This window comes from Malus domestica, chromosome 04 (assembly GCF_042453785.1).
Source record: "Malus domestica chromosome 04, GDT2T_hap1".
Classification (NCBI taxonomy): Eukaryota; Viridiplantae; Streptophyta; class Magnoliopsida; order Rosales; family Rosaceae; genus Malus; species Malus domestica.
Window position 1 is genome coordinate 20,338,333 of NC_091664.1, and position 72,089 is coordinate 20,410,421.

At 37.3% G+C, this 72,089-nt stretch overlaps 5 protein-coding genes and 1 pseudogene across 5 annotated transcripts in view; 5 read left to right on the forward strand and 1 right to left on the reverse strand.

The window, feature by feature from the left end:
* The first annotated feature begins 3,749 nt into the window (after nt 1-3,749).
* LOC103433476 (pentatricopeptide repeat-containing protein At3g53700, chloroplastic-like) lies at nt 3,750-6,508 on the forward strand (annotated as a pseudogene).
* A 10,125-nt stretch (nt 6,509-16,633) lies between these two features.
* Nucleotides 16,634-25,254, forward strand: LOC103433384 (uncharacterized). The gene is made up of 3 exons (XM_008371637.4): nt 16,634-17,566; nt 23,177-23,344; nt 23,438-25,254. The coding sequence occupies exons 1-3, from the start codon at nt 16,976-16,978 to the stop codon at nt 25,121-25,123; spliced, it is 2,445 nt and encodes an 814-aa protein (XP_008369859.2). The 5' UTR covers nt 16,634-16,975; the 3' UTR covers nt 25,124-25,254.
* Nucleotides 25,255-28,617: 3,363 nt separating this feature from the next.
* On the forward strand, nt 28,618-31,701 carry LOC139195051 (uncharacterized). The gene is made up of 4 exons (XM_070820231.1): nt 28,618-29,513; nt 29,940-30,097; nt 30,644-30,964; nt 31,055-31,701. The coding sequence occupies exons 1-4, from the start codon at nt 28,618-28,620 to the stop codon at nt 31,699-31,701; spliced, it is 2,022 nt and encodes a 673-aa protein (XP_070676332.1).
* A 21,219-nt stretch (nt 31,702-52,920) lies between these two features.
* LOC103433385 (cyclic nucleotide-gated ion channel 1-like) lies at nt 52,921-58,783 on the reverse strand. The gene is made up of 7 exons (XM_008371638.4): nt 58,495-58,783; nt 56,564-57,044; nt 56,197-56,427; nt 55,817-56,100; nt 54,164-54,275; nt 53,779-54,051; nt 52,921-53,496 (listed from the first exon to the last, which is right to left on the reverse strand). The coding sequence occupies exons 1-7, from the start codon at nt 58,560-58,562 to the stop codon at nt 53,077-53,079; spliced, it is 1,869 nt and encodes a 622-aa protein (XP_008369860.2). The 5' UTR covers nt 58,563-58,783; the 3' UTR covers nt 52,921-53,076.
* Nucleotides 58,784-67,113: 8,330 nt separating this feature from the next.
* On the forward strand, nt 67,114-70,425 carry LOC103433386 (UNC93-like protein 3). Its single transcript, XM_008371640.4, has 10 exons — nt 67,114-67,623; nt 68,039-68,202; nt 68,480-68,543; nt 68,634-68,747; nt 68,845-68,889; nt 68,999-69,243; nt 69,368-69,458; nt 69,548-69,660; nt 69,741-69,864; nt 69,976-70,425. Exons 1-10 carry the CDS (start codon nt 67,426-67,428, stop codon nt 70,153-70,155), a joined length of 1,338 nt encoding a protein of 445 aa, XP_008369862.1. The 5' UTR covers nt 67,114-67,425; the 3' UTR covers nt 70,156-70,425.
* Nucleotides 70,426-70,999: 574 nt separating this feature from the next.
* LOC103433387 (UNC93-like protein 3) overlaps nt 71,000-72,089 on the forward strand; it is a 3,382-nt gene continuing 2,292 nt past the window's right edge. Inside the window, exons 1-2 of the mRNA XM_008371641.4 lie at nt 71,000-71,533; nt 71,886-72,049. Coding sequence (XP_008369863.1) covers nt 71,366-71,533; nt 71,886-72,049 — 332 coding nt within the window. The 5' untranslated portion in view covers nt 71,000-71,365. The remainder of the gene's footprint in view (nt 71,534-71,885; nt 72,050-72,089) is intronic.

Here is a 72,089-nt window from a genome sequence, read left to right on the forward strand (position 1 = left end):
GGGTTTCAAACTTACCCTAACTTGCTTCAACTCATTTCTAGGGCAAATTTAGACTAGGCTTCCCCCTGGGTTCGTGGGGTTAGCCCACCATATATATGTATTTTTTTTCAATTTTATATTTATAAATTTATTAAATCTAACAACTAAGATCTAATATAATCAAATCCAACGGTAAGAATAAAGAACTAAATGTCCAATTTTAAATCCAACAGCTAAAATAATTATAAAAAAAAAATTCTTTTATGTGTTTCATATTCTTTTATATTGTTCCGCGAGTTTCTTAGTGATAGTTTAGTGATTTTTCAATATTTAACCCAGAAGGGTTAGGAAAAAAATTGTTTCTAGTTAAAATCAAAATTTTCTGGGTTAAAAGTTTTAGGTTTAACCCAAGGATTGGAGGTGATCTAATGAATGTGTTAAATTATTATTTATTGGGCCCTCGCACTGCAATTTTTAAGAAAAAAAAATAATTTAAAATAGTTTAAAAATTGTATCCTATTGACTCTATCTTTGTTTGTTGTAAAAAAAAAAAAGACTACTAGAAAGTAAGAAGTCGAATAATTCAGCTGCCACGTCAATTATGACCTCTCTTGGAGAAAACCTTAATGTATTTTAGTCGTAGTTGGCTTATTTGACACGTCTTTTGGAGATGCTCTTAAAACATGCTCAATTTGACCTCAACATAAAGTGATAATGGATTACTCACCCACTTAACAAATTTATTATACAATTAACCATTTTACTGCAATGCTTAGTTATAAACTCATGCTAAGAGCAGTTCCAGCATGGGAACCCCCCCCAGGCAATACACTATGCTATCCACCTAGTGAACAGTAACTGCCCTTAATGAACAGTAATTGCCTTTTGCATCTCCATCATTGCACTTCAATATCCCTGGCAATAGGCAATAAAATATTAGTATTTTATTTATTTATAAAATAATACAAAATAATTTTATTTATAATTTCGGATAAGATTTTTAATCGTTCTCGTTGAGCCACGTGTCATAAAATACGAAAAGACAATTATTAGTGATGGATTTCCGATAAGATTTTTGAACGTTTTCGTTACGCCATGTGTCATTATCCGAAAAGTTATAAAATAATACAAAATAATTTTATTTTTAATTTCGGATAAGATTGTGGTTGAAAGTAGTTGAGAAAATATGAAATTGTGGTGTAAGGTAGATGATAATGAGAAGGTATTTATAGAAAAGTAAAAACAACTTTTTTTTTAATTTTCAAATTATTTTTCGGATTTTTATTCATTTTATATTTTTTTTATTCAACTAATTAATCTCTGCTGTTGGATTAAAAAAAATTGAATTCCAACACTCCAGGTTGTTCCACGTGGCACAACAGTAACATTTTTGAATTTTAAAACTATTTTTTATTATTTATAAAGGTGAATAATATCAACTTTTGATCTCAGATCCAATGGTTGATATTAAATAAGATTTTTTTTATTTTTTTTACCGTTGCAAATCTGACGGTCCACATTTTCTTGCCGAACGATGTGGCTTCCCAACGGTAACAATTTGAAATCGCGCTGCGAGCCCCATTCGCTGAAAACATGTCAGGTAACGCACCCCTACGCACGGGTGCAGTGCATGCACCTAACAGAAAAAAATAAAAAAAGAGGTTGATGCCTGGCTGATATCAGCCTTGCGTCAGATAGCCTTCGGGCTCGTGGGCTGGCAATTCGTGACAGGCCTGGTGTTCGGGCCTGCCCTGTCCCTCGAGCTCCCACACGCTGGATTCAATAGGCCGGGCTCTCGGGCCCTGTTTGCTGGCCTGTCTCCTGAGCTCCAGTCAACGCTGGAAATGCTCTAAAGGAGTATTTTTATAGTTCAACACCATTAAAAGCACTTTTGTGTGAAATATTCAAACGACAAACTGCCTACGTACAAAAGCATTACTAATAAAAAGTGCTTTTATCAAAAGTGATGTGAAAACAAATTAATTTTTTACCTCAAGAAAAAAAAATTTAATTTTGAGCCCTATATTTGAGGGAAGGAACAAGAATGAACCATTGGAAATATGGTTACTCAATTTTAAATCAATTGGAGTAATAGTTTCTCAACTAAAAATTTGTGATTATTGGTCCCTTAACTCATCAAAACGTGCAACTATGATCATTTTCCTTAACTCTGTTAGAACTTTCATCAAAATGAGTCGCGTATCACAGACGTGAGGCTGAATCAAGGGTTAAATATGGAAAACCAAATGAGAAAAATTATAGCTATGGTTCCTCAACTCAACACAATTGTAGAAATAATCCCTTAACTTTAATCCAATTGGAGCAATGGTTCCTTAACTTTAACCCAACTGTAGTAATAGTCATTCGAACATGACTCATTTTGACAGAATGATAATGGAGTTGACCAAAATTACTATAGTTGCACATTTTAATGAGTTAAATGACCAATGATCATGGATATTTAGTTGAGAGATCGTTGAACCAATTAAGTTAAAATTGAGAGACCATTTATACAATTTTTTCCCAGTAGAAATTGAGGCATAGAGAGAAGAATAAACAATTGGTCAAATGCATGGAAGAAAATATCCAAAATATCGTCGATATATCGGCAATATTTTCGTTTTTTTGAGTTACCGATATTTTAATGAGTATCCAATGAGTTTTCGTCAAAATATCGCGATATTATCGATATTATCGCGATATTAGCTATAATATCGCCTAATATCGCCTAATATCGCGATATTAGTTCAAAAATTCCTGAAAATTTTGAAAAGTCTCAATTTTGAGCATAAAGGGGTTCAAACCCCTCCCACTTAACTCCTTAACGCCTTAACCACTATACCACTTATGTTGTTGTGATAATATGCTACAATATTTATATATATTCTTTTGTTTTGAATTCTTTTTACAAGAAACAAATTTGCACATTTTCCAAATTTTTTGTGGTATTATATTTTAAATTGTGTCAATTAATTACTTAGTCAATGGCATGTGATTTTTAATTTTTCTATTTTTTATTTGGTCACTTACATGGTAGGGCTGGAAAAAATTCCGGAAAATCCCAAACCAAACCGAAAAAGTCTCAAACCCAAACCGAAAAATCCCAAACCAAAACCATCCTGAAGTTCGGGAATCCCATCTCGAAAAATACCGAAATTTTCGATATGGGATTGGTTTCCAAATCCCATTTGTTTGGTAATCCTGAAAAATACCGAAGTATTCGGTTTCCTATTGACTTTTGGGTTTTGGTTCTTGAAAACCATTGTCATGGTTGCTAACTACTCTTCAAAATACACTCACTCTACACATAGAGATGATGAAGATAGTGAAAATTTTGAACCTCATAGGAACTCTATGTGGTACTAAGTCACTCATGTATCTTACCATACAATGTATAAAGTGTAAAATATTGTACTAATTCATTATATATAAATGATTATGGTGTGTTTAGATTTCTTTCATTAATTTCTACATATTTTCTACACTCACAATGTTTGTCAGCTCGCTATATAATCAACTTGATAATGTTAAATCCATCATGCAATGCATTTCCTTCCAATTTTTTGTGATAAACTAATAGATAATTGACTAAATAAACATCCTGCAAAGTTTCAATAAAAATTTCCAAGTTTTTCTTACAATTTCCGTGGTTTCCATGTAAATTTTATCGATATCGATATTATCCCGATATTTCCATCGATATTTTCGTGTTTTCGGACTACCGATATTTCCGATATTACCGATATTTTCTTCCTCGGTCAAATGTGAACTGTATATAATTACTCACCAATACGGCGTCGGCTCACCATTTTTAAGCAGTAAACAAACAAACGGCAACTTATCTATCCGTCCCTCTCTCTCTACTTCAGCAGCTCACCATTTTTAAGCAAAGCCAAAAGCAAAAGGTATACATTTTTTAGTTCAATTTAAAAGCTGCTTTTAGCTATCCTTCTCCGCCATGGCCTAAAGCACCCCATCTATTTGTTGAATTGCTTCAATGGCATTCTCCTTCTCCCTCAAATGCTATCCATGGTCTCCCACCCACACCATACACCAAACCCCATCACCTCCGCCTGCTTCTGCTCAAAAGACCTTCACTTCCCTGTCTTTCCAGCTTTCTCACCGCCACGACCAGCTCCTAACCCATTCTTCCCTCTCCTATTCAACCCCTACCACCACCTATCACCACCCCTCCCTCCGAACTTCACTCCGCAGCAGCTCCTCGACGCCATTCGCCGCCAAAATGATGAGTCATCGGTGCTCCGCCTTTTCTGCTGGGCCTCCAAGCAGGCCAATTTCACCCCCGACTCCACTGTGTACGAGGAGGTCCTCCGCAAGCTTGGAAGGGTGGGGTCTTTCGAGTCGATGAGGAGCATTTTAGACGAGATGAAGCTTGTCGGCTGCTCGATTAGCTCAGGTACCTTTTTTATTTTTATTCAGAGCTATGCAGCCTTTGATTTGTACGAAGAGATTCTTGGTGTTGTGGAAATGATGGAAGGCCAATTCGGGTGCAAGCCCGACACGCATTTTTACAATTTCTTGTTGAATGTGATTGTTGAGGGGAACAAACTTAAGCTAGTTGAAACTGCGAATTCTGTGGCATGCTTGGTAGAGGAATTAAGCCGGATGTCTCCACATTTAACATTTTGATAAAGGCATTGTGTAGAGCCCATCAGATAAGGCCTGCCCTTTTGTTGATAGATGAGATGTCGAACCAGGGTTTGCATCCGGATGAGAAAACGTTCACGACACTAATGCAGGGGTACATTGAGAAAGGTGACATGAAGGGGGCATTGAAAATGAGGGACCAGATGGTAGCACACGGGTGCTTGAGTATGAATGTGACTGTTAATGTTTTAGTTAATGGGTTTTGCAAAGAGGGTAGGGTTGAAGAAGCGTTTAGTTTTATAGAAAAGATGTTGGATGAGTCGTTCTCCCCGGATCAGTTTACATTTAATACGTTGGTGAAAGGTTTGTGCAGGGTGGGGCATGTTACACACGCTTTGGAGATCATGGACATGATGCTTCAAGAGGGATTTGAACTGGATATTTTTACGTATAACTCACTAATTTCTGGATTATGTAAGTTGGGTGAAATTGAAGAGGCAGTGGAACTTCTCGATCAAATGGTTTCGAGGGATTGTTCTCTAAATACTGTCACGTATAATACTTTGATTAGCATATTGTCTAAGGAGAACCGGGTTGAAGAAGCAACTAAGCTTGCTCGTGTTTTTACTAGCAAGGGAATTTTGCCTGATGCTTGTACTGTCAATTCTCTGATTCAAGGTCTTTGCTTGAACAGTAATCATAAAGATGCTTTGGAACTATTTAAGAAGATGAAGGCGTCAGGATGCCCGCCTGATGAGTTTACTTACAGTATGTTGATTAATAGTCACTGTTTGAGAAGGAGGCTAAAAGAGGCACTAAGCCTGCTGAATGAAATGGAGTTGAGAGGATGCGCACGTAATGTGGTTATATACAACACTCTTATTGACGGGTTGTGCAAAAACAATAGAATTGTAGATGCAGAAGAGATTTTTGATCAGATGGAACTGCAGGGGATTTCCAGAAATTCAGTGACCTATAACACCCTTATCGATGGTATTTGTCAGAGTAAAAGGGTGGAGGAAGCTTCCCACCTTATGGACCAGATGATAATGGAAGGCTTGAAGCCCGACAAGTTCACCTATAATTCCATGCTCACATATTTCTGTAGGTCGGGGGATATAAAGAAGGCGGCATATATTGTTTAAACAATGAGTTCAAATGGGTGTGAACCAGACATAGTCACATACAGGACATTGATTGGGGGGTTATGTAGGGCAGGTAGGGTTCAGGTTGCAAGCAGACTCCTTAGAAGTCTGCAGATGAAAGGGTTGGTCCCATCCCCCTAGGCTTATAATCCCGTACTACAATCACTATTTAAACGGAAGAGAACAACAGAAGCCATAGGTTTTTCTGAGAGATGATAGAGAAATGTGGTCCTCCTGATTCTATTACATATAAGATTGTCCTTCGTGGGCTTTGCAATGGTGGAGGACCAATTGGAGAAGCAGTTGACTTTGCGGTTGAGATGATAGAGAATGGTTATTTACCAGAATTCTTGTCATTTTCTATGCTGGCCGAAGGACTCCAAGCTTTATCCATGGAGGATACCTTAATTAACCTTGTTGACATGGTCATGGAGAAAGCAAAAATTTCAGACAGTGAAGTTTCCATGGTAATTGTTTTCCTCAAAATCCGCAAATATCAAGGTGCATTGGCCACTCTTGGTGGTATCTTGAATAGAGAAAAGCCCAGAAAATCTTATTGGCAAAGATGATTTATTCTGAATTAGTTTCAAGTAGGGCTGGTTTGGTATGAGATACTGAACCGAAACTAGTATCCCGAATCTCAAATCGAAAATTTTCAGGATGGGAATTTGAAAACCAATCCCATACCAAATTTTTGAGAATCCCGAAATATTTTCGGGATTTCGGGACAAATTGGGAATCCCCAATTGAAATATGAATTTATGAAATGTTCTTCATATATATTCTACTATCAAACTATTTAAATTCAACATTTCACATGCATGCAACAAAAATAAATTAAGTAACAAATTCAAAAGCAAAAAAAAATTAGTTACAAGCCAAAGTTTTAAAATAAATTAAGTTACAAACCAAAAGCAAAAAGAAAAGCTTAAAGTTTATAAAGATTGTTGGCCTTTTCGACCCCTTGATCTTGTTGATGGTTGTGGTTGCTCTCTTACCATGCTTATGGTTGTTGATTGTTGACCCTTTCCCCTTTTTGTTGGTGCTCTTCCCCTTGATGTTGATGGTTGAGCCCTTCCCCTTAAAATGGGTGCTTGTGGAGGTAGTGATTGATTTTGACGTTGTTGAACTTCAACTTGAGGTGGTCGAGGAGGTGGAGGTGGCATTTCATTTCCTTGTGTTGTATTCTCCTCACCTCTCAAATTAGCCATGCCTAAAACAATAAACTACAAATCATTTAGATTGAATTATAGAAATAGATAATAAATACTAAGAAAATAAAAGAGGAAATTAAATTATTTACTTACTTTTTTCTAAGCATTCAAGTTCCTTGTAGAAATTGAATTCGTTGAGTGTAGTCTCCTCGTAGAAACAAAATTCATTTCCTCTAAGCCAATCACTAGTACACACTAAAGCCTCAACCGTTTTAGGTGTTAAGGAAGCTCTAAAAGGATCAACAACTCTCTCACCAAGACTAAAGGCATTATCACTAGCAACAATGCTACTAGGAAGAGCAAATACATCATTAGCAACTTTACTAAGAGTTGGATATGTACCACTATTTCCTTTCCACCAATCCAAAAGATTGAAACCCTTATATGTTATGCTTTGATGTGGATCATTGAAGTACATATCCACTTCATTGACTATCTCATTTTGTTGTGTCGCTGCCCTGTTTTGTTGGATCTTCCTTGTCATCCTTTTAGCAACATCAATATCTACCACACCCCCATCATCTAGTACAACACTTGATCTTTGCTCCACACTAGTAAGGACCACTCCCTTCCTTTTATGTATTATACAACTCGGTTACATGGCTTTTAACCCTGGCTTTTGTTAAGAATATTGCGTTTAAGAATGGGAAAAATAGAACAAACACCTAAAATCGAAAACAAATAACCAAGATAAATAACACCAAGAATTTACGTGGTTCGGCAATATGTGCCTACGTCCACGGGACAACAACAACAATCTTTCACTATATCAATAATAAGTACAACCAATAATCTTGCCAAATCTCTAGAACTAGGACTTGATGAAAAACCTGAAAGAACAAGAACAAGAAATACACTATCTCTTTTCTTTTATCTCGCACACATTTTACAATATTCTCTCACTCTAATCCCTTTAGTGGTATACAATTTATTGTTTTGCTCCCTTCTCAAAACTAGTACAATAGCCACTTTATATGGACATAATGAAGGTCTTCTTCAATAAGGATTACTAATCCTAATTGGAATCTAGTTATGAATCATTCTCAATTTGAGAAACTAACTTCAATTGGGAAAACAACTCTAATTGGGAAAACAATTTAATCCTCTAAGACTATAATTCCTTATAGACGTAGGACAACTTATCATGGGCTGGAAAAAACCCAACAATCTCCCCCTGTAGACTATGAGGAAGGTATACAAAAAAAAAAAAAAATGGATTGCTCCTCTTGACTAAACTCCTATTGATCGACCTTTTCATGACTAGACTCCCTCTGATCGAACTACCCATAATCAAGCTCTCCTTGATCGAACTACTTATTAACCAAGACCCTCTTGATTAGACCTTTCTTGACCAAGCTCTCCCTGATCGCAATACTCATCGTCATTGGCAAAGGCAATTATAGACTTTTTTGCCATAAAACCATCAATCATCTACATTAAAGAAGCTCTTCATCGTAAGTCATAACACCTACAATATTGTTCCCATCCTTTTGTTCCTTTTTCCATTTACGACAATGCTTCTTCATGTGACCCTTTTTCCCATAATAGTGGCAGTCGCCATTGAATCTCGTCTCACCTGAATTTTTGCCTCTTTTCTCTGTGACAAAGAGTTGTCCAACACCTGCATCTGAAGCTTTTCTCCTTGTTTCTTCATTAAACATGCATCCTTAACAACATCCACAAATAGTACGCCATTAGAAGCCGAATTGCTTACAATTATGACGAAGGCTTCCCAACTATCTGGCAAGGATCCTAGCAGTAAAAGTGCTAGCAGCTTTTCTTCAATATTTAAACCCATAGTGGCTACCTGATTGATCACGTTCTGAAAGTTGTTCAAGTGCTCAGTTACACTAACATCTTCCGCATACTTCATATTGACAAGCTCTTTGATAAAGAATGCTTTATTGGCAGCGGTCTTCTTCTCAAAGAGGGATTCTAGTTTCTTTTAAAGAGCTTGCACCTCAGTTTCTTTAGACACATGGTGATAGATGCTCTCATCCACCCATTGTTTGATCGTACCAATAGTTTTACGATTCATCTTGGTCCAATTGGCATTAGACATATTTGTTGGCTTGCTATTAATACCTTCAATTCGCTCATGGAGATCTTTACAATAAAGCATGTCCTCCATTCTTGATTTCCATGTAACCCAGTTGGAGCGGTTGAGTTTCATCATTATTGCACCCTCCATTCTAAAGGGATATCAGCCAAACCTGGCTTTGATACCACTTGTTGAGAATATCGTGTTTAAGAACGGAAAAAATAGAACAAACACCTGAAATCGAAAACAAATAACCAAGATAAATAACATCAAGAATTTACGTGGTTCGACAATATGTGCCTACGTCCATGGGACAACAACAACAATCTTTCACTATATTAATAATGAGTACATCTAATAATCTTGCCAAATCTCTAAAACTAGGACTTGATGAAAACCCTAAAAGAACAAGAAATACGTTATCTCTTTTCTTTTCTCTCGCACACACTTTACAATATTCTTTCACTCTAATCCCTTGAGTGGTATACAATTTATTGTTTTGCTCCCTTCTCAAAACTAGTACAATAGCCCCTTTATATAGACATAATAAAAGTCTTCTTCAATAAGGATTACTAATCCTAATTGGAATTTAGTTATGAATCCTTCTCCAATTGAGAAACTAGCTTCAATTAGGAAAACAACTCCAATTGGGAAAACAATTTAATCCTCAAAGACTATAATTCCTTATAGACGTAGGATAACTTATCATGGGCTGGAAAAAACCCAATAGCTTTCTCCTCCCTTATTTTTTCCCATCCATAGCCGAGCTCTTCTAGATTTGTCTTCAACATTTCAAATTTATACCTCGGGTCTAGTACTTGGGCTACAAAGAGAATAGGGTTCACATTTTCAATGTCACCCCAATATTTGTCAAACTTGAGCTTCATTAAGGTAGCCACACTTTGCAAAGTGGCATTAGAGGTGTTTAAAATTTGTTCTTTTATCTCCACTTGCAAAGCAATCACCGTGCTACGTATTAAGTGTGACGTTGGGGTAAGGGTTGCACTTAATGTCAAGGTTGCATCATAAAACTTTTTGAGAAAGTGAGAAAACTCACCAACCTCTCCTAGTCATCCACCTCATGAGGACCCACCCACTTGGCCTTTGTTGTCACCCTATCAACCTCTTTCGAGACCTCCTCTTTAAAGTAAGCAATAAAAGAGTCACACTCAAATGCCATCTTAGAGAACACTTCTTTAAACTTGAAATCACTATTAAGCGTTTCATAGGTGGCATTCCATCTTGTGACAACATCAAAAGGGATACTTGACATCCTATTAAGTTTCAACAAGACACAATATTCCCTAAAAGACTCCAACCTTGCCGGAGATGAGTGTATAAACTTCACACAATTTTTTATGGCATCAATCTCACAACTAAGATCCGCCATTCCATCCTTAACTATCAAATTAAGGATGTGACAAGTGCACCTCATGTGCAAGTGAGCCTAGTCGAGTAAAAGAGTACCATCTGACTTGAGTCTTCTTTTCATGTATGCAATAGCGGTGTCATTTGCACTAGCATTGTCAACGGTAATGCTAAACACCTTGTCTATGCCCCAATCATTCAAATAAACCTCTAGACATCTTCCAATGTCATCACCCTTGTGAGAAGTAACTTGGACAAAGTTTAGGATCCTCTTATGCAATGCCCAATTAGTGTAAAAAAAATGGGCCGTGATGACCATGTAGTTTATCTTTTGGATCGAGGTCTAAGTATCGTTTGTGATACTCACTCTCAACCCCTTAATCACACTTTTTATTTTTGCCTTCTCTTCGAAAAACAACTCCAAAATTGCCGCCGCCACCTTATGCCTATTAGAAAGTTTGTACTTTGGATTCAAGTCATGAATAAAAGCTTGAAAGTCCTCTTGATTGACCACCCTAAAAGGCATATCTGTTATTATAATCCACCTCATACATCTCATATCAAGTCTTTTTTTATTGAAAGTGTGAGTGACAACTGCACCTCTCATCCTCGATTGTGTCAATGTTGGTTGGTTCAGATCCATTCTCAAAAAGACTAGAACCAGCACATTTCTTCAAATGCTCAAGAATTCCCGCCGTCCCATGATTGCTAGGGTGTGTCGGTAATAAGAGTTTGCAATGCATGCATTCGGCCATGTACAATTCCACCCCATTATTATCGGTGATAGTTACCCTCTTAGCATTGTTCCACGCCGGACTTGGGCCATTTCTCCTATTGCCCTTTTTCTGAGGAGGATCCTCCCATTCTCTCACTACTTCTATTTCCTCTTCCCCCTCTTCCCCCTGTTCTTCTACTTGTTTTAATGCAATATCCTCCTCCACATCCGGATCATCATCCCAACAATCTTCATAATAATCATCATGCAGATAATCTTAAGGTGAGGGAGTGCCTAGTTGAAGGGTACCACTAGGTTGGATTTGTTTTCATTCTCCTAATATCGAGACCATAGGTGTACTAGATTGGCTACTAGACCCATCCATCCTAACAAATAAAATAACAATGCACATTAATATATCACAACCACAGTTCAATATATATCCAAATTCCAATTCAATAAGTCACATATCCAATTCAAATGCAATAACATATTCAATATGTGCAAAGTAAGCGCAACATTAAAATTTAAATTTATTCATGCTAAATGGCATTTCTTAAGAGGAAACAATTAAAGAGAATTCATATGTATTCATAAAGAGAATTCATATTTATTCATATCTAACTAGTGTCCATATGACATAAACAACACAAACATGTGAATGCAAAAATAAAACATGTGCTATATCCTTGCAAGCAGCACAAATTTCTCAACAATGAAGATAGAGTACTAACCTTAAAATGCCTCAATTCAAACCGAGGACCGATCTCCTTAAGCTCAATTCAAGGCCAACTTCACCTTAAACAAAGACCTCCTAGTGTCAATTGAAGCAGGCCGAATACACTTGTCAATTACAAGGGGTAATGGAGTGGTGCAGTCAGTGCTATAAATCTCATGATTGAAGAAAACCTATTAAAGCATTCAAGACAAATTAGCAGAGAAAAGGATTGAAGAAAACCTATTAAAGCATTAAAGACAAATTAGAAAGTTGATAAGTATATATAAAGAAGCAAAAAATTGTGGAGAAAAGAGGACTTAAAATCTACACCTTTATAATTCCTATTGTTGCTGCTGCATTCCATTGTGTGATGAAGTTTTAGAGTTTTGGATTTGGCAAAGAAGAGTAACCTACAAATGGACAAAGTCACAAAACAATGAAACATACATGATTAAATTTCTCAAATCTGTGTAAATTAAATCACATCATTCAAGTTCAACCACGGTGCTCCTAAAGAGAGGAGAACACAAACTTTAAAATCATACTGATCATACTGGTGTTTTTATCTTTTGCTAAATATTCAAGCCAGCTATTGTTTGGAGATAGCAGCAAATTAGCATTTTTTCTCTTAGTTTAATTGATTTGACTTTAATTTTTCTAGCCCATAATATTATTGAACACATTTATATGTGTATGTATATGTTGTTAAACAATGGTCTTTTCTTTCTAATGATGTGCTCCATATAAGATTCAATCAACTAATGATCCCTGAAGGCATAATTTCTTGCATAGCATATGATTCAATTAAATAATGATCCGATTTAGGGCATCAATGATTTCCTGATATATGCTTTTAGGAGTTTCTTTTCCTAGGGTTGGGAGCTTCTCCCTCTATCTAGCACTCTAGGTGGTGGTAGCTTCAACTATCAATTCATACATGTCCAATAAGTTAAATAACAGAAAGTATAGTCGCCAATTGAAAATTTTAAAAGTCCTTAAGTTGCATAACAAAAACAAAACATAACAAATCATAGCAAATCATAGCCAAACTCCTAAATCGAAAAAAAAAATTTCATAAACCCTAGCCTAATGGTAACCATAAATATAGAAATTAAATTAGGGCTGGAATCATGAACATCCAATCTAAAACATGAACAAATTTCACAAACCCTAATCTAAATTAATTTCAAAATTTACCCGATTTGGAGGAGAATTGGTGCACAGTGCACTGGATGAAGAAGATACTCGGACTTTGAGTGTTTGATAGAGAGAATCACGAGATAAAGAGCGGTGGCCGTGGCTCTATGTGGTGAAGGAAGGCTCAACAATGAGGGATGAGAAGTCAAGAGAGAGATCAGAGAGGTCAGTCGAGGGAGAGGTGAGTTACTTGTGTGATGTGGCTAGATTCGAAGGCGGCAAATAAGAAGGAGGAGATAGATCGAGAGAAATCAGTGAGGATGAGAGAGCACGGTGAGGTGAGGTCAAGAGAGAGAGTGACTGAGTGAGGGTTTTATTTGGAGTCAACGGTTAAAATTAAATCTCAACCAAATCCAACGGCTGTTACAATTCCAAATATATATTTAAAATTAAATAATATACATATATATATTTTTTATTTTGGTTCAGTTCGGGATTACCGAATGAATGAAAATGTGAGACCGATTCCCGTATCGAAATTTCAGGATCGGTTCGGAATTGTGCACTGAAATTTTTCAAGATTTTCAGTTTGGGATTTTTTCGGTTTGGTTTGGAATTTTCAGTATTTTTTTCCACCCCTAGTTTCAAGTATTAGCATCTGGTCGACAGAAGATGCAACATAGATGTAGTAAACATGATGAAGGAATTTTGGAGGATGATATGTGCAGCTGAGCTAAGAAGCATGGAATCAATACGTCAAAGCACTGTTGACTTTCATTTGCTGACTTTCCAGAAACCGTATCGTCTACTTCCCCATCTGCAAAAGAGAGTTCAGGTACTTTGTTAGGTATTTTAATATTATGCCCAGAAATGAATTCATCCGTTCTTTTGGTACCCGATCTTCTAAGCTGACGTAGCAGAGAATGTAAACGTATTGCAAACTATTTTTCAAGTGTATTAGCCATTCTTTCCTGAGGGTGTTTGTGAATTGTTGTTAGAATATAGAAAAAATAGCTTCTTATAGCTTAAGTTTTTGGAAACACTGGTCAAGGATATGCTTAGGCGTATTCTTTAACTATATTCTTCTCTTTTGATCTGGTAAATTCTTATGCGACTCATTATATCGAACAAAATATTTAGCATTCACATTTGCCTTAGGTCACAAGTGGGTGGATACTTTGATGATCCATTATTTTATCTGATCGTGATCGCGACAGAATTCGTTTGCAGTGCAAGTGTTTTTTTCGTTGTTCAGGGACGCGCCAGTCGAACACAAAGACAAGGAGTGCTGGATGACAGTGGGAGTGTGAATAACATTACTCTTGAACCAAAACCTCACAGTTTTTCTACACCTGGTTGGAAGTAATTTAAAGAAACAGTTCTGTTTAGAAGCGTTTCTATTAGAAACACATTGAGATTTTTAATGAAAATGCAAGCGCTTCATGAAAGAAACACTTGAAGTGCTTCTTGAAAAAGCACATAGCAGATGATTGTTTCATAACGCTCTTCAAGTGCTTATTTGAACCAATAAGAACTTTTTTTTTTCTTCCAAACATGGTTAGGAACACTCTTGGTGATCTGAAAGGGATTTTAGTGATTTGAAAACTAAAAATTAAATTCTTTAGGTCAAATAGTTTAAGAAAACTAAATATTACCTCTTTTTCTATATCAAAAGAAGAATATGTGACTAGTATCATGGTACCAAAAAAAATATAAATTCGTCCTTTATATTTATGGAGCATAAGAATATATGACTAGAATTCTGGTCCAGAAACAAAGAGGCCAATGTTTGCGTGATTCCTTACTACATAAGAAAGTTGACCATTTGTCTTTAAGTTACGATATACATTCTCATTTAGCAGAGTTAGTTGGTATTCCTCTTCACGTGTAAGTTGTAGGTTTTAGATTTGACTCTTGTTGTTAGTGAGTGTGATAACAAATTATTCTGATTGATCCATTGTTCGACTTAGCTCGAATCCCCACCCTCTAGTGAAGTGTATCTTTATATTATTTTTTACAAGATATAGTTGTTAACATGTATTCAGCTGCAGTTACGAGCAATTCAATTAAATTTATTTATCTTTATTAAAAGGAAAGTGATTTAGGCCACTTCTTTTCTCCCCTTGTTTATTAAAGGACAAAAAATAAATAACATCATGTAGAATGAAAAGAATGGTGAATGAGAGTCATCTCTTAATTAAGATTCGAGGTAAGGCCAATATGAAGGAAGAACCTATGCTTGGAGGACACGGAGGCGAAACTCAAACTACTGATGCACTGCCATATACTTTACCTTGCCACATAATAGTGCATAATTTGTTTGGAATACTGCCATAGTGCTGATCCATTTGTAGGGTAAGGCTTCTCCACCCAACATTATGCAGATCCTTAACAATCCATGTTTCCCAAATAAGACGGGATTTTGATTAAAACACTACCCATAGAAAGGTAATTCAGCTTTACCAATTTCTGAATAAGTTAGAGAGAGATTGTGCTATAGTTAGGAACTAATCTTTGTGGAATAGATAGAAATAGAGAGAAACCCTAAATATAAGATGGAGTGTGAGAAAGGTGAAGTTTCAATTTCCATAATTGGGCTTAAAGAGCGACCAAGGAGACAGCTCTTTAAAGCTAGGATTTGATTAGGGAGAGATTCTCTCATTAACTAGTTCATCACATGCCAATCGTCTATACTGCATATTTTGAACAAGTAAAAAGCTTTAATCGGACACCGCCCGCTAGAATTAGACATGCTAAAAAAGAAAGTCAACCCTAAGTTTGTTTAGTTTCTACCGTTGGTTGGGAGAAAGAGTATTACTGATGACAAACCCAACGTTTGGAATTCTAGTTTCTAACGTAGGTTGGGAAAAGGACTATAGTGACTATTAGTAAAGCCAAACCCAAGAAACATGGGAGAAAGTCCAAGGGTGTAGAATTAAGAACTTAAAATCCCAAATTTTCTCATAAGTCGATATTCGTAATTTTATGATTCCTACCATCCTAGCTAAGGTTCTAAAAGGCGCTCGTTAGACGACGAGTAAGGGCCTAGCGACTATGCAGTTTTTTAAATTTTAATTAAATTTATCATATAACATATTTATTTATAATAAAAGAATATATAATTGTATTGAGATACATAAATTCAAAATAGAATGACATATAGATTATAAAGTATTATGACATATTGAAAATATGGAGAACAAACATATAATAAGTGTCCAACCAAGTGTTCAACAAGTCTCTTACAATTTGTTAAAAAATAAAATGCAAAATAAAAGTTATATATTTTCTGTCTAAATGAGAGTTGCTACCTAGGTGGATGCCTAGATAGGTTTAGGGGTCATTTCTTAATTTTTAAACGTCTAAGGATTAATCGGGACGATGACAAGCCGCTTAGTGCCTAGGTGTAAATTTTTATAACAATGATCCTAAATCTTAGTCAAGCTGTAATTCAATAGTTATAATTTTTTTACTTTGAATCCCTCTTTGCTGGAGATATAAAGAAGACAAACAGGATCGTGGAACTTATTCCTTATAAAGTGTTGACTGATATTGACTCAAGTGAATGCCACATAATCTGCCACATAATCTGCCATGTCATCAATATTTCTGTTGAAAGTTAGTTAGGATGGTTATGTGTAGCTTACACAGTAAGCAAGGTTAGGCTACTAGAGTGATATAAAAGGCTGATTGCAGCTTAATGTTTGTAAGAAATAATCATTCTATCAATACAAAACCTTTCATATTCTTTCTAGTTTTATTTCTAAGTTTTCTTCTACATTCTCTGTATTGCTTCTTTCTTCTTCTTTCTGCGATTCTGATCTTCTTTGTTAAGATAAAGACATTGCACATTGACATCTTAGAAATCTGAAATCTTAGTTTCTACCAAAGCCTTGAAACTTGACTATTACCATTTCATTAGCTGTACACTACATGCTAAAAGCAAACACATATTACCGGCAAAACTGTTTGGGGTCGAATCTAGCTAAGCTAGCACATCATTTCATTCAGTTTTACTTTTGAACTTGGAGGCTCACAACACTTCGGATAATGGTTCCGGCCACCAGGATGGGCTGGACCTATGCCGTGTGGTGCCTGAGGCTACAAGCAGCGTTTCGAACCATCTTAGCCTGCACCATAGTCTACACCACCACCCTCTACGGTCCACAGCCTCTCAGGCGTTTAGTAGCCTACCCTGCATACTCTTACCTCACCACAATCCTCATCGTCTCAGACGCGACGCTGGGGGAGGCACTGAGAGGCTTCTGGCATGCGCTTTACGCTTGTATTCAGGTGTTGATCCTTTCAATCCTGAGCCTCCAGCTAATAGGGCCAGCGCACTTCAGTTACTTTGTATCATCCCTTGCAGTGGCTTTGTGCGCTTTTGTTGTGGCACTGCCGGGAGCAACCCACTTGATGTCTAAGCGGATTGCGTTCGGGCAGATTGTGATTGTGTATGTAGGCACTGCCATTCATTGCGCAGAAGTTGATGAGTTGGTACTTATGCACCCGATTCAGGTGTCATTGAGTACTATGCTTGGAGCCTCGGCATCTGTTGGGGCTATGTTGTTTCCCAACTTGTTTCTCTATCAAAAGGCATCTCTGGCGGCTGTGTTGTCTCCTTACCTTGCCTACGACGAGGTATATATACATCTAGCTATATATGTATACATTTATAACATGTGTTGTTTGTCTTCCATATGTCTGCATCATTTTGTATGGATCCTAAAATTCTTGTAAACGATGGTGAGAAGTTTTCACAGTTTTTGTCGACAAAGTTTTCACAGTTCAAACTTCATGATGATTCACGAAGGTTAGGCATTCTTGAGGTAAGAAAATGATAAGATAAAAACTTTTAACATAACTTCTGAATGAACTGAGTTAAAATTTAGTTAAAAATTGGAAAGTTAAAGTGAAAATAATATTTTCCTCAAAAAAAAAAAAAAAAAAGCGAAAATAATATTATGGGGGTCGGGCAGTGATCGCCTAATCCTCTATTTTGATTAAAAAAAAAATTGAAAATACACCCAAAAAAGAAGGGTCAGTGGAGGAATAGATCCTAATATTCTTTGCACTGTTGCCTGAGAATCAATCTATTCTATATTCCTTCATGGCTTCATCTTCAACTTCACATCCACCGCGTAATTCCATTCTTTTTCTAGCAACTTACACCGTCCAAATTCGAGATTTCAACAACATTAGTTTTACTAAAATTTCAATAAGAGTTGAAATCAGTATATGATGTTTGCGAAGAATAAATACGCAAGTTGTTTTATTTCTTGTCACGCCCCAAAATCCCGAGCATGTCATGATGAGCCTAACGGCAATGCTTGTAACTATTAAGGAGAATGAAGGACCACCAGATTGTAATGCACACAATGCACTAGATTAGTACTTAGCTTAGCTATTAAGCTAAGTTTGATATAGTCGGTTATGTATTGCTGACTAGGATATAATTATTGATGTATATATCCTAGTGTAATGAGAATCATTTTTCTTACAACCCAAATCAAGCTTTCTCTCTCTCTCTCATCAACTGCACAGATTCATAACTTCATCATGGTATCTTCGCCGGAGTCCACCGACGTCGATCCTTCGCTTCCCTCCTTTTCTTAATTTCTTGGATTTTTTTTTTCTTATCTCCCAAACAGATCTTACCTCCTTCTCGTATTTTTTTTTTATATTTTCTGATCTCCCAAACAGATCTTTTCTCTCTCTCGTGCATTCTGTCTGCAACCGCTATGGCGCCTCATCCATCCTCCTCTGATTCCTCTCCTCCAGCTACCTCTTCTGGTCCTACTCCTCTTGGTGAGATCTCTACTAATGTGCCTCCATCGATTGCGACGATTACTGTTCAAAACATTGCTGGAATGGTTCCGACGAAACTCAATCGGCACAATTTCATCACCTGGCGTAGCTTATTCCTTCATGTTCTGAAGCGATTCAAGCTTTTAGGGCTTCTTACTGGAGATGATCCTTGTCCTCCTCCGTGTGTTCGTGATTCGTCTGGATCTCAGATTCCTAACTCTGCGTACGAACTGTGGTGTGAACGTGACCAAATCTTGACGATTTGGATCAACTCCACTCTTGCTGAAGATCTTCTTCCTCTGACCATTGGAATGGAAGATTCTCGTTCTCTGTGGCAGTCTCTTGAACGTCGTTTCGCAGGCGCTTCGCGTACTCATGTTCATAGTCTCCGATCTAAAATCCAGACTATTCAGAAAGGTGATGCTTCCATGACTGAGTATCTCAACACTATTAAGGACATCTCTGATAAGCTTGCTGCTGCTGGTGAATCGATTTCTGATTCAGATCTTGTGGCTTATATTCTCGCTGGTCTCCCAGATGAGTATGAATCGTTTGTTGACTCAATCGAGACAAGAACTGAGTCTGTTAATGGTGATGAACTCCATGGTCTTCTACTTAGTAAGGAGATTTCCCTTCAAAAACGCAAGACTCGACAAGGTTCTACATCCTCAAGTTCTGCACCCTTCCATGCTTATACTGCTCAACAAGGCTCGTCTGGTTCTCCTTCTTTCAGAGGCAACTTCAGAGGCAAATATCAGAATTAGAATCGCAATCAATACCACAATCGTAATCGCTTTCCTCAGAATCGCAACTTTGGTGCTAATCGCCAACATAATTTCTCTGGAGGTATTCTTGGTCCTGCTCCCTCTCGTTCCTCATTTTCTGGTGCACACTCTGGTCCTATTCCTGGACCATCCCAACCTGGACAATCCATTCCTTGTCAGCTTTGTAATCAATATGGTCACTCTGCTCTCTATTGTGGCTATCTCTCCCAATTTGGTTCTCACCGTTCCCCTCCCATGGGTTTCAATGCTCTGACTGGATCCCATCCTCCAAGCTACTGGATTACTGACAGTGGAGCGACTCATCATGTCACTCCTGATCCAGCCTCGCTAAACTCTGCCACACCATACACAGGCACTGAACAACTTTTCGTGGGTGATGGCAAAGGTTTGTGTATTTCTCAAACTGGAAATGCTTTAATACGCACTCCTAATGCTGTGTTCAAACTTCATGATGTGTTATTAGTTCCTCAAGCCTCTCATAATCTCCTGTCCGTTTATAAATTTGTGTATGACAACTGTTGCTCGCTGACTTTTGATCCCTTTGGATTATACATCAAGGATCTAAGAACTGGGAGGATGCTTTTCCAGGGCCCCAGTGAAGGAGGATTGTACCCTTTCTACTGGCATGCTTCTACTGGTGTTTCTGGCATTGCTATTTCACCTCATGCTCTAATGATTGCTAAAGCTGATATCACTACATGGCACAGACGGCTTGGTTATCCTTCAAGTCTAGTTTTCAATAAAATAGTAAATAAAGGTCACTTGTCTGTTGCTGGTTCACATTCTCAGAAGTCTGTTTGTTCTGATTGTCAATTTGGGAAGGCTTCAAGATTGCCATTTTCTGTTTTACCTTGTAGATCTACTCGGCCATTTCATCTTGTTCATGCTGATGTATGGGGTCCTTCCCCCACCTCTTCTTGTACTGGATATCGCTATTATCTAATACTAGTTGATGATTTCACTAAATATAGCTGGCTCTATCCACTGCATTATAAATCCGATGTGTGTTCTGTTATTCAGACTTTTGTTCTCAAAGTTCCAACTCTTTTCGACAGCAAAGTTCAATGTTTGCGATCTGATTCAGGGGGTGAGTTCTTAAGTGCTACTTTGCAAAGCTTCTTTAATCTTCAAGGCATAACTCATCAATTGAGTTGTCCTCACACTCCTGAGCAGAATGGATGTGCAGAACGCAAACATAGACATGTGGTTGAAATGGGTCGAACTTTATTATCTCACAGTGGCTTACCTTCTCAGTACTGGATTGAGGCTTTTCAAACTGCAGTATATCTCATCAATCGCCTTCCTCCTCAGGCTTCTTCTATCAGTCCTTGGGAATTACTCTTCAAAGCTCCACCTCCATATCATCTCTTGAAGACTTTTGGGTGTGCATGCTATCCCTGGCTCCAACCTTACTCATCCAGTAAGTTAGATCCAAAGAGTAAACTTTGTGTGTTCTTGGGATACAGCTTGAATCACAGCGGTTACCGTTGTCTTGATTCGGTTACTAACAAGTTATACATTTCGAGACATGTGGTGTTTGATGAAACTCTTTTCCCTTTCAAGCACTCTCTCCCTTTACCTTCTCCTACTGTATCCTCTCCTTCTATTTCTTCTCCTTCATTATCTCACCCTATTTCTCTTACTATACCTATTCATCCTACTCCAACCCCTCCTGCCATTCTACAAAATCCCTCATCTTCACCTTCCTCCTCATCAGTACCCCTCCCTCCTCCCTCTTCTTCTTCTTCTGTCCCCCCTCCTACAACTATCCCAACCAACCACCATCCTATGATTACCCGAGCCAAAGCCGGTATTTCTAAGCCTAAGATCTTTACAGCCACTAAGCATCATCTCTCCCCTTCCGTTGATCCACTCACCATCATTCCTCCGACCCCTACTACTTATCTTCAAGCCTCCAAGCATCCTGCTTGGGTAAAAGCCATGACAGATGAATATCAAGCACTTCAATCCACTGGTACTTGGGAATTAGTATCTTCTCATCCAAGTTACAATTTAGTTGGGTGTAAATGGGTATTCAAAATTAAGCACAAAGCTGATGGTTCAATAGAACGATACAAGGCTCGGTTGGTAGCTAAAGGGTTTCATCAACAAGAAGGCCTCGATTTTTCTGAAACTTTTAGCCCTGTAGCAAAGCCGACCACCATCAGAATACTTTTGTCTCTTGCTGTGAGCTATGATTGGTTTGTACATCAGTTAGATGTCAGTAATGCTTTTCTGCATGGCTATCTCAAAGAAGATGTGTATATGGTTCAACCTCCTGGTTTTGTGGATCAGTCTAAGCCTCACCATGTTTGTAAACTCAAACGGTCTCTCTATGGACTCAAATAAGCTCCCCGAGCTTGGTATGAAGCCTTCTACAGTGCACTGGTTTCGTTGGGTTTCTCTTCTTCTTCCTCGGACACTAGTCTCTTCATCAAGAAAGACTCTTTCATCACCTTCATCTTAGTGTATGTGGATGATATCATTATCACTGGAAGTTCCCCTGCCCTCTGTCAGTCCATTATTTCCCAGCTTCAATCCTTATTTCCAGTCAAAGACTTATGTGATATTCATTATTTTCTCGGCATTGAGGTTCACCGATCTGCAAAAGGATTGTTTCTTCATCAGTCCAAATATGCCTTGGACTTATTTAAGAAGACGGATATGCTTGGGGTCAAACCCTGCACCACTCCCGTTAGTTCCATAAAGTTGGATCACTCTGGTTCTCCTCTCACAGATCCTACTTCTTATCGCTCCACCGTTGGTGCCCTTCAATATCTTACTTGGACACGACCGGATTTGGCTTTTGCAGTCAACCAGGTTTGTCAGTACATGCATACTCCCCGGACTATTCATTTGTAGGCTGTCAAACGGATTCTCCGGTACTTGAAGGGTACCCTTGACTCCGGGTTGTGGTTTACCAAAGGTCGGCAAATTCTTACAGCATGGACTGATGCTGATTGGGCAGGTTGCCCTGTGGACAGACATTCTACTAGTGGATACTGTGTGTTTCTTGGACCCAATCTCATCTCCTGGAGTGCCAAGAAACAATGTACAGTAGCTCGTTCTTCTACTGAAGCTGAGTATCGCTCTCTTGCTCATACTGCTGCCGAACTCAGTTGGGTTTGCAAAATTCTGGTTGACATTTCCTTTCCTCTTCTGAAAACCCCGAGTGTTTTCTGTGATAACAAGAGTGCCATTGCTCTAGCTTTCAACCCAGTATTTCATGCCCGTACTAAACATGTAGAGATCGATTATCACTACATCCGCAAAAAGGTTCTTCTGGGACATATCAGTGTTCATCATGTGGCTTCCTTACTCCAACTCGCTGATATCTTTACCAAATCCCTCCCTGCTGATCGATTTGCACAGCTTCGGTTCAAGCTTTCAGTTCGCCCTTCTTCCTTCTGCTTGAGGGGGTGTATTAAGGAGAATGAAGGACCACCAGATTGTAATGCACACAATGCACTAGATTAGTACTTAGCTTAGCTATTAAGCTAAGTTTGATATAGTCGGTTATGTATTGCTGACTAGGATATAATTATTGATGTATATATCCTAGTGTAATGAGAATCATTTTTCTTACAACCCAAATCAAGCTTTCTCTCTCTCTCTCATCAACTGCACAGATTCATAACTTCATCAGTAACATTTACAGGTGAGACAAATGTGCCAAAAATATGCCAAGAATGCTAGGAAAAGGTTCGACTTGTATTTAGATGCAATCTTGTCTCGGGACAGCTCTGCTGCACTTGACTTTATTTTACAGGCCAAGCCCTTGGCTGAAGCAGGAGAAAAGCTCCTTCGAAGGATCGAACATAAACAGGTAAAGCTACCTTCTGTACAAGAGTTTGGATCCTCTGCTCGGGTTTTCGCAGCTTACATTGTGATTTTAACCAATGTGGTTTACTTTGGACAGGAAGCCTTACTGTGGGAGAGACCAACAATCAGAAGTATCCTCAACCGTAGTCGCTTCTCTGTTCGAGAAAAATTGCAGGAAGTTGAAATACCCTTGAGAGGGATTGCAATAGCTGCAACTTCATGCCCTTCCTTTCCTGTTGCCATGATTAAGAAACTGCAAATGGACGCTTTACACGACATGAAAAGGCAAATACATGACAAGCTTGAGCAACTCGAGCGCTTTGCACCTTTCTACACAAGAAACAAAAGGGAAAGATCTTTGGATGAGGCCTTCTGGTCCCTTGAAACCATATTTCCTGAAGATTTATTGGTTTTTTTTTTCATTGATTGTCTGAAAATTCTCCAAGAAAATACCGAGGCTGTTGAAGAATGCAAGCATGAGTGCTCCCGCATCGAAAGCTCAAGAGGTTCACAAAATCAAAGCAACTGTTGTACCAAATGGAGCAGTAGACTTCTGTGCCTTATACCAAGCAGAACAAGTCTACGATTTGCACTTAAGTGTTCACTTTCATTAGGCCTTGCAGTGCAGCTGGGTTTGCTGTTTAACAAGAGAGAAGCATATTGGGCAGGACTCACAATTGCAATAAGTTTTGTAAGGGGAAGACAAGCAACATTCACTCTCGCAAATGCTCGAGCGCAATCTACGGCAATGGGGTCAATTTACGGGATCTTGTGTTGCTTCATATTCAAGAAAGTCGAGGACTTGAGGTTCTTACCTCTTCTACCTTGGTTAGTTTTCACAAGCTTTCTGTGGCACAGCAGGATGTATGGTCAAGCTGGCGGAATATCAGCAGCTGTAGGGGCACTACTAATACTCGGCAGGAAACATTATGGCCCTCCACTCGATTTTGCGATTGCTAGAATCACAGAGGCTGTCATTGGATTGATCAGTTTCATCACCATAGAGATTCTCACATCCCCTGCAAGAGCAGCAACTCTGGCAAAACTCAAACTTTTACTTGGACTGGGATCCCTTCAAGAATGCATCAAAGATTTAGTTCTTTTCGAAAACCAAATCACTTTAGTTGGTCCCAAGTTGAGACAGAAACAGTACAAGTTGAAATCTCATGTCAACAAGTTAGAGAAGTTCATTGAAGAAGCTCAGCTGGAGCCTAATTTCTGGTTCATCCCTTTCAATGGTGCCTGTTATGGCAAGCTCCTGAGATCTTTATCTAACACGGGGAATCTTTCGATTATCATGTCCAACATAATAGAATCTCTATCACTCGTATTACAGCGCTTCAAACCTGATTCGGAAGAACTCCAAAAGCCCATGAAGGGCATCGAGAAAGATTTGGAGATTTTCAAGAAAAAAATTGGGAATTCTCTGCAATGCCTCCAAGAGCTGGCTTCCAAGAAGTCTCTTGCAGTTCATGACAAACATGACATTGAGTCGGGAACATTATCAGCAAGAGAAAATGGTTCCAGGGTTTTGGATTCAGAGAAGGAAGAGACTGAATGCATTGTAGATTCTTTTCTTCAAAATTCCAATGAATTATCCGACAAAATTGGCACCATGACTGGATTAATAGAGGATCATCAGAAGCTTAGAGTGCAAGTAACTGTTTGTTTGGGTGGATTAGGGTTTTGCATCAGCAGTCTGCTGAGGGAAGTAAAAGAGATGGAAAGAGAGTTTCAAGAACTTATCAAATTGGAAGACCCTTCAAGCCATGTAATAGTATGAATACACACATACTTTAATATGCTAAAACCTTTGACTTCCTACTAAGTTTAATTATTAGTTAGAGGTTTTTAATTATTTAATTACAGAAAGGATCTTGCTTCCAACTTCTAATATATATGCTTTCCCACTAAGATCAAAGTTCAGCAAATTTAAATGCCATGAACAATTGTAGATATGGGCGTAGTTTAGTTGGCTCGTGCAACTTGTTTTTCTTTAGTTGGCTCGTGCGACGTGTTTCTCTTTCTCCATCTACGATCAGTAGTTTAGATGAGATTAGTTTTCATTGCTATGAATGACTGTATCATTAGTTTTTCGTTGTACAATGTACCCATTTGCTAGAAGATCACTTTAGTTACGTTTTTATCCATCTTTTATGAGGATCATGGATAGCTTACACATACTTTCATGGGCACTATGAATATGGGTATATTTTGTTTGGTTGATTTGAGAATGTATTCATGTGAGGTTTATTTGGTGAATGTACCCATGTTATTTGGATTTTTTTTATTAGAGAATGTATGCTATAAAGGATATGTATGATGGAGTAAAGACTGCCGTAAGAACTCATGAAGGACAAACCGAAAGTTTCCCCATAACTGTTGGGTTGCATCAAGGCTCATCCTTAGGTCCTTACCTTTTTACATTGGTAATGGATGAGTTAATGAGACATATTCAAGATGATATTCCTTGGTGTATGCTTTTCGTAGATGATATAGTGTTGATAGATGAAACTCAGGAAGGGGTAAATGCGAAGCTTAACCTTTGGAGAGAAGTGTTGGAATCTAAAGGTCTTCGCCTAAATCGATCAAAGACAGAATATATGGAGTGCAAGTTTGGTGCAAATGGAGGCCAAAATGAGTTAGGGGTGAGAAGCGGAGATCAGGAAGTACCAAAGAGCGACCGCTTTCGCTACCAAGGATATATCTTGCAAAAGAACAGAGAATTAGATGGAGACCTCAACCATAGAATACAAGCTGGATAGATGAAGTGGAAGAGTGCATCCGGCGTGTTGTGTGGTCGTCGTATGCCACTGAAGCTCAAGGGAAAATTTTATAAGACGGCAATAAGGTCGGCGATGCTGTATGGCACGAAATGTTGGACGGTGAAGCATCAACACGTACATAAAATGGGTGTAGCAGAGATGAGGATGCTTCATTGGATGTGTGGGCACACAAGAAATGATAAGTTTAGGAATGAAGATATTCGAGGTAAAGTAGGAGTAGCCGAAACTGAAGGAAAGATGAGAGAAAATCGGTTACGGTGGTTTGGACATGTGCAAAGAAGGCCTACTGACGCTCCAGTTAGAAGATGCGACTACGAGACAGAGGTCCAGGGCCGAAGGGGTAGAGGAAGACCTAAGAAAACTTTGGAAGAGACTCTAAGAAAAGACTTAGAGTACTTGGATCTAACAGAGGACATGACACAGAACAGAGCGCAATGACGTTCTAGGATTCATATAGTCAACCCCACTTAGTGGGAAAATGCTTTGTTGTTGTTGTTGTTGTAGAAAATGTACGCAGTTTTGTTGTAATCTACCAATGTTTTGCAGTACATTTTGTCATCGTTGATTTGATGAATGTATACATCATTAAATATGTATACACTATTTTTCTTATTATATGTGCGCAAACTTTTTATATGGCAAACCATGGTTTTGTAAAAAAAAAAACACACACACACACACACACACACACACACATATATATATATATATGTTTTGTTTTTCAAATCACTATGAGTCTTATCTAAAATTCTATATAAATAGCTAACTGCAAATTATAAAATTTTAAATTAAAAAAATGGGGTACTTTGATCTAGGTCAAACAATTTGATTTATTATTGAATTTAGTCAAGTGTATTCTTTTTACTCCAATTATTATTTTTAATTAAACTTATTGATTTATGCATCTTTATCCATATTTTCAATTTGAATTTTGTTTTGAGTACATCGATATTTTTACATTAAGAGGAGGGGGAATTCGGCTAAGCCACACAATAGGCAGCCTAATTTGGTATCGAATTCGCCATTCACGAGATTCAAACCTAAGATCTCTCACTTCTAAGTGAAGAGGAAGACCGTAATATTGAGTGGCTTCAATTTGAATATTTAAATGTGAAGATTTAATCTTTTTTTTTAAAAGATATGTAAAAGAAAATTTATATGTCATCATAAATGATATCTACACCATAGGTTGTTTGAATACATTTGATATGTGATGGAGGTAGTGTGACAACCCGTCCCTAATTTAACGTTTTTTTTATTAATTTTAAAAGTATGAATTGACGAAAATGCCCTAGAGACAAGGAACTTTGATTTCAGTTGACCATTGTCTAGAGAAGCATATGTCTTATTCTTTTATCGTATTTGTGTAGTACTCGTTGGTACGAACGCACAGGCAAAAGCCGTTTGCAAGTCCGGATTATAACAGTATAGTTACGAAAGTTTGAAATTGTTTATTTAAATTTTATATTAGAAATTAATTAAACTCCCACGTTGTAGGAATGAGGCCCAATCGGGTTTGTGTTATTGTGGCCAATTAGAAATAAAGGTTGGAGTGGGAGGACCAATTAGGAGAGGAGGGAGAAACTGATTTCCTTCTCTTTTTTTTGTCGACCCATGCACCACGACCGGCTTCGACCCGGTTCAAACTCGGCGAATTCCACCATTTTTCTGCCAAACCACCACCATCCAACACCTGAAATCTCCTCTTTTACAACCTCCCATCTACCATCTTCACCCAAATTTGAAGGTTTTTAGGTCCAAAACTGTGTAGAACCTCACCGGAGGTGCTCAACGGTGATTCCTCCGATCCGACGAGTTTCACCACTTGTTGAAGAAGATCGAGCTTAGAATGGAATGTTGACTTTGTAAATAATTCTTTTCCTTATTTTTGAATATTTTAGCTTGATTGTAGGAACCATATTAGGCATTATTGTAACTATAAGTAGGCTGTTCTGCCTCTTGAATCAATATCAAATCAATTACATATCATTCTTTTACATGGTACTAGAGCATTGATCTGGGCAATAAACCAAACACACCAAAACCCTAGCCGACCTCTATGGCAGAAGACAAACCATCAGGCACGGCCTCAGGAACCCAGTGGGATAATCCCACTCATCAACTATATCTTCATCATTCAGACCAACCCGGTGCTATTCTTGTGCCACAACCTTTGGTCGAAGACAATTACAGCACATGGAAACAATCCATGACTATGGCCTTAACGGTCAAGAACAAAATCGGACTCGTAGACCGTTCGATCGAAGAACCGAGTGGAAAGAATCTCCACGAATGGCAGCAGTGGAATCGCTGCAATAATCTAGTCCAGACTTGGCTGCTAGGGTCGATGTCGAAAGACATCGCTAGCAGCGTGATCAATTGCAAAAACGCCAGGCAGATGTGGCTGGAACTGCAGGAGCGATTCTCGCATGTGAACGTGGTTTAACTGTTCAATATCGAGAACGAGATTCATGATTGTGTGCAATGAGGTATGTCTGTGGGATCTTACTTCACGAAGTTGAAGGGACTCTGGGATGCCCGTGACGCTCTATGCACTTTCCTGATCTGCACCTGTGGCTCAGTCAAGGAACTGGTTGCATATTTGGACACACAGAAGACTATGAAATTCCTCATGGGCCTCAATGACTCATATGCAAGTGTTCGCAACAACACCTTGCTGCAAGATCCTTTACCCACAGTGAACAAGGCATACTCCCTTGTTCTGTGGCATGAGAAGCAATCGGAAGTAACAGCAGGAAAAGCTTCGACACAACCGGATGCGGCTGTGTTTGCCGTGAAGAATGCCAACCGTGAATCCGAAGGAGAAAAAGGTGAGTTGAAGTGCAACAAGACAAACCACACTGCCAAAAATTGTCAGGCACACCTCAAATGTGCATTCTGTGGCTGGAAAGGTCACACGGCAGAATACTGCCGTAAGAAGAAGGCGGCGGCTGAGGCTAACTTTGGGGCAGTGCTTTCCAAAGGGAATCAAGCAGCGACGTGTTTGACAGAAAGGAAGGAGATGAAGTTCCCGTTTACTGCTGAAGAGTGCAAACAAATCTTGAGTATGCTGCAAAATAAATCCTCATCTGCCAATCATGTTAGTAATCCTGCAACCCATGAAGAACTCTCAGGTAAAGCTTTTTCACTCAACTCTCATGGCAAACAAAGCATTTGGATTTTAGACAGTGGCTGCACAGATCATATGATTTATGATCCCGACATGTTCTCCACCTCGAGGCCTGTCACTAATCACACAGTGGAATTGTCGAATGGATCCGTAGCACAAGTGACTCACATTGGCAAAGTTGTCTTGTCCCCCAATTTGATTCTTGAGAACGTTTTATGTGTCCCGTACTTTAAGTTGAATTTGGTTTCAATTAGCAAGTTAGCCAATTCATCTTGTATTACAATTTTTCTGAATCAATTTTGTATCATACAGGACCTACGTTCGGGGACGATGATTGGGACGGGAATTAAACGGGAGGGCCTCTACTATCTCGATCATACTAAGAAAGGAACATGCAATCAGGCACACAAAACCCATCCCATCCTTTGGCACCAACGCCTTGGTCACCCATCTACCAGAGTTCTTTCGTTGTTTCCTTGTGCTATTTCTAAACATGCATCTTGTGATACCGACAAGTGCACAATTTGCCCCTTGGCTAAACAAACCAAGCTTCCCTTTTCTTCCAGTTTAATTACTACTCATTCTAGTTTTGATTTAATTCATATAGACATATGGGGTGGTTATAAAATTGCTTCCACTTCGGGTGCAAAATATTTTCTTACTATTGTTGATGATTACACTAGATGCACATGGATTTACCTTATGAAACACAAGTCTGATGCTCGATCTCTTCTAGTTAACTTCATCAATATGGTTGACACTCAATTTGATTCCAAAATTAAAATCATCCGTAGTGATAATGGCCCTGAATTCAAACTTGACAATTTCTATGCAGATAAAGGTATCATGCATCAAACTAGTTGTATCAACACACCACAGCAAAATGGGGTTGTTGAAAGAAAACATAGACACTTGTTAAATATGGCACGTGCCTTGCTTATTCAGGCCGGGCTTCCAACTCATTTTTGGGGGGATGCCATTCTCACATCCGCTTATCTCATCAATCGTACACCTACTCCTCTTCTCGATGGCAAAACCCCGTATGAAAAATTGTTTAACAAATCTCCCAGTTATTCCCATTTGCGTGTTTTTGGTTGCTTATGCTTTACTTCTACCCATGCCCAAACTTGTTCCAAATTTGATCCACGCGCATCTCAGTGTATTTTTTTGGGCTATCCTTATGGTAAAAAAGGCTATCGGGTTTTTGATCTTAGTCAACAAAAGGTACTCATTTCTCATGATGTGAGTTTCTTTGAGGATGTGTTTCCTTTTCTTCTTCCTCACTATTCCGCTGCGTCACCACATCCCCACATTACCTACATTCCCCACATTTCTTCCTCTCAACCTGACCCATTTTTACCCTCTGCTTTGGACTCCCTTTCCGCAGCCCACCTGCCTACACCTCCTGTTGGGCCTACACCACCACCCAGCCCACCTGACCCCACCTTCCTTAACCCACTTCCTGCCGAACCCACACCTCTGTCTTCTCCATCCTTCACAGATCTGCCTTCTCCTTCTCCGCTTCCCGCTCACTCGACCCCAACACCTCTTCTTTCCCCAACCCCGTCGCCCCCGCCTACCAGCCTAGCTCCGCGCCGCAGCGGTCGCTCCACCCGACCGCCTGCCTATTTGCAGGACTTTCATCTCGAGACTAGCCTCCCTTCCCGAACCGCATCCTCATCGTCTTCGAACCTGGTCACTTGTTCAGGTACGGCTCACCCGATCTTTTAGTTTTTATCTTATGCTCAACTTTCTCACCCTCACCAAACGTATCTTGCTCAACTTACCCTTCTTAAAGAACCCACAAGTTTCTCTCAGGCAGTCCAAATACCCCAATGGCGTGCTGCCATGAAAACTGAGATTGCTGCCTTACAAGCTAATGGGACTTGGAGCTTGGTGCCGTTGCCTCCTCATAAGCGGCCGATCGGTTGTAAGTGGGGGTATAAGGTGAAATTGAAGGCTGATGGCACAGTTGAACGCTACAAAGCCCGCTTAGTGGCCAAAGGCTACAGTCAGGTTGAAGGCGTCGATTACTGGGAAACCTTTGCCCCCGTTGCCAAAATGGTGACAGTTCATGTCCTTCTTAGTATGGCCTCTCTGCGTGGCTGGCATCTCCACCAATTGGATGTGAACAATGCGTTCCTGAATGGCGACCTTGATGAAGAAGTCTTCATGTCATTGCCTTCTGGTTTCGGACGAAAGGGGGAGCATCGGGTCTGCCAATTGCACAAGTCGTTGTACGGGTTAAAACAGGCATCTAGGCAGTGGTTTATCAAGCTGTCCACTGCCCTCAAGGCCGCAGGATTCCAACAGTCACGATCTGGCTATTCTCTCTTCGTTCGACGTCGTCAAGACACCTTCCTAGTGTTGCTTATATATGTTGATGATGTTATACTGGCAGGGAACAATTTGGAAGATAGAGAACACAAAGTTATTCTTGGCTAACCGATTCAAACTCAAGGATTTGAGGTAGTTGAAATATTTCCTTGGCATCGAAGTTGCCAGGTCACGACATGGAATTAGTTTGTCGCAACGAAAGTATGCTTTGGAAATCTTGGATGATGCAGGCTTTTTGGGTGTCAAACCTTCTCGATTTCCTATGGAACAGAATTTGTCACTTACACAGCTCGATGGAAAGCTGTTAGATGATGCTTTGGTATACAAAAGAATGGTTGGGAGATTAATATATTTGACCATAACTAGACCAGACCTGACTTCTGCTGTACATGTACTGAGCCAGGTCATGGACAAACCACGACAACCGCATCTGGAGGCAGCCCACAAAGTGCTTAAGTACATCAAGCAAACGCCGGGTCAAGGCATCCTACTGCCATCTACAGGGTCACTACAATTGCGGGCATTCTGTGATGCCGATTGGGCACGTTGTAAGGATACAAGGAGATCGATCATGGGATACTGCATCTTACTTGGGCAAGCACCGGTCTCTTGGAAGACTAAGAAACAGACAACGGTATCACGTTCGAGTGCGGAGGCCGAGTATCGTTTCATGGCTACCACTTGCTGCGAAGTTACATGGTTGAAGAACATTTTGAAGGATTTGGGAGTTGATCACACGCAGCCAGTAGCTTTGTTTTGTGACAATCAGGCAGCTATACACATAGCATCGAATCCGGTATTTCATGAGAGAACCAAACACATAGAGATAGATTGCCATCTGGTTAGAGAAAAAGTACAAGAATGGACGATTCGGACAGCTCACATTCGAACCACAAATCAACCAGCAGATTTGTTCACTAAACCACTAAGCTCGACACAGTTTGAAGTGCTACTTAGCAAGTTGGGTGTCATAAACATACACTCCAACTTGAGGGGGAGTGTTGAAGAAGATCGAGCTTAGAATGGAATGTTGACTCTGTAAATAATTCTTTTCCTTATTTGTGAATATTTTAGCTTGATTGTAGGAACCATATTAGGCATTATTGTAACTATAAGTAGGCTGTTCTGCCTCTTGAATCAATATCAAATCAATTACATATCATTCTTTTACACCACCCACTACCACCCATAATCAACTCCCCATAGACCTAGGAACAAGACCCAACCAGTTGTAGGGGCGTTGGAACACCGAGGAAGTCGAATCGAAGAACACCTATTCTAGGGTTTCTGACGGGTGCGGGCCAATTTTGAACCTTTTTTGGCCAAATTGGACTTGGCCACATGTATAAAACTCTAAAACTCAACCATATCATAGTATTTTAAAATATATATAAGACATGGCATAAAATACATAAATCAATTTAAAAGAATTTGTGGAAACTATCAATCATATATATACTATAAAAAAGAAAAGACCCACTCATTTGGAGTCTGCGCTACAATTCCCTATCACACTATCCAGGCGTCACGAACGAATGTCGCCTAGAACAAATATCAAATCACAACTCAAGATTCTTATTGATAGAACATGTAACTTACGTAAAATACATCCCTAAGGACATTCTAGAATGATTTGAAATCCATTGACCAAAAGTCAACCGTCGGTCAAAAGTTGACAGTAGGGTCCACAACCTTACGTAACTCGATTCGGAAGACCTGAGCCTCAGATTTCTGATCCGTAACTTCCAAAGATCCACCTTATGCTTCTAGAACAACATCTTAAAGTTTCATAATGATCCAACGGTCGGATCTCCGCCAATTGCTAAAATTAAGTGGCGGCCGACGTTTTATTTTACGAATTTACAAATCCAATTCGGGAAGATCCATATGTCGGATTCCAGATCCGTCAGTTCCTATAATCCTCAAATATTACGTACTATATTGTACTAAGGTTCTATGCCGATCCAACGGTCAGATCATCAATTCATATAAAGAACTCTTGGCGGCCAACTAGGTGGTCAACTACAAAACTATATTAAAACATTGTAATTTCACTAAACGAATGTCAATTATGGAATCGAGGCTTCAAAATTAGCCTAAGATGGTCAGGTGGGGTCTCGGCCCACGCGCCACGTGCACCGCCCTGACTCGTCGGAAAATTCAACTACTTCTAAAAATTTTCAAATTTTACAGAAATGAAGATCTCAACGAGCATCATGGAATATCCATATGCATATTACCTGCATGTAATTGTTATGAATGCTTTGAAATGCTAAGGTAAACGCGGGATGCGCATGTAAGTCCAGGTAAGGTTATGTGGTGGATTGAAATGGTTGAATCAATTTGGCATGCATATGTTCATATAGTACTCATCATTGCTACACCTCGATGTTAGTGCTCCCACCCAGGGCCAGGGCACAACCTTCATGTGTATGTTCATCTCCCGCACCGCACGCTCGCCTTGGATCCAAGTAGGTGTTAGCCTGTCGTAAAGACTGCATTAAGCAGTTCCGACTGGTAGGTGACCCACACATAGCGTCAGCTTCACGTGATCGTAGCACTAGAGCGTTTATTATTACACTTAGCTTGTTGTACATGTCATATTAGGTGACTTCGACTCGTGTGTTAGCATAGTCTGATGAGCGATAGGTGCAATCGTACATGTCACATTAGGTGACTCCGACTAAAATGTTAGTATAGATTACTGAGCACATGATCATATCTATATTACTGTTAAGCTATTCTGCTGTGGCATATTTCTGGATATTTCTGGACTTACAGTTAGCATGCATTTGATTTTCATACTTATACTTAGTATGATATTTTGGAAACTATACATGTTTTACAGCGATGGGTTATAACGTTTTCAAAAAGGTTTTTATAAAATTTTATTTTTAGGCCTACTCACCCTTGTTTTTCGCCATTCCAGGTTCTAATAGCAGAGTTTTCGTACCGACGAGGATTATTGGCAAATCTTGATGTAGACGAGTACCATCGATGGTATAATTCTCACCCTATTTTACTGTACTGTACTTATGCTTTGTCATCACGTGTGAAATAGGTTCATTCCTGCTCACTGCGCACTCTTGTATTTAGACACTTTTAAGTTTAAATTTATTCACATTTTCCACATCACTACACTTTATGACTTTATCACCTTCCAGGTGTCAGCCAGGTCGATTCGGAGTCCTAGTGGACATCCCGGGTCAAGGTGTCTCAGGTAGAATATACAAAAATAAATAAAATTTAATGTACCTATCATCCATGAAAATAGTTCAAAGTAGTTTAATTTTCATACAATTATGTGTGTGTGTGTGTGTGTGTCTATATATATGCAAAAAGATGGTAAGGTTAACAAAGATGGTTCTTAGGAGGTTTATAGTGGTTTTAGGGCTTAAATACCATGGGGTTTAGGGTTATGGACTGGTATTTCATTGAAGGCTTAGACTCACTTCTCTTTGCTTGGCGGCCTCATTGCATGCTCGGCCCTCTACTGCATAAATAAAATTACAATTATCCAGATGATCGAAGGGGTCCGTCAACCCTTCGTAACTCTGCATCTTTAATAGCTTGGTGTCTCTTACCGTGGGCGCCGACAAGAGGGCTTTTGTGAACGACAAGTTGAAAATAAATGAACGAACAAACGATATATAAGTATGAACATTTTATTAAACGAGATTTTCCCGAATCAGCTATAACCAAGTGACTACATCTTGACTGACATATCCTCGACTGAATAACAAGCACGTTATTTATAATAAACTACCCTAACCCTAAAAGGTAAGAAACCAAAACCCTAATGCTAACGGGTTAAGCCAAAAAAACCAAATATTAAAGTAAACCTAAATACTAATATTTTCCAACACCCTCTGTCAAACTCATGGCGGTATACAACATGGGTTTGCAAACAAGCAGATGCAGACTGGCTCCATTAGGCAGACAGACAAATAGGCAGGCTGCGCAACGCAGACAGACAGGTAGGCAGGCTCCGCAACGTGGACAGATGATAGATGACATATAGATTCAGGCAGACAGACGGAAACTTTGACAATAATCACTCGAGTAGTCAATAATCCAAGCACTCGAGTGATTGTTAAGTAGGCAACATTATACTTCAAACAAATCACATACTTCAGACAAAAATCTAACAACCTAATATAGGTAACTTTATCTTCTTAGCCCATTTTATCGATCTAATCCAATAAAGTAGTCCAATAGACAAACATAGGCCCATCTTATTAAGTTCTAGAGTAGTCAAACACTGACATAGATATGATGAGACAACGATGGCCTTGTACTGGCAGAACTTCAGGCAGACGGATTTAAGTTCGAGTTAGGTGATACAGACTGTAACAGCGGGTGAACAACGACCGCTTCAATAGGTTATTCGACTGCGGATGATGGGTGGACAGGTACTGTACAATGATGATCTGGGTTCTTCTAGACACAATGGCGTATGCATGGCTAGGTGGTTGGTGATGTAGGTCGAGCAGCAATAGTGGTGGATGGTTCATGCAGCAAGTGTGCAAAAATGATCTCAGTCAAGCAGAGACTGATCAACGTGCAACAGCAGGTTTAAATGGGTCTGGGCGGTGGCTGGTGAAGTAGGACCGTAGGAGAGCAGGTTGTGCAACATCATATCAGATTTGTGGTGACTTTAGATTACAATTCTGGCGATTTCTTCTACATAATTTTAGTAAACTAAAAGTGACCTAAACCCAAATAAAAACACAAGTTCCTACGGACCTAAACTGGAAAACGGTGAAGCAAAAAAGATAGAGAAGTGATAGACAGACAGATACCAAACAGAAGTAGATTAAACCCAAATGATCAAGCCTGTTCTGATACCAAGTTGAAAATAAACGGACGAACAAACGATATATAACTATGAACATTTTATTAAACAAGATTTTCCTCAAAACAGCTATAACTAAGTGACTACATCTTGACTGACATATCCTTGACTGAATAACAAGCACGCTATTTATAATAAATAGCCCTAATCCTAAAGCCCAAAAAACCAAACATTAAAGTAAACCTAAATACTAATATTTTCCAACACGGTAGAGGGCTCTTGTCCTCGATGTAATCATTGCCCTTTCGCTTCTTGCTATTCTCTGTGACTCCGAGGTGGTCCTACACACTTTTCATCTCATTTGTCATCATTTCTTTGAATGCATTACTCTTTATCTCATTCGTCATCATTTCTTTGAATGCATTCTTAATGTTCAGAGGGGTGAACGTTTGTTGAAGATTCAACTTCTTCCCTATGTTGGTCTTCTTGTATAACTTATCTTGTGCTACTCGGCCTGGTCTTTGGTCTCTGCGACCGATTTCCTCCCAGGCTTCTTCTCATATTACTTCCAAATTTGTACGATGCTCGATAGTGGCTTATGCGGTTAGTGTAAAGGGTTGTCGGTTTTCACCAAATATATAATCTTCCACCATTTTTGCCATGTTAACCTTTTCTTCCACCTTTTACCTGGTCTAGAAAACTTGTTTAAGGATGTCATCATGTTTTTTCTGCAATGTGGTGTTTTGAGCATGGAGCAAATATCTCAGCCCTTGTATATTCTCCTATATTCTTGTAAGGATGGCCTCCATCTTCTTCTTGAGACTCTTGAACAGGGACTGCTCTTTCCTCTTCTTTCTACTACTAACTTTTTCCGATGTTAGAGGGAACACCGACCCTTTAAGCCTTTGTTCATCACGATTGTGTGGAGATTGCTACTAAACTGCACTGCCCTGAACATTTGGCTATCGGCTCAATGAAATAATGAAAACACGACGTTTCGTCAACGATGATTTTCACAGACAGCGTCAAACTGTTAATGCAAAAATATGGTAAGTTTAACAAAGATGGTTTCCTTTATCAGTATGTTTGGGATTAGAGAGAAACACTATTGTAGTCTTAGGGTTGGTTTATGAACTCAACTTTCCAGGTTTCTCTCATTCCTTTATATAGAGGTCGGCAAGTGGGATGATGAAGACCCTCGATACAGGTTGTTACGTCATGTTCTACTTGTATGTAGATCTGGAGCTAATAGCTCTTTTCTCTCATCATATGAGAGATCTTTTCTCCTCTTGTGAGAATCTTTCTTACCTTTGTGTGAGTGTTCTTCATTTCGTTAAATTCGCATCACCGCCAGCCCTAACTGTGGCTAGGGTCGGTGGTAGTCTCTGATAGGAGCATATTTAGGTGATTTAGTTGGCTTGTTCTTGTGCATTTACATTGTTATTTCTTAGTTATTTTAGTCTTTTGAGCCTTTTTGTGTGTTTTTCGGTTCTAAGGACAAAGTATGCAAGAAAGTGCATTTTGGAGCCTTTTGGAGAAAAATTGGGCTTGGAATGGTTATCACATTCTTGGAGCAAGGGAGATGGACGAAATTGAAGATCTAAAGATGCTAGGATTCTTAATTGAAGAAGGATTCCTAATTGAAGATGGATTCCTAGAAGAATGAGGACTCCTACTCACATGAGGATTCCTAATTGAAGTAGGAAAGTTAAGCCAAGGTTTCCTATTTTGGTTTGACCTTTCCTAATCCTAAATATCTCTAAATTCCAGCAACATTAAAGGCCTCCTAAGCATTCTAGGACACAAAATATACCTTCCTTGCACAATCAAAGGCCATGCCGCACCCTCTTGACCCTTTAATCTTCCTTGACGTGCAAGGGAGAGTGTTCTTTCCTATTTCCTTCCATTAAAACACATTCCTATTGTGTTTTATTTCCTTGCCGCATATCTTAGCCTATTTCCCTTAGTTTTCTGATTTTATTTCTTTTTTCTAGAAGCTTTTGACTTAATTTCTGTTAACCAAAATAAGTTAGGGTTTTAATTCCTGGAAACCTTAAATAGACTTCCTTTTTGTAGCCAAGGGATCCATTCATTCGCCCATTCACACCATAAACTATGTCACTCTTTCTGCCGCATCAATCCTTCACCATTCTCCATAGTTTCTGACCTTAATCAACCCTTGCCGCACCATACACCTATCTTCACCATAATTCACCTACATCCATCCACCACCATAATTCACCACTCATCCATTCTCACAACCCTTGTGCCGCAGCAAAGAAGGAAAAGGAGGACCCTTGGATGTGCTTGCCATTCAAGTTGGATTGCTGGAGCGTTTTTAGGTGTTTTCATTCTTTGTTTTCAATGTTTCAATTCAATAATCTTTGTTTTGTGAGTATGAGGAACTAAACCCTTCTTAGCTAGGGGGAATTCGAAACCATGTTCATACTTGCAATATGATTTGATTACATCCAGTTGTGATTCATAAGTTGTGAATTCTATTTACTTATCTTTTTGAATTAAAACTGATTTGTGTGTGTTGGTTGAGAGTGCACGCTTAATTTTCATGCATAAATCTGATGCTAAGATATAAGGGATTTTCACCTAATCGTTATGAACTTATATTCATAAGTAGTGAATGTTGCTTGTCACAATCGCGTTAAGTAAATTCTTGGCATAAGTTTCATCCAATTCATTGTTACAAGTGCCTTGTCAATGCTTATGATTTTCATAGAACTTAATGATCTTTGCTCGTATCTTTATTATGTAATTCATGTAGAGAACTTGTGAAGAATGCTTTGGGTTGTTGTATGCAATCATCCAATTCAATGAAATTAGGAAAATTTGAGGGTTAATTAGTGCAATTCACAGTTAATTTGGGGCGTTGAGGATTCATGGGTATTGAAGAGCAACTGGAAATCATTTTGTTTGCAAGTGTGTCAAGGGTGGAGAAAAACCTCATAACAAGCCCATCATCCATCTAATTCAACCAATTTCGTGCAAATCTGTCTAGTTTAATTCTTGCTTTGTTTTACTTTATTTTCGTCAAAAACCAAATCCCCATTTACTTAGTGTCTAATTACTTAGAATCTGTTTAGTTTGTATTTTTAAGTGTTTTGAATCAATATAAAACCAAAATTCATCCAAAAATTGTGTTAGAGTCAGAATCTGCTTAATTGATGTTTTCGGCAGTTTTGAGTAGTTTTAGTTTGTTTTGAGTCTTTTGAGTTTGTTTTGAGTTCTTTGAGTCTTGTTAAGTGTTTTGAACCCATTTTTATATATTTGAGTCAGTTTAGAGTGTTTTAGCAATCCCTCATAATCCCCCGTGTAAGAACGATCCCTACTTATCCATACTACAATTGTTAACAAGAGGGTTTAATTTGTGTGTTAAGTTAATTTTCGCATCAGTCTCATGGTTTTCCTTTCTTTTCCTTTTCTCTTTGCTCTCTCTGTTGTCTGCACTTTTCCCCATCCCTGCAATTCTCAATTTTCCTCTGAAGTCTTCCTTTGCTTTTGATCACACCATCTCTAAATCTAATTCCCAATCATCCGATTCTTCCATCTCCTTGATCCATCCCTTTCCATCCCTCTCAATCTATCTCCCTTCAATCCCCCTCCATCCATATCTCTTCATATTTTTCATTAGTTTGACTCAATTCCGATAGTATTCCACATATATTCACCACGATACTTCACGAATTTACGGGAGGATGTGTAGAGCTTCGGCTTGGGTGTTCGCACCACCATCCTTGTTGGCCCTCCCCACTGTTCGCCCTTGGGGGCAATGTTGCTTGCTTTCTTGTTGCGGGTTTTATTTATTTCATGCCGATGGTCGGTATGGTGGTCCCTGGTGGATGATGCATCCTTCTTCTTCATCAAGTCTGGAGTTCATGTCGGTGTGATCTCAGGCGTTGGTGGTGGGCGATAGATTACGGTGATCGTTGTAAGGTTTTCTGGTGATGGCGTATACAAGCATCGGATGAGCTGTACATTTGGGTTTTTTGCGTGGGCTGGGCTATAAAGTTAGCTTTGGGCCTTGTCCCCAGTGTTTTTGTAACATCCCATATCGCCCAGGGGAGTGATCCTTAAATGTATATTCCCATCCCTACCTAGCACGAGGCCTTTTGGGAGCTCACTGGCTTCGGGTTCCATCGGAACTTCGAAGTTAAGCGAGTTCACGCGAGAGCAATCCTAGGATGGGTGACCCACTGGGAAGTTCGCATGTGAGTTCCTAGAAACAAAACCGTGATGGCCTGGTTCAGGCCCAAAGCGGACAATATCGTGCTACGGTGGAGTCGAGCTCCGGATGTGGTGGGGGCCCGGTCTGGGATGTGACAATTTGGTATCAGAGCCTAACCTTGGCCGTGGTGTGCCGACGAGGTCGTCGGGCCCCTTAAGGTAGGTGGATTGTAACATCCCACATTGCCTAGGGGAGTGATCCTTAAATGTATATTCCCATCCCTACCTAGCATGAGGCCTTTTAGGAGCTTACTGGCTTCGGGTTCCATCGGAACTTCGAAGTTAAGCGAGTTGGCACGAGAGCAATCCTAGGATGGGTGACCCATTGGGAAGTTCTCGTGTGAGTTCCCAGAAACAAAACCGTGATGGTGTGGTCGGGGCCCAAAGCGGACAATATCGTGCTACGGTGGAGTCGAGCCCGGGATGTGGTGGGGGCCTAGGTTGGGATGTGACAGTTTTGATGCTCGTCTTTTCTTTTGTGCTTATCTTGTAATAGGGCTTATGTTTGTACTTCTTGTTTGTTGGTAATGATAGTTACCCTTTGTCCAAAAAAAAAAGAAAAAAAAAAAGAGAAAAGATCTGGAGCTCTACATTTGTTCACAGCTCGCATCTCTTGGTGAAATCTGGTCCTTTTGGGCTAGATTCATCTATCTTGTGTCAAGAGTTAGTGGTTGGTAGCGGTTAAAAGTGGTGCTTGTGGTCGGTCTCAGCCAGTGAGTGCTCAGTATCACGTATTTAATACAATGTCGACTATGATATATATTCTAAGTTTTCCTTCTAGGCTCGTCATAAACATGTCTTTGGGCTTTTTCTTTGCCTTGGGTCCATTTGTTGAATGTGGGTTTCTCTACATTTTATAATGGGTCACTGAAAAAGGACTATGAAGTACGAAATCCAAAAGTCTAGCTGAGTTCTCCAAAGTAGTGTGTAGAGAACTCTAATGAATAAGCCTTATTTATACACTAAAAAAGAATCTCCTACACTAATGTGGAGAATCTGCTAGTTTACAAAGCTGTCAAGTTCATGGGCCAAATCAGCTCCAAAATAGGCCCAAGACTCTTTTTAAAGCTTAAGTCGTTTTGAACATATTTGTAGAGGGCCCATCGCCATAAAACACCATCTTGGACGCCAAAGAGCCCAAATAAGCCTGTCACTTTGACAGTTTCGCGCGTTGGTGTTTTATTTAATCATCATAACTTAACCGCTTGGCATAAAAATCTGAAACTCTGACACGAACAAGTTGAAAGACTTGCGAAAGCCGTCCAATTGGAATTACTCCAAAATTCATCCGTTTGATAACTTTTTGCTTAAGAGTCTCGCATTAGAAATATAAAGCAAAGTATTAAAATACCACCAAAATATACTAAAAATAAGATAAAATTACAATATAATATTGACTCATCAATGAGTCTTGTCTTTTCCCACCATGTCTTATTCTATCAAAATTGTGCTCACCAAAGGTGACCTCTTTTTTTTTATTTTTTTATTATTAAGGAAATCTTGACGCTATAAAGAAATTTTATTGATAACGAAAAATGAAGTTAGACCTAGTCAAGGGGGACATAAATCTTACCCAATAAATAAATAAATAAATAAAATACATGAAAAAGAAAGGGGGACATGAACCTTACCCCTCTAGAAACAAATACAAAAATGATACAAAAAAAAGAGAGAGGGACATCACAAAATGTGACTTTCTCGACATGGGATGTGCCAACACCGTTGACCAAGCCATCAAGTCTTAGCTTCTTGTCTCGAAAATAAACAATAGAAGGTATGTGAAAATAACTCGTCTGTGAACCATGTGATCATGGCGCTACGGATCCGTGAGATGTTTCCTGAATCATTGGCCCTTGGAAAATTGATATAGACTAGACAAATTAAGCAGCCACAATTTATGTTATTCTAATTTTTTTTTTTTGTTTGGTGATGAGCAAAAGAAAATAAAATGGTACAATTTGAGCGATCTATTCAATATATCCATTCACTTTGAGGTAGGGAACGTTTTTTATTATGGTGAATATATAGGTTTGTCTATTCATTTGATTGGAGTATGAAATTCCCCATGTGACTAGGCAAACTTAGTCCTCTGCATAATTCAAAACTTGTGGTATTTAGAAAGTTAAAAGAAAATCTAAAGCGTAGTATCAAACGGTGTGGTGGTGGTAAACCCCTCAGATGATGTAGAAACAATTGACTTGTCATGAAGAATACATTCTCATTTTATGGACATTCACCATACGATTTTCAGAGAGTTGTAACTTCTCGTGAAAGGTAATTTGGAGAAGTACTTTCTCTTAAGCTATTTCACTACTACAAAAGGGCCTTATAGTGTCAGTTGTTGCGTCGGTTTAATATAATATAGTAGCGCACAAGAGAGTTGCGACACCCACTAAATATGACGTCGGATTTACAAAGCCTGCGTCGCTTTTAAACCGACGTAAACAGTTAATGTCGCTTATAACCGACACACATTTTAATAATTTTAAATACTGGCGTCGCTTTAAATAAAACAGTGTCGCTTTTAAGCGACATAAAGTATGGGTGTCGCATATAGAAGCGACACTAATTGTTGTTTTTATATATTTTAAATCCTGCGTCGGTTCTGAGCGACATATATTTTGTTTTTTTAAATATTTTGAAACCCGGTGTCGGTTGTAAGCGATAGATTGATAGTCTTTATATACCCTCCCCCGTGTTTTCTTCTTCTTCTCTTGCATTTATCTCATTCTCACGATTTACAAAGCCTTCTGGTTCTCTCTTTCACCATTGCAATTTCTTCTTCTCTTTCACCTTCCCGAGTTCTTGCAAGTTCATTCTTCACAAAGGTAAGTTTTTCTTGCTTGTAATATTTTTATTTTCTCCTCTTATGTTTAATTTTTAGATACAATTTATTTTTGTAGGGAATTTATTTGAGCTGGTTAAGTACATAAAGAATTGATCGACGACGGAATTCTTCTATAATTCAGGTTTCTATCACTAAATTCTTTAATTTTTAAATTGTATAATACACAAGTTTATTTATTTAAAAATTGTAATTTAAGTAGTTAGATAAATTTCTACTATTTTTGTTAAATTAATTAATATTTAGGCGAATTAATTAATTTTGTCACTTGAATTGTTATGAGAAAATGGAATGAATATTATTTATAAGCATTTATGTTAAATTAACAACATTAAATATAACATAAACTTATAATATTGAGTAATTTAAGAATATATTATGTTAAATTAAATTTTTTTGCACTCTAATTGTTATTTTAATTTGTTGTTATTTTGATAATTTTTTGTTGTTATTTACTAGAATGGATTAGATGAGAATAATTTGAATTGTTATGAGAAAATGGAATGAATAATATTTATAAGCATTTATAAACGAAACTAACAATATTAAATATAACATAAACTTATAATATTGAGTAATATAAGAATATATTATGTTAAATTAATTTTTTTGCACTCTAATTGTTATTTTAATTTGTTGTTATTTTGATAATTTTTTGTTGTTATTTACTAGAATGGATTAGATGAGAATAATTTGAATTGTTATTAGAAAATGGAATGAATAATATTTATAAGCATTTATGTTAAATTAACAATATTAAATATAACATAAAATTATAATATTTAGTAATATAAGAATATATTATGTTAAATTAATTTTTTTTTGCAATTTGAATTGTTATGAGAAAATGGAATGAATAATATTTATAAGCATTTATGTTAAATTAAAAATATTAAATATAACATAAACTTATAATATTTAGTAATATAAGAATATATTATGTTAAATAATTTTTTTTTTGCAATTTGAATTTTTATGAGAAAATGGAATGAATAATATTTATAAGCATTTATGTTAAATTAACAATATTAAATATAACATAAACTTATAATATTTAGTAATATGAAAATATATTATGTTAAATTAATTTTTTTTTGCAATTTGAATGGTTATGAGAAAATGAAATGAATAATATTTATAAGCATTTATGTTAAATTAACAATATTAAATATAACATAAACTTATCATTTTTAGTAATATAAGAATATATTATTTTAAATTAAATTTTTTTACAATTTGAATTGTTATGAGAAAATGGAATGAATAATTTAAATAAGCATTTATGTTAAATTAACAATATTAAATATAACTTTTGCACTATAATTGTTATTTTAATTTATTGTTATTTTGATAACTTTTGGTTGTTATTTACTAGAATGGATTAGATGAGCATAATTTTGATAACTTTTTGTTGTTATTTTAATTTGTTTTTACTATAATAGGTGTTGAAAATTAAAAGATTACAATCGTGATAGAGTTCGAGGGTTGAAAGATAGAAATTGAAAATTCTAATAGTTATGCCTACATGATAGGGATTGCAAGATTGTAGGCATCTTAGTGTCAGGGTAATATTTTACCTTCGTAAACTGGTAAAACATGGACAAGAGTTGGTTGACGATACCCCGAAATTTTGAACCATATACAGCTGGAATTAATTTGTTTTTGGATCAAGCAGTTGCAAATGGTGTTGGTCCTGATAAGTTTAGATGTCCTTACAAAAGATGTTGTAGTCGATATACTTTTGTTAGGAACACTATTATTGAACATCTCATATTGTATGATATGGATAAAGATTATAAAAATGCTTGCTGGCGACATCATGGCGAGCAAAACATTGGAGAGCAAAATGTGGCAATTGGAGAAGAAGAAACAGGAGATGAGGTGATTGGCATGCATGACTTTCTTAATGATGTATTTGTCCAACCATTAACAGAAGAATGTGTTGGGCCGTCTACTGAACCGTCTATTGGGGAAGGGCATCCAGAAGAGGTGGAGACTTTTTTTAGGTTGCTTGAAGAGGCAAATCAAGATTTGTGTGTAAGGAGTTTAAGAAATTAGAAGCAGTTGTAAGACTGTATCAGATCAAGTGTTTAGTGGGAATGCCAGACGAGATCTTCACAACTTTACTGGAGTTAATTAAAAGAATGTTGCCTGAAGGGGATTGTTTGCCTGAATCTTATTATAAGGCAAAAAAACTTATCAATGACTTGGGTCTGACGTATGTGAAAATTGATGCATGTCCCAATGATTGCATGATCTATTGGAAAGAAACTTCGGATTTGACCGTGTGCTCGGTTTGTGGTGAATCAAGATATACAATTACCAACGCAGCGGATAGGTCGAGAAAAAAGATCGCAGCTAAGGTTATGTGGTATTTTCCTTTAAAACCACGATTGCAACGATTTTTTATGTTGAAGCATACAACTGAACATATGAGGTGGCATGCAATTAAATGTCCTAAATATGAGTTTATGAGACATCCTTTAGATTCTCCAGCATGGAAGCATTTGGATAATTTATATCCGGATTTTGCGTCAGAAATTCAAAATGTCCGATTAGGGTTGGCTAGTGATGGATTTAATCCTTTTGGAAAAATGAGGAATGACCATAGCACATGGCCTGTGGTGCTTTTTGTTTACAATTTGCCGCCTTGGATATGCATGAAGCAACCAAATTTGTTGTTGTCTCTTTTAATACCAGGACCGCGTAGTCCTGGTCAAGAGATTGATGTATACATGCATCCACTGATTGACAAGTTGAATGAGTTGTGGGAGGTGGGCACTCCAACTTATCATGCTTATTCCAACCAAAGTTTTACGATGAAGGCTACTGTCTTATGGACTATAAGTGATTTTCCAGCTTATGGAATGTTGTCTGGATGGAGTACACATGGCTATAAAGCCTGTCCACATTTCATGCATGATAAATAATCTATTTACTTGCTGGCAAGTCGTAAAATTTGTTATATGGGGAATCGATGCTTTCTTGAAGATAATCATAGGTTTCGAAGGCAAACTACAGCTTTTAATGGTCGTCGAGAGCATCGTAGTGCACCAAGGCAGTGGACTGGTTTACAATGTCTCGAAGAACTTTGTACATTGAGATTTACTTTTGGAAAACCAAAGAAAAATGCTTCAGTTGGGCAATGCAGAAAAAGAACTTCGAGCAGTACAAATGGTAACAGTCAGTGGAAGAAGAAATCTATTTTTTATGAACTACCTTATTGGAGGCATCTGTTGATTAGACACAATCTTGATGTTATGCATATCGAGAAGAATATATGTGACAGTGTGATGGGAAGATTGCTAAGTATAAAAAAGTCTAAAGATGGATTGGTTGCATGTGCAGATCTTGAAGTCTTGAACATAAGACGCAGTCAACACCCACGTAGAGAAGGAAATAGAACATTTCTACCTCCAACTTTGTTCACGTTGAAAAGAGAAGAAAAAACTGCATTTTGCAATGTGTTGTCTACTATTCGGGTCCCCGATGGATATTCATCAAATTTATCGCAATGTGTGCACGTGAATGAACGAAAAATACATGGGTTGAAAAGTCATGATTGCCATGTTTTAATGCAGCAGTTACTCCCGCTTGCAATACGCCCGGTTTTGCCTAAAGCTGTTACTATGGTATTATTAGAGTTGAGTGCAATTTTCAGACAGTTGTGTAGTAAGAAGGAGTCTGAGGAAGGATTCAAGGAACTGAGTTCAAGAATTGCCTTGACATTAAGTCAACTTGAAAAAATATTTCCTCCTGCATTTTTTGATATAATGGTGCACCTTCCAGTTCACTTGGCAGATGAAGCAGCTCTTGCAGGGCCTGTTCCCTATAGATGGATGTATCCAATTGAATGGTAATTAATAAATTTTTATAAATTTTTTACAATTGTAGTCATAACTTTAATTTATAATTATAATTGTTTGTGTTTCGTTTATAATTATAGGTATTTGCAAACGTTGAAGCGCTATGTTCGTAATAAGGGTCGTTCTGAAGGTTCTATTGCTGAAGCATATTTGGTGGATGAGTGATTGTCCTTCTATTCCATGTATCTTAGAGGTGTCGAGTCTCGTCGTACCCGTAGAGGCCGAAATGAAGATGGTATTGGATGTGGAATGTCTGGTGGGTTATCAATTTTTGACTCCAAAGGATGTTATATGGGTTCAGGAGAACATGTGGAGCTCGATCTAAATGCTCTTGATCAGTGCCATAGATACATTCTAAATAATTATGATGAAGTGAACCCATTTAGAAGGTAAGAACGTTTAATCATACGTCTTAATGTTTTATTGATTTTCTTAACTTTGAAAAATTAATTATCTAAATTTGGACATAATTGTGTAGCCAACATGAGGAATTCTTGAAAACTAAACATCGTCGAGAAAGGTTAACTATGCGACAAATTAAGGAGCTAAGCAAGAAAGAATTTCCAGAATGGTTCAAGCAACATGTGAGTTGATATAACAATCACATTATTTATTTATTGTTTTGCATTTTAATTATAACATGTTATAGTTATTCTGTCAATTTTTATCTTCATACTTATTACAGATGAATTCAAGTTATCATGCTAATGACACGTTGATATCTCAAGACTTGTATTGGCTAGCTAATTATCCTAGTAGGGTTGTGAGTAAATATAAAAGTCACATTGTTCATGGGTTTAGATTTCGTATAAAATCTGTGGATGATAAGTATAGGAATCAAAATTGTGGTGTCTTTGTACCTGCAAATGTTCCTAGAGCAATTGGGCAAGTGAATTGTTATGGCAGAGTTGTAGATATGTTCGAGTTCGTTAATCATGCCAATGTCGACGATGAGTTAACAGAGGATGACGGAGAATAAATATGTTAATTATTTTATGTATTAATTATACTATCTTTCATTTTGTATGTTATGATATCTTATTATAAAATTATATTTCTATTTTTTATTAAGTATTATATATAAGTCAAATCTTTTTTTTTAATATTGGGTTATACTTTTTTTTTTTAGCTTGTTTCCTGTCGCTTTTAACCGACGTCGGTTTAATTGAAATATTTTGGGCGGCACTTTTCCCCGTTTTTTTCATTTAGTTGGCATCGGTTTTAACTGACGCAACCTAAGTCTGTGTCGACGCAATGAAAACTTATTTCGACACAGACTGTCATGTTGGCGTCGGTTTTAACCGACGCAACCTAAGATTCTTTCGACGCAATGAAAGCTTATTTCGACACAAACTGTCATGTTATGTCGGTTTTATCCGACGCAATGTTAGCCTATTTCGATGCAATGTCAGTCTATTTCGACGCAAGATAAAAACCTGTTGTGAATTATATGTATTAATGCGAAAAAAAGGATGATTATTTTTTCTTATTTACAGTTCACGAAATTTTTGAGTTGTTAATTACACTATTTTTCTTTTTATTTAACAATTTTATACTTCTAAAAACTATAATTATATATATATATTAAATTCTTTTATTTAACAATTTTATACCCTAAAAAACGATCGATCTTCAATTTGAAATATTTACACTAGTGAATAGCACAAAATCTTATATTATACTTAATGAAAGTATGAATAAACTCTTTAAGTGTTAGTGAATCTATCGTTTTGATGGAATACGAATTTTACGAAACTAATTTCAACGATCGAACCATCAAACATGTTTGTATATAATTCGAGATCGCATACACCAAAAATTGTGAAAAAAAAAAACGTTCAGAGACAAAGTAACGGGAAAAACTTATTCGACGGTTATTAACGAAAAATCACGATTTAACGGTTATTTTAACTCCGATTTTGATGATTTTTTATATGTACACTCCTTCACCCTATATGAATACAGTGAATGAATGCGATCTTCAATTTGAAATATTTACACTAGTGGATATCACAAAATCTTGTGTTATACTTAATGAAAGTATGAATAAACTCTTTAAGTGTTAGTGAATCTATCGTTTTGATGGAATACGAATTCTAAGAAACTAATTTCAATGATCGAACCGTCAAACATGTTTGTATATAATTCGAGATCGCATACGCCAAAAATTGCAAAAAAAAAACATTCTGAGACAAAGTAACGGGAAAAACTTATTTGATGGTTATTAACGAAAAATCACGATTTAACGGTTATTTTAACTCCGATTTTGATGATTTTTTATATGTACACTCCTTCACCCTATATGAATACAGTGAATGAATGCGATCTTCAATTTGAAATATTTACACTAGTAGATATCACAAAATCTTGTGTTATACTTAATGAAAGTATGAATAAACTCTTTAAGTGTTAGTGAATCTATCGTTTTGATGGAATACGAATTCTAAGAAACTAATTTTAACAATCGAACTATCAAACATGTTTGTATATAATTCGAGATCACATATGCCAAAAATTGCAAAAAAAAAAACAATCTGAGACAAAGTAACGGGAAAAACTTATTTGATGGTTATTAACGAAAAATCACGATTTAACGGTTATTTTAACTCCGATTTTGATGATTTTTTATATGTACACTCCTTCACCCTATATGAATACAGTGAACGAATGCGATCTTCAATTCGAAATATTTACACTAGTGGATATCACAAAATCTTCTGTTATATTTAATGAAAGTATGAATAAACTCTTTAAGTGTTAGTGAATCTATCGTTTTGATGGAATACAAATTCTAAGAAACTAATTTCAACGATCGAACCGTCAAACATGTTTGCATATAATTCAAGATCGCATACGCCAAAAATTGCAAAAAAAACACATTATGAGACAAAGTATCGGGAAAAACTTATTCGACGGTTATTAACGAAAAATCATGATTTAACGGTTATTTTAACTCCGATTTTGATGATTTTTTATATGTACACTCCTTCACCCTATATGAATACAGTGAATGAATGCGATCTTCAATTTGAAATATTTACACTAGTAGATATCACAAAATCTTGTGTTATACTTAATGAAAGTATGAATAAACTCTTTAAGTGTTAGTGAATCTATCGTTTTGATGGAATACGAATTCTAAGAAACTAATTTTAACGATCGAACTGTCAAACATGTTTGTATATAATTCGAGATCGCATATGCCAAAAATTGCAAAAAAAAAAACAATCTGAGACAAAGTAACGGGAAAAACTTATTTGACGGTTATTAACGAAAAATCACGATTTAACGGTTATTTTAACTCCGATTTTGATGATTTTTTATATGTACACTCCTTCACCCTATTAATCGATGTAGTTTATTTCGTTATAACTATAAATTTGTGTAATAATTTTTTTATTTTTATTTTCAGGAGGTTGCTGAAAAAAACAAGATTAATCGGCAAAGGAAAACAATGAACCATACTATTGGTACATAATCTTTTGCAAGAAGGCGGCAATAATATGTATGGATTGTACAATTTGAAGAAATGTTATTTTAAATATTCTATAGTTGTTATAAATTTTAATTTTAATGAGGTTTGCCTAAAATTGTTTGTGTGAAATTTTATTTTTGGTAAAGCGGAAGAAGCATGGGAAAGAAGCCGATCCTGTAACCTTTTTTCGTGAATGTCATACACGAAAAAATGAAACTTGGATTGATGAAGCATCGGAGCGTACATGGGTAATTTATTTTACTGTGTTAGTATTTCATTGTTATTCATTTTTATTATCTATAGCTTATTTTTCTGTTTTACGATTGAATTTTTATTTTTAAAAATTGTAATGCAAGGCAACAATGGAGAGCAATCTACAAACTTTGATTCAGTCGGGGCAAGAGGATAATGAAGATCCTAAGACCCAAGTGTATGTTGATACAATGGGTCTTGAGAGGTATAATAAAGTCAGAGGATACGATCATGGGGTGACTCTTGATATGGTGTCCTATACGTCTTTTTCGTCTTCTACATCAATTTCCTCCAAGAGGTCATCTAACAGTGCAATGGCATTGCTGATGACTCAAAATAATGAGTTGAAATTGAGGGATGAAAATAACAATAAACGGATTTCAGACCTAGAGAACAAGCAAAGTCAGATGTTTGCGTGGCTTTTCCAAAGATTTCAGCCATAACCACAACCACCGTATAGCCCGGGAACCCAACAGTCAGGCCAGAGTCAGCCACCTCCTCCTCAATAGTCGGGTCAAAGTCAGCTACCCCCTGCATATTCGTATGCTGGCCATAATCAGCAACCTTCGTATCCTATGTATTCGATGCTTATGCAGCCCACGACATACATGCAGCAGCCGCCTATGCCATACATGCAGCAACCTCCCATGCCTTACATGCAGGAGCCGCCTTATCAAGTGCCAGTATATCGACCCGAGATGGCTGCTCCTTGTCTTGAATTTCCAGCTGGGGGGTTTGCTGAAATGCTTGCGGGTGTTGGATCTGATGTGGACTTGTCGAGGATGTTGGCATCAAATATAGGACCTCAAGGACGAGAAGGATCTGTGCCACGTTCAGGCGCAAATTCGGTTCAGTAGTTTATTTGGTTCGCTTTCTTGTCGGTTAAATATGACACTTTAATCGTGCTATCTTTTTTGTTTTTTTTATGTTATGTTTGTAATGTCGGATTTAGTAGTTGTTATGACGGATGAGTTTTTGTATACTAAGTGGAATGTTAGCTGTACAATATTTGTGTATTTTGGCACTATTTTTATTGTTAATTATTTTCATTAATGTATGTACAATATTTGTGTATTTTGGCACTATTTTTCTTGTTAATTAATTTCATTAATGTTTATTTTGGCCTTGGAATTTATTAATATAATTATATAAATTTCTTCTGTTACAATGAATTGAAGACGAATGCAGTTTGCCGGTTTTTTTTATTATTATTAACAAAGGTGGTGTCGGTTAAGACCGTTATTAGTTTGCAAATTTTATTTATTTAATTGTTATTTGACGTCGGTTTATGGGATATTAAATTGATTTAATATTATTTCAGTGTCGTTTAAAAGCGACAGTAGGATGGATATTTTACAATTAAATTGCTAATGAACGTTGCCTTAAAGCGACGTAACGTGTACGTATACGTCGCTTTAAACCGACGTGAATTTTAGTGTTGCTTTAAAGCGACGCTGTTTAGTGGCGGTTTAAGCCAACAAACTGACGCTAAAGCCCTTTCGTGACGCTAGCAATAGTGTCGCTTTGAAAATGCCACATTCCATTATTTTATGTCGGATTTTTGCCAAAATTCCGACAGAAATCGGATTTCTCGTCGGTTTTTGCTCCGACGGTGATAGCATATATTGTAGTAATGTTTTGGAGATTTTTCTCGATACGTACTAGAGAAAATGATTTAATGTTGCATACTAAAACCAACATCATCATAATCATTTTCAAAACACTTAAAAAGCGTAGTCAGAGGCACTGAAGATGAATTTTTTTTACTCCATATAAGATATGTGACAGAGGAATCAAAGTTGTTATTGTGTTTTGCTAATGTTGAGGAAAGGAGATGATGTTTAAACTCTTCAAATTTGAAAAATAGCTCGAAACTTTTCATCAACCATAGTGTAAACATATTTTTCCTTACAAATATCCTTACTTTGAATTAAAAATCTGGTTATATACAGATAACTAATAGACAAAGTAGTACTTAAAATTTTCCAGTTTGAACAATAATTCATGCAACCTAAGAGATGCTTATTTGCACAGGAGCACTATCCGCTGGTTGGGGGATCTCTCTGTTGGACTGCGTCCGGAATTCAGAGACAACAAGCTGTAAATGGTCAGCCATGAGAACAAAGACTTCAACTTCAGTGCGGGACTTGACAGTTTTGGCTGAGATGGGAAAGTCGGAAAGGGAGTTATATGCCTTTGCCCAACCTATAAGTTCTTCTCCATAAAAATCACGACGTATAATGCTTGACGAGCCACTTCCTCCGCCAATAGTAGTCTTGTAGGTAAGTACACTGCCCTGCGTGATGAAAAGCATCCTATCCAGTGGCTCCCCCTCTCGAATAATATAGCTACCATCAGCATAGTTAACTGGCTCAAGATATCCCATGATTTTTTTCAACACTTCTCCATCTTTGTTTTCAAGCCCTCGCACCTAGGGTTAATTTATACATGTAATGAGAAATTTATAAATACATCGATAAGATCCAATAAGCAACATCATTTTACTAGGACGGATGATAATCAACTGTTCAAAAGTACACTCATGAAAGAACACCAAAAGAACTCAAATAGGAGTTCATGTTCCTATCTATATAATAGCTTGAATTCGTTAACTAGATTATTTGAAAAGCCTTCTACTACCACAAGTTTATAGAAAACTAAATAGAGCTATGCATATGGAGAAATTGAGAGAGATAGGACATTAGGAACTTACTTTCTTTAGTTTAGCCAAGAAGAGATGGTTCTTAATATGTTCCTTAAGTTCATTAGGAAGTAAAGAGAAGATATTCTTCACAGGAAGATCTTCGTCCTTTTCAAGCGCTTCTCTTACTAATTCCCAAATCGCCTCAGCTACAGGTTCACGGGAATCAGGGTTCGGAAGGTTATCAGGGATGCGATATTCAGATAACATGAAACGTATTTGTTGAAATATGACTTTCTTCCTCAGCCGTATCCTATATGTTCTGGTAGTTGCCTGCATAAATGTCTACTCCACAACAGGGAGGTTCTGGACTTGAGTTTATTAAATCCTGAAATGCATATATATGTAGAAACTACTCAAAAGAGAACAGATATACAGTATATAACTCATCACCGACCTGCAAATGTCCAAGCAGATATATGAATAGTACTAGGCCACTCATCGAAATAAAAATTACGAAGACGGTTTCCCATGCATAGGTACTAGTGTTGAGATTTGAAGCAAAAGAACTGCAAAAATGATTGAAGTAAAAAAATAAAATAAAAAATATATTAAAATAGTATTTTAAGAGTATTGGTATTCCAAAAATTTAATTATACACTTTTCGTAAGAGTGTTTTTCTTTCTATACACACACACACACACAACACACACACACACACACAACACACAACACACACACAACACACACACACAACACACACACACACACACACACACATATATATATATATATATATCAATGTTCTAAAAATTGGCCTAGGCGGCGGAGCTCGGACCCAATTTAGACCAAAACGTTCAGTTAGGCGGGGAGAACTTAGGCGGCTGCCTAGGCGCTCACTAGGCTCCTTAGGCGGGCTAGGCGGTGCTAGGCAACAGTCTAGACGGTTTGAATCTCGCTGTAAATCCTAAACTCATTGCAATTTTCGCAACGGATCTACAACTTCCGATCTCATACGTAGCAGTAGATCCCCAACGAATTTCTGTAGCTCGTCTATGTGAAGATGAGGGAAGAGAGAGTGTGAAGAGAAAGAGAGAGAGAAAAGGAGAGAGAGACTATTAAACATTTCAATCTGTGGTGAAGCTAGTTGGATTTGAGATCCAATTTTGAGGTTCTGAAATGGTGAAGAAGAAGAACGAAGATGAGGGGAGAGTGCGAAGAGAGAGAGAGAGACTAAAAGATATAATTTTGATATTCTGAAAGGGCAAAGAAGAAGAAAGAGGTAAGGTGGACAGGCGCCACCTTGGGTGATGTGAAACATGTAAAGTGGACAACATTGAAGGGTCATCAGATGGTTTTAATTGAAGGGTGATTTTCAACTACTTGAAAGGTCATCAGGCTTTAATTATGAAAACCACCCACTTGCGTAAGCTTTTTATATTTTTAAAAGTTTGGGATATATATATTATATATTATTTAGATAATATTGTTTTTTTTTTCCTAAGCAAGCATATTATATATGTACTTAAAACATTCACATATGTATGTTCTTCTATAAGAAATAACATATTATTCAATAATTATTTACATTTGATATAGTAAATTTAATTAATTCATATAATATATAAGAAATTTATCTAAATCTGTCTAGGCCGCCTAGGCGCCTACCTAGACCCCGCCTGGCCGCCTAGCCCACCGCCTGACTAGCTTCTAGCATTTTTTAGAACATTGATATAAATATATATAGAAAGGTTGGAGAACAATACTAGTGTTGAGATTTGAAGCAAAAGAACTGCAGAAATCATTGGAGCAATATATTAAAATAATATTTGAACAGAACTATTATTAACACTCCAAAAATTTAATTATACACTCCTTATAAAATTATTTTTCTTTCTAAATATAAAGAAAGTTCGGAGAAGAATAACAAATCCTTATGTGAAAAAGGACAACTTATTAGACGATTGGATTTGCATGACTGAATTTTGATAGTCAATTTCAATGTGGCCCTTAAACATTGGTGCATCCCATGCATCGGTGTGCTGTAGAAAAAAAAAAACCATATGCATAACGCAATATCTTAGAATAAAAACACTTATGTAGGACAAACCTTAGATTTCGTAAGCCCCATGAGAAACACATCAAGAATTTTTGAGGAAAATCTGTTGTTCCCACTATGCCAGACTGGAGAGTGTTTAGGAATATGCCAAAATCGAATACCACTGGATTTGGTGGATTTGTTGGACATAAATCATGTAGAAATGTGATATTTCTGAACGTAGTATTATCACATTGCAAAGTACTTAAGTCACATTCATTTTCACTTCGACAAGTAGAAATCCAACAATCTATCTCTCGTTGAATAGAAAAAAAGTACCAAAATGCCCCGAGTACCTAACAAACCAAGAATTACATTTGTAACTCAACAATATTTAAAGCAACTTATATATGGAGCAGTTAAAACAAAACAAAGATAAGACGATAACTTACATGGCTAGCAAGGATGTACATGATGAAATTTAATAGACCTGGAATCCATATTTTCTTTCTCATAGCAATGTTGTTGCTAAGTTCACGTGTTGACTTGTTATAGTTCTTACAGAATGTGAATATTGGACAAGCTCGTGCAACATATTGCAATAGAATAAGTAAGTTCAAAAACTTCATTCCATTCAACGATCTTGAGCCCCTCATTTTCGGAAGGAAAATTAAAATTACGATCTGTACACAAATGTAACTAGGAATTAAATTTAGGATGTTGTGTGACAGAATCAGCAAAATCAGATTATCCTAATTCCTAATATATGACTTAAGAGATTACGAAAAATAATTAACTCCAGAAAAGTAATTGGCTTACTTGTGGAATAGGAAGAACAGGTAAAATGTTATGAAGTAGGAATTCTGGGTGAAAAAGCCGACCTGCTTCTCTCCACCAGTAACTGTTCCTGTCCGTAGATCTCAATGCTTGCAACACAGACAGCACATGAAGGATGGTATTATATAGGTAAGGGACATCTATAATTGATCGCAAAACAATAGCTGTCTTTTTTAATTTTTCGTCCAACGCGAGACACTTGATATTTTCATTGATGATAGGAACATACAAGAACAAAGGGTCCACAAGCATAGGGCCAATATAAACCATCACGATGATCAGATACGATATCTGTAACATTATTGCAATTGTTGACTCTATTGACCACTCTGATCCATCTTTTCCATCTCTCTTATCAGACTTCCTCCTTCCATACTCAAACGTTTCAAATAATGATAATGTTGATTCTAGTGTTGATTCCTTTGATCTCTTTGCAAGCTCTAAAATTTCCTCACTTAACGACCTGAACAGTTAATACACAATAATTAACGCATGAAATTTATTTGTTTGATTTGTTTTTTCCTATTTCAAACAACCATGCATATTGATCTGATGCAAAAATTCTTTGGTTTAATTTGAAAAGGAAAAAAAAAATGTTAGAGATATCAAAAGAAGGGTTAATTTCAGTTTATTATCATAAAGTTTATTAGTTTTCAAACCCGAAGTTTTTTTAATCCCATAGTTGTACATCGAAGTCATAATTTTAGGATAATCTCGTATATCTGTTAAGATTGTTGTTAAGTCAACTGTTAACTAGTGATGTGGCTTCCACTTGGATAATAACTGGGCGCGACTTGTCAATATAGCCACGTGAAAATTAAAAAAAAATTAAAAATTAAAAAAATTAAAAATCAAAAATTAAAAATTAAAAAAAAATTTCTTCTTTCCAAACCCATGGCTGACTGCTTCCTCCACTTCTCCTCCTCCTCCCACGACCTCCTCTCCTTCCCATGGCTTTCAAGACCTCCTCGACTCCTTCGTCCGCATACACCAGGATTTCAAAACTCTCATCCTCTCCTCCACTAAAATCCACATCTCCAAATCCACCGTTGACCGCTACATCTCCGAATACTTCGAACGCAGCGTCAAAGCCCTAGACGTCTGCAACGCCATCCGCGACGGAATCGAGCAGATGCGTCAATGGCTTAAATTGCTCGACATCGCCTCCCTCATTACCCACTTCACCCCTGTTTTCAACACTTCAGACCAAAACCCAATTTCCCAATTCGGATCAAGCCACGTCGTCATCTTCTTCTTCGACCAGATCAGCCATTTCTGCCGCAGGAACCTTCTTCGCCGTTGACAACTAAGCCACATCTCCATCCCCGCCTTCCCCTCCTTCGAACCCAACTCCCTCAAAGTACCCATTTTCCAGTTCCAATTCTCACCCCTCCCAATTCCCCATTTTTCCCATCCAACTCTTCCCCTCCCGACCCAGCCACCGCCTTCGCTTCATTCCCAGCCAACATCGCCGAGCCGATTAAGGCCCTTGCAACCTAGCGATCGCAATGCTCTTCCCTGTCCAAAATCCTTGTTGAGCTCCTGATGGTGGAGATCAAAGGGGGAAAGAAAGAAAATTTGTTTTGATTTTTAATTTTTTTAGTTTTTTAATTTTTAATTCCTTTTAACTTTTATTAATTTTTTTCTTTTTATTTTATAATTTTTTCTTTTTTGATATTTTAATATTCATGTGGGCTTATATTGATACGTGATGTCCAGTCATTATTCACGTGGACACGACGTCATCAGTTAATGGTTGATTTAACAACAATTTTAACAGATGTATAAGATTGTTATAAAATTATGACTTCAGGTACCACTCTCGGATGAAAAAAACTTCATGTACCAAATGTTGAAAACTAATAAACTTTAAGATATTAAACTGATATTAACCTTTAAAAGAAATATGATACCTTGTTTGGTCGATTGACTTGTTATCGGAGGTGTCCATTTTTTGAATTGGTTCAGCAGAGTTCATCATAACTCAAGCTTCAAAATCCTCTGAACTATCAAAACCCGAATGAGGAGCTTCTTGAAATTACGACAAAGTACATATGTTCATTACAACCACTACAAGATGGAGAATTAGGAGGCTGGGGGTTGAATGGACAAATTAAGAAGCTAGCTAGCTAGGGTTTTGGAAATCCGCAAATGAAGGTATCATGCAGCAAATCCAACTGAAATTTAAGATCAAGCATAAATGGCTTTTTAGGCAGGTCGTTAGATTTATAATGGTCCACGGGGTCTTGGACTTTTCCCAAGTACGTACATTTTCTCATATATAATTGTGCTCACCAACCAGAGCAATAAATAGGCCACTTACCAACCGTTTCGGACAGTAGATGAAAGGCAAATGGGGTCTCGTCATTTATAGCTCATAATATATTAACAATAATTTGGTTCAAAATTGTTTTGGAAGAGAATCGAACCTAAGATTTCTCACTTATAAATGAAAAAAAATACTACTAAACCGTAGTACTAAGTGGCGATGGGGTCTTGTCATTTAAATTCTTATTTATTTCGCCTGGAATGGTTTTGCTTCAAGTGAGCTATAAATTTTCGGATTCCAAGTGATGAGTTAAATCATCTCGGTGTACCTACTACGTAATATTACGGCATCTCTAAAAGAGATGTCAAATTTAAAACATTAAATTGATATTTAATGGCTTATGTAGTAATTTGACATTTTGTACAATTTTTTGATCCACCCAATATTTTGATTAATAATTTAAATTTTTGGCTAAATTGGATTAATGGTCTTTGTGGTGTTAGAGAATCAGAAGATAACCCCCGTGGTGAAACAATTCGGATTTAAACTCTCATGGTGAAGTCTATTACGATTCAAGCCAAAATTAATATTTACACCAACTTTCTGTTAGCCAAAATTAACAATCCCACCCTTCCTCAAAATTTTCCTGAGTTCCCATTACAGAACTCCTAATGGATGTGATATACATCCTACTATAAAACTCGGTATGATATTAAACCGTTTACGGTCTCAACAACCAATCGACTCATGCGTACAAGCAGCAGCAAGTAAGATCTCGCTTTGGGAACTATATCAATGAACAACAACCAATCAGGCCATTGAACTTGACATCTCTAAAATCTGTTTTCTGGAGTTACGAGAAGTAGTCGGATTGCCTCATGAAAGTCTGGTGGTAAAGAGATTTCAAATGAAATATGTGTGCATATGCCAACAAGTATGCACATAAGGAATGCTATTGTTCTTGCATGAAATCAAAGTCTTGCCTAAGCCCAAGGATGAAATTTCATCTTGATGGAAGAAATTATTCCCCCTTGCTTTCAGGCTTGAGTTAATCTTTTCGACATCAGCAAGCAGGTCCTTAAAGTCGAGTCCAACACACCACAAATTTTGTGTTAACAGAGAGTTGATGGAAATGTTAATTTTGAGCTTGAATTCTAACGGACTTCACCACGAGAGTTTAAATCAAATTTTTTCACTACGGGGCTATCTTCCGATTACCCTATTACTACGGGGACCATTAATCTAATTTAGCCAAAAATTTTTATCACTTTGTGGGTCCATTTATGGAGGCAATCAATTAAATTCTTAGAATACACAACATTTATTATATATGCATTAAATTCAGAAAAAAAAAAAAACTAAATGAATTTGCTAGTAGAAGACTTTACCTTCAATTGACTTAGTGCCATGTAGGAAATTGAAGACTCGGTTGGAGAGAGTTTGTTGCCATTTTTTACTGTTTTATGTCTATATGACAGTTTTGACATCTCATTTGAAGATACTTTTAGAGAGATCACATTTTGAGAGGCCACATTGTACTATGTAGGACACATTGATACATATAGGTCACTCCTTTGCTAAAAATGATGGTTAAAAGATGGTATTATGTGTCCACTTCTGGTAACAGACAAAAATCAGTGATCACATCTTGAGAGACGACATTATGCAAGAAAACATGGTCATGGTACCCACACCAAAATAGGAACTAGCACCTATACGCTTTGGAACCATGTCCCCTGAAGGAAGACCACCTCTAATATCACAAAAAGGCATGCTTTTTAGTACTCTATAGGCTTTACTTGGTTTTAATATGAGCTCAACAGAAGGAGTATAAGAAGTGCCCAAATTAATGTTGAATGAGGAGGCACAAGCCTGGATAGACCAATTCATATGCCAGATTGAAGAAAAGAAGACAGGTGCTCATGGGCCAAGCAACTTTCATATTAACATGACCTACATGTTGTCCTCTATGTTCTGTGCATAACCTGATCAGCCAGCTGGATTGAAGGATGATTATGTGTCATAAGAGCTAATGATGGCTTTAGTAAACATTGAAAAAGTTAATAAGGTGGAGTTTGGCCCAACAAACAAGCCTGACCACACACAGAAAAAGCTTAAGAGAATCTACTATGAGAATATGGTATTCAAGAGCCCGAGTCTGGCTTTAGCACACAATTTGAAGCCCATATACGTGACAGCCCACTTGGAAGGAGTCCATGTTAAGAAAATGTTGATAGACGAAAGAGCAGCAGTTAATGTACTGCCCCTAAAGTAAATGAAGAGACTATAGAAGTGATGAGGACCTCATTCCCACTGATCTTGCTGTATCTAGCTTATTTGGAGCTATTACCAAAACACATGGGATATTTCCTTTGGAGGTAGATTTGGGATCCAAGAAGATCATGATGGCTTTCTTTGTGGTAGACAGTAGTTCTACTTATGGAGCTTTGTTGGGAAGAGATTGGATACACCAGAGTTTGTCAGTACCATCCACTCTGCACCAACAAGTTGCTGTGTATCATGAACCCACTGTTGTAATGCAAAGATTTTGGGAGATAGTGAAGGTCGAATCACAACCATTTCTCCCCACAACTAATATGGCTGAATCCAACTTCTACAATCCCAATGTAGGGGTTTTGCAATGTTCATGAGCTAAGCAGAATGGTCGCCCGACTAAGGACCGCCCAGAAGCTCCTAGAATAAGAACTTTCTCTCACTCAGGAGGAAGAGGACATGCCTCAAGTTGTCCCTGCCCACTAGTACCCATGATCACAGACTAGAAGAGAATGGACCAAGTAGTAGCAGTTAGGTCCTTAATCAAGAGACTGTTGAATTATGGAAGAGAGAAGAGATATCAAAGAGATTTTAGCCAAAGAGATGGCAGAGTGGGGAGAAGGAATGTCGAGTATAAAAGACGACCAAGGTAAAAAAATTTTGGAGAAAAAAGAAGAAGTGAAGGCTGCCATCCATATGGCAGAGTATTAATAAGCTTATATTTATATATATTTTACATCAAATTCACTTGTCTTTTCTTAGTTAGTTCATTATATATATTTGAACTATTTACGTTGTTTTGTGTTTTGTGGGATTTGTCAAGCAAAGAAAAGAAAAATAGCACAAGTGGGATTTTAAGTAAGAAATTCGTCAAAACTGCCTATGTAGGTCAGCTGACTTTGGAAACAAGTTGTGAACAGATCAGAATGAGTTAGAGAAGGAGCCTTACATGCTTGGAAATCTATGGATGTCTATTTTCTGGATCATTTTGTGGATTGTTAATATCATTTTTCTAGAAGAAGTTATGGCCGTTTTAACACTAAAAGGTTCCCAAGAGGCTGAGCAGTTTGTAATTGACAATACTGCAATGAAAACAATAAACCCAATAAATCTAACAGCAAAAAATGATGCAGCCAAGAACAAGTCAGCTGATACCTATTCAAATATTAGAGGAAATGGAAAAAAAATGAGAATTAAGTGGGAGTAATGGGCATAAAGTCTACCCAAAGAGTTACAATTGTTTTACCATTTCCTCTCACTTATGGTCATCACTAAATGACTGTTAGTGAGGTGAGTTATGGAGAAAAAAACTGGGGTATCAAGCAAGAACAAAAAGGTGCAGGTTTTAGCTGCAAAGAGGAGGGGAGAAAAAAATAGAATAGAAAGAAAAGGCAAGGCAGCAGCGTTGGGGAAGGAAGGAAAGGAAGGAGGAAATCTTGGCATTCTCTTCTCTCGGTTTTATCTTCTCAAATTCATGTCTTTCTTTTGGTTTTATTTGATAATAATGTGTAACTAAATTTTTAGTAGTTAGGGGCTGTTTTGAAGCTCTAAATATGATTGCAAGTTTGTTATGACATTTCGTTTGAATTACTTTTATGAATGGATGAAAATTGGTTCACTACTTGTCTCATTGATGAATTCTTTATTTGTTTTCTATGGATGCATACGTAGTAAGCATATCTAGGATTCTAACACTATGAATATGTATGTGCCTACCCTTGTCGAATGAGGACCTACATATGTTCTAGAGTAGTACTTGTTAATTGCGATTAACATGTGAACCAATTTCTAGGATAAGTAAGACAACGCTATACGATGCCTTATGATGACTCAAACTCTTTTCGTTTTTAATGATTTCTACTTTTTAAATCTACGAACACGCTATTCTAGATTGCATGCTAAGAACTAAGTTAAGTTGAAAACCTCATTCTCTTAACATACTACATAAGAAAGAGTAATAGGTTGAGTTCTAACATTGAGCCAACTTGAGCATCTTCTTCTGGAAATAAAAGGAATTTGAATGAAACATAACATGTTTGCATGATTATTTGGTGGTGGATAGCAATTCCCCTAACTCGTTTTTCTTAATTTGTGAACTACTTAAAATTTGCTTCTGTCCTGTTTTTGTTCGATTTAATTTAAATAGCAAATCAACTCCACAAATCCCAAAAATTTGTATAAGTGTAGCTCTATGTGTCTAGTGTCTGCATGTAAAATTTCGTAGACTTTAGATTAGTGTAAGTTGGTCTAATAATTATTTTTTGGTGGCTGGTCAGTAGGGACAGCAACCAGTTTTTGTGACATTTTAAGTAGTTAGATAAAACAACCTTTTGCAGGAAAGACCCTTATTTTCATATGCTACAATTGACAAATCTTAGTGTTAATAAGGAAAATCAATATGCATAACTCATTTTTCCCTATTCCTTTTCCTCGTAGGTTTATGAAGTCTAAGAAAGAGCAAACTGATAAGGAAATCTTGGATACTTTCTGGAAAGTCCAAGTGAACTTACCTCTTTTAGATGCCATAAAACAAGTGCCCAAGTATGCAAAGTTCCTTAAAGAGCTTTGTACGAACAAGAGGAGATTCAATGATCAAGAAACTATGGCATTAAGCGAGGAAGTATCAGCTGTTTTGCAGAGGAAGCTGCCACCGAAGTTGAAAGATGCAGGTAGCTTTACCATTCCATGTGTAATCGGAGGGAAAGAGTTTGGGAGAGCATTGTGTGATTTGGGGGCATCCATTAATCTGATGCCGTATTTAGTGTATGAATCATTGAACCTTGGAGAGTTGAAGGAAACAAAGGTAGTAATCCAGTTGGCAGATCGTTCAAATAGATATCCCAAGGGCCTATTGAAGGATGTACTTGTGCAAGTGAATGAGTTCATTTTTCCCGCTGACTTTTTTGTTCTTGAGATGGAACATGACCCTATGCCTACTGCACTTCCTCTTATATTGGGAAGACCATTCCTTAGAACGGCACATAAGAAGATTGATGTCTACGATGATACCTTAACCATGAAAATTGATGGGGAAAGCGTCAAGTTCAGAATCTTCAATGCTATGAGGTACCCTAGTGATTTTGAATCTTGTTTGTCTATTGATGTGTTTGACTATTTTGTGTAGAATTGTTTTAATAAAGGTGTGGGACAAGATAATTTAGAGAAAGCATTAGTGCATAGCATTACACATGGAAATCTTATTTATTCCGAGCACATTGAAGAAGAATTAATCCAAACAGTGGCCGCTCTTGAGTCTCGTTCACCAATTCGTGGTAAGTCTTATTCCTATTTTATTTCTATTCCTACTTCTAACGAAAAACTCTTCTTTCTGTGATTCAGGCACCCAAATTGGAGCCTAAACCGATTCCTGAACATCTGAAGTACGCATTTTTGGGAGAGGATGAAACATTACCAGTCATTATATCATCACAACTCACAGCAGAAGAGAGGGAGAAACTGATCCGGTTACTGAAGGATCACAAAACTGCCATAGCTTGGAGTATTGCAGATATCAAAGGTATAAATCCAGCTACATGTATGCATAGGATTTTGTTGGAGGAAGGTGCAAAACCAACAAGGGAAGCTCAACGCCGTTTGAACCCACTCATGATGGAGGTCGTTAAGAAAGAGGTTATCAAACTTCTTGATGTTGGCATTGCTAACATATATATAACATACCTACAACATAAATTATTCAACATAGATTAGTTAGCACAATTAACTTGTGATAGAAGTAAAAGATAAAAATTGAGATACGGATTGAGAGCAGGAGAAACAACATTTAATTCTCATATTTATTCTTAAAACTAAGTAAAAGATATATATATATATATATATATATATATATATATGTATGTATTAGTCACTCTTGGTTCATCACATTTGATAAAAGTTTCAGGTTACATTTCCCAGCATGGTTTCCCAATTGGTGGTTAGTTCACTGCCCAACAGCCAGCTTATTACCCGAATATTTCATGCAAATTTTATCATCTGGTTTCCAAAAGAAGTTTGACCGAAGCCGTTTCGATGACAGAATTACTCTTCTTTTGTTGTTCATGGCAAAATACAAGGTCCCTTGGATCATGAAATGGAATTACGAGATTGAAACATGTCAAGTCTACAGAGCCCTGTGGGTTAAATGGTGGGACAAATTTGGGAGAAACATCTCACCGAACAGTCCAGAAATGAAATAATATACGATGTTAAAAAAGATGAAGAAGGATTACCTATTTTTGATGAAAACATTGGGCAAGGTGTCCCTGATGCAATTAACACGTTACTCTTCACAATCATAGAACACTTCATAGGAACACCTAGTAATGTCACCTCTAGGATCCATGATCAACTCAGCAATCTGAGATGTCCAACCCTAAGCGACTTTAGATGGTACAAATAAGATGATATAATAGTCAATGAACGGGCCTAAACTAACAAAGTGGACGAATCCCAGTAGTGACTTACAAAACTGGACTTATAAGTGACATGGGAATACATTAATACTAGCTTGCGAGGTGTACATAAGTCACGAACTTTGATAAAAAATTTAAAACCAATAAGATTACAATCAAAGAACATTGAAGACTAGGAACCACATCCAAAGTATTTGACTAATTAATTCAAAGGTATACTTTGATTAAGATAAACATTGTAGACTACAAGAAATGCTAAGGAGACTTCCTCAAAAGTGAGACTCTCTATTGGACTCTCTGCCACCTTATATTTTTTGCACAATATATTATAATGTTAGCACAAAAATTGTAAAGTGGCAGAAAATCTATGAAAAATCTCATTTTGAGAAACTCTCATTAGAATTTCTCCAAGACAAAATCATAGGTTCGATTGATGGCCTCCAATGGGTTTTCACCTTATCCATCAAACTCTATCCACAGAAAAATAAATCTGATCTTATGAGTTGTAAAGCACTAAAAAGTACACAGATCAAAGAAATTAAAAGATTAGATAAAGACAAAAGAAATCATTTAACATAATCTTATGTAGCAACAAACAGTTTCTTCCATTCCCATACCAATTGACAATTCTCATACTTCAAGCTGTAATTCTTATGAGTTGCAAAGTAATGAAAGAACACAGATCAAAGAAATTAAAATTGGATAAAGACAAAAAATCATTTAACAAAAATATTATGCAGCAACAGTTTCTGCTTCCCCCTAGCCACTTGCCAATTCTCATACTTCAAGCTGTAATACATCTTCTGCAATACATCTTCCATATGGAGGAATTGGTTGCTCATAATTCATATATATGTACATAGGTTGGCTTGGATTTTCTAGCAGAGATCTCAAATCGGAGTTTGTCTATAATGAATCAGCTCTTAGCATATACCAGGACCATTGGCCGGTAAATCATTAGTCATTGAATCTTTACTTTTTAGTTACGATTTGAACTATCACGAAATATAATAAATCATAATCAGACTGTTGAATCCTTAATCATTGAATGTTTAACTAAGAATTGAACAGCCATGAACCTCGATGCATGTTATAATAATCATAATTTGTGACTGTTGAATTCTTATAAATTTTGATACATGTTCTAGTAAACCAAAATTTGTAATTGTTGAATCCTTAAATTTTTAGCTAAGAATCGAATGGTCATGATTCTCAATCCACGTCATGGACCACTCACTTGAATTTTCGCCAAATCGGCCTAACTCATGGGGGTCCAATATGTCTTTGTCTGCATGCATGCAATCACATGAATTTCACAATAAATAAAAAAAATGTAGGCCCCACATGTTGTGGGAACTTGGTCGAGTAGCCACATTTAAATCATGAGAGGGTGTCGGCATGAAGTGGCACATCAACTTCTCTCCCCTATTTTTTTTCTTTTTTCTTCTTTATCCTTCTATTTAAACAGTAACAGTTAAATCACGTTAATATTTTATATTAATTTTTTATAATAAAAGAAAAACAAAATAAAAGAATATGAGATGAGAGGATAAAAAGAAATAGAAAGATAAAGGAGAGAATATTTGTTCGACTCTGACCAGCAGCAAATATCTGGTAAACTTGTCAGCATATTCAAAAGATAAGGCATCATAAGAGGATATGTCTTTCTGTAGACAGTGACTCACTGCATGGGGATGGGGTGTCCTTATATTATTAATTTCTCGGCTGCCAGAAGCACTACATCCAGATCTTGCCTACACTTTCTCAGCAACCAAACAGACTTTTGAGTTAATCACTCACTCAAAAAACCCTACTTTTAGTTGTTGAATTTTCTCTAACTCTGACTCGTTTTGTTGGATTGAGAGCTTGAAGAAGAAGAAGAAGAAGCAGCTATGGAGTCTGCTGTTATGGTCTCTGCAGCTTCTTTTCATGATCTGGAGTCTTCTCATGAGCCGGAGAAGCCACTCCTTGTCGATAATTCTCGAACCCGAAAGAACCGTGCCCGAGATGTTCATATTCTCAGCTCTGCCTTCTTGCTCATCTTTCTTGCTTTTGGTGCCACTCAGAATCTAGAGAGCACTCTCATCACTGTGAGTTGGGCTTTTATGTTATTTCCTATTTTCTCTATTTTTCGAGAGACTTTTTTAAGGGTGGTAGCGATTTTGACACTCAACTCTTTTAGTTATTTACACTCCAAACTGAATATTTTATGATTTTTTCAGCACTCCCAGAAGTAGTTCTGAGGATAAAGAATGAGTGCTAGAAGCACTTGATTTTATATATTTGATTGAGAGCATGTTTTGAAGGAAAACAAAATTTAATTTGATGATTTAGTTTTATTTAATTACAGAGAAAATTAAACGAGATTAGCTCTTCAACAGTAATATGATTATGACATGCAACACTAATGGTATTAGGAAAATATGAATCTTGAGTTAGAAGTTATTTTATGGTTTTGATCAACTTGATTCTGATGGTTTTGGAACTTTTGAATTTGGTAATCAGGAGAAGAATTTGGGTACCACATCACTTGGAATTTTGTATCTATCATTCGCATTTTTCTCTTTGGTGGCGTCCTCGGTTGTTCGACGTTTGGGTTCAAAGAACTCTTTGATTCTTGGGACTACTGGCTATTGGTTGTTCATAGCTGCACATTTGAAACCAACTTGGTAGCTACTTTACTAATCCACTAAATAACTAGCAACTGAATTCTAAGTCTAAAGTAAAAAAGTCCCGACTCATGCGCAAAGAACGCAGCTCTTTAACTGCAAATCACAGTATTACACATATACGACATACACTCTTTGTGAGGTATTGAAATTGCGAAAGTAAAAATTTATGCAAACATGTCAAACTGTGATTTGTCTGCACGAATGAGCTAAGTATAAGAAAGTCTTTACTCTAGTTTTTTTGCATATGCTTTAACTTTGAACTATTTCTTTGTAGGTACATAATGGTTCCGGTTTCTTTGTACCTTGGGTTTGCCTCTTCAATAATATGGGTCGAGCAGGTACGAGATCTCATTGCTTCAACTGCAAGTCTTAAGTGTATATTGACAAAAACTAGAATTTAATTTCTGAACTTATTGTGGATCCATCAGGGAGCATATCTAACTGCAGCAGCGCGTAGTCATGCCCGAGACAATGGATTACATGAAGCAACAGTTATTGGCAACTTCAATGGAGAATTTTGGGGAATGTTTGCCTGTCGACAGGTGAATCTGTTCGGTCCTCCAAATGAGTTTGTGCTATAATTTTCTATCAAATTTATCCAGTCATTTTGTCTTATGATGTTTGCTGTGAACTTTGCAGTTCGTTGGAAATCTTTTACCACTCTTCTTGCTAAAAAGTGGAACAGTGCGTGCGATCCTTTTGTATACATTGCTTGTTCGATTTTGCGTTTAGAATTCATGGTTGTTTGGATATATGATGTGCATTGATTTTGTTTCCCTTTTGATCACTGCAGGACGGAAATGCAGGCGACATAACTTTGTTGTTCACTGTGTTTCTCTGCAGTATGACCTTAGGAACCATACTGATGTGCTTCTTAAGCAAACGGGATGAAGTAGAGCACCCCCACGGTTCTTCTCTCAACTTACTTGCTACTCTGTCATCTTCGTCAATGTCGCTCATCCCTCCTTTGTTTGATATACGGATGCTATTGATCATCCCCCTTATGGCGTATACAGGATTACAACAAGCATTTGTATGGTAATTACTTGACGAATTATCTCCCTATACTATCTTGCAGCCAAACAAAAATCACTTATTTTCCTTTGTTCATCGTTCTTTTGCTGGTCTAGTATTAAGATTTGCACAATTATTCTAATTTCAGGGCTGAATTCACCAAGTTCATCGTTAAACCAATGTTCGGTGTGTCTGGTGTGGGCGGTGCAATGGCAGTTTATGGGGCTTTCGATGCAATAGTAAGTGTATATGCACAAGTAGTTCTTTAACCCTTGATAAAAGTTTTTTCTAGACTTGTGATCTCACATTTGGGTGCCGCTCATGTTAGTGTTCACTCACTGCTGGTCGACTTACCTCGGGTCTCAAGTCCATCACTCTTATCGTCACAGGCGGAGCTTTAGTTCAGGCTGTCGTATTCATCTGGCTGCTTCTATTTTACAGGTTACTTAGCAGTTTTTATTGCAATTCTGAATGCCTTCTTGTCTCTAGTTCCTTATTTTACCTTTGTTATGATCACGCAGCCCGTCAAGCGGACTACATGGCACTATGAATCTTCTTATAATGGCAGCTCTGTTGGGCATCGGGGATGGGGTTTTCAACACACAGCTCAGTGCTTTGATTGGAATATTCTTCAAACACGATACGGTATGACAAATCTCCACTTTTCCCCCTTCCTTTTTAAGTTTTGTTTATCCATGAACTTCAGAACCACTACATTGACAAACCGAATCTGTTTGGTATTTCGGGGACATGCAGGAAGGAGCATTTGCACAGCTCAAGGTGTGGCAGTGTGGCGGCGTTGCACTCATCTTCTTCATCAGTCCATACATCTCATTACAGGCAATGCTGGTGCTTATGCTCTCTGCAATCTGCCTCGCATACGCCTCCTTTCTATTTCTGCATCGTCGAGGAGACAAATCAATCTCGCTTCGTTAAGTTGAGGTTCAGGTTCATGATACGTGCACATGAAACATTCAATCATTTCAAGAGGGAAAAAAAAAAAAGTTGTCGTAGTCATACAAGTTTGGGTATCATTGTGTTTTGTTACTGTCTCTAAATCCATATCATCCACCTTGTAATGTTGTTTCTGAAACTAATGAAAAATGACCGTTATGCTGTCACAAAACAATACAGCATCTAATACATTACTTGAACTCGGTTCAAATCTACTTGAAGGACAGACTTCTAGCTCTGAATCCTTTCCAATCTGTGTTTGTTTAGCTCAATTTGCACTTTTGTACTCTTTATAATTTGGTGTTTAGCTCGCAATTATATTGAAAAAAATAAATAGCCCTGTCTAAATTGTTGGTTAATCTTAATGTAGCAAAATGTGAAATGACCAAAAAGATCTTTGGACATGCCTTGCCTTCTAACATATATATATATATTTTTTTTAAACAAATGATATCATCGTAACTAAGGTGGGGTGAGTTTAATCTCGCATTGGGCTAGAATAATATGATTTAAATCCGTCTTTAACGAGAATCGAACATAAACCTCTCAATTATAAATGAAGAGGAATAACAATATACTGTAATACTAAAAGACCTGAAATATTGACACATTAATATGAATACGAGGTCGTATGATGTCATTATACTCCAATTAATTATACTAAAATCAATGTCAATAGACTATTAATGGGTTCCATTTTACATTAATATTTTGGAACATGTTACCGACATCATTTTAAGTTTTTTCAAAATTTTGATTTTGATTGCAACCTAAGGCCAAACCACAAGCCTACAAGTGCAATTTCAAAGAAAAAAAATAAAAAAGTAGGAAAAGGGAAAAGAGTTGCAATTATATGGTTGGCGGCAATAATAACGAATTGATTGGCAAACTGCAGGACGGCGATTGTCGTTTCGTCAGATATTTCTTTTCCCGACAAAAACCCAAATTTCAGAATCCTCTCAATTTTCTTGCTGCATTTTCTCACCAACCAAACGGTATTTTAGAGTTTTTGAGCTAATAAGTAATCCCAATTGAAAGTCAAATCTCTCGGTTTGTTCGCTAGCTTTCGATTTTCTCGCCGGCAGAAACCCTCTTCCTTTTGGCCTTGCTCTGTTGGACTCTCTCACTCATGTCTAGTGTTTTATAGCGATTCTTTGAGAATCTGTACAGAGAAAGAAGAACTCGAAAAGCTATGGACTCTGCCGGTTTTCCCGACGAAGAGACGCCGCTGGTGGTGGATAATTCGCCGATTCAGAGTCGTAGGAGGCATACCAGAGATGTGCATATTCTCAGCTGTGCCTTCTTGCTGATTTTTCTGGCTTATGGGGCCGCGCAGAATCTAGAGACAAGTGTCAACACTGTGAGTATAAAGTTCGAAACTTGAATCGTAAAGAAATGATTTTCCTTTCATAATTTGATGATATTTCAGCATTGTGAATTTAAAATTGAGTTTAAAGATGTAAAATCTGTTTGGGATTGCTTCTGAAAAAGCCAAAAGTGCTTCTGACAATCAGAAGACACTTCTGACAACTTTCAGCGGAAGAATTAAATATGCTTTTGGGTCGTCGAAGTACCTCTTCTAGATGTAGTAAAAGCACTTCTAGAATAAGCAATTTTGAGCTGAAGTGATTCCTATAGAAGCAATCCCGAACGAGCGCGTAAATTCAACTTGATTTTGATTATTTGTTTGGAGCTGTGAATTTGGTTTTCAGGAGGATGATTTGGGGACAATTTCACTTGGGATTTTGTATTTGTCTTTCACATTTTTCTCTATGGTGGCGTCTCCGGTGGTTCGAGCATTGGGATCAAAGAATGCTTTGATTCTTGGGACTACTGGCTATTGGTTGTTCATAGCTGCAAACTTGATACCCTCTTGGTAGCTACTGATTTGCTTGTATCCATACTTCCCCACATAA

Coding starts and splice junctions, on each gene's coding strand:
- LOC103433384 (XM_008371637.4), top strand. CDS start 16,976: ATGGTTCCGGCCACCAGGATGGGCTGGACCTATGCCGTGTGGTGCCTG. Junction 17,567..23,176: donor CTTACCTTGCCTACGACGAG/GTATATATACAT, acceptor TAACATTTACAG/GTGAGACAAATGTGCCAAAA. Junction 23,345..23,437: donor GAAGGATCGAACATAAACAG/GTAAAGCTACCT, acceptor TACTTTGGACAG/GAAGCCTTACTGTGGGAGAG.
- LOC139195051 (XM_070820231.1), top strand. CDS start 28,618: ATGTCTGTGGGATCTTACTTCACGAAGTTGAAGGGACTCTGGGATGCC. Junction 30,098..30,643: donor CAATTTCTATGCAGATAAAG/GTATCATGCATC, acceptor CCCTTTCCGCAG/CCCACCTGCCTACACCTCCT. Junction 30,965..31,054: donor GAACCTGGTCACTTGTTCAG/GTACGGCTCACC, acceptor CCCTTCTTAAAG/AACCCACAAGTTTCTCTCAG.
- LOC103433385 (XM_008371638.4), bottom strand. CDS start 58,562: ATGATGAACTCTGCTGAACCAATTCAAAAAATGGACACCTCCGATAAC. Junction 56,428..56,563: donor CTGTTCTTCCTATTCCACAA/GTAAGCCAATTA, acceptor ATTTGTGTACAG/ATCGTAATTTTAATTTTCCT. Junction 54,276..55,816: donor TGGGGCTTACGAAATCTAAG/GTTTGTCCTACA, acceptor TCATTTTTGCAG/TTCTTTTGCTTCAAATCTCA.
- LOC103433386 (XM_008371640.4), top strand. CDS start 67,426: ATGGAGTCTGCTGTTATGGTCTCTGCAGCTTCTTTTCATGATCTGGAG. Junction 68,544..68,633: donor CAATAATATGGGTCGAGCAG/GTACGAGATCTC, acceptor TGGATCCATCAG/GGAGCATATCTAACTGCAGC. Junction 69,661..69,740: donor TGGCTGCTTCTATTTTACAG/GTTACTTAGCAG, acceptor ATGATCACGCAG/CCCGTCAAGCGGACTACATG.